Below are 51,200 nucleotides of genomic sequence, written 5' to 3' on the forward strand. Positions count from 1 at the left end.
GAGAAGAACCCTCCCATTAATTGATAGAGTCATGCACTTGCACAGCTTTGAGAAACAAAGCCTCTATCACATCAAATATCTGTGATGTATATAAAGATCACTATTCATCTGTATCTTTTATCTTTGTTTCCAGCAGCTGCTGTTGTGGTTCATGGTAAAGCTTCTTGCTTTGCTGTGGCATAGCTAAGACACCTATTAGTCTCTGGTGATGTTAATTAAAGAATGAACATTGATGGCAGAGAATATTAAAAAGGGTTTGTTGTGGGAGAAAAAGGGCTATATCAAAATGCAGGCATTTATCAAGAGAAGCAGTAGCAATATGGAGAAAATAACTACAATGAGTGAACATAACAAGAGAGCTTCAGCAGATCCAGTTATTAAAAAGAAATGTCAGTGTTGCCTCCTTAGGCTCAGCATGTGCACTGCTGCCTGCTGGGATGGAGGGCTCTGCTCCAGCAACACCCTCAAATCTCTGCATGTCCTGAGATGGACAGCCATACAACTGGCAGGATGAAAATTGCTGAGCAGAAGAAAATGTTCTGCTGAAAAATACTGACAGAGGAAAGCCTGCCAGCCTGGAACTGTGATACAGGGTACTAGGCTTGGGAAAGACAAACATGCTTGAGAAATGCAGCTGACATATTTGAAGTACAGCTGTGTACCTGTAAACCAGAGACATACTGAGACACTAGTGATAGGCCCCAAAATAAGAATCTGTAACAGCAACTTACTGTCTGAAAAACTGGAAACAGTCTGGGAAAATAAAATGGTTCTAAAGGAACAGCAAACAGCATCATTTGTTGGTTGTTACATGTGCAAAAACGGAAATGCACAGCATTTATTGGCTGCTTGAAGTGGTGATGTCCCACAGTCCCTTATGCCTCTATGATCTGAAAGACATTTTCATCCAAAGTGAAGGCACTGTCTCTGAGTACTTCCTGTACTTTGCTTGTTTTTCTTTCCTAAAGAGGTTAAATCTCACAGAAACTTCCAGTGAGCACTTGAATGCTCGCCAGGGATGTCTGGCTGACTCCAGGCTCAGTGACACAGATCATCTCCAAATGGAGAACTTTGAATAATTATTGCACTGTACTTCCTTTGGGCACAGTTTTGGGGGATTGTCCTACCACCTCTGGGACGGCTGGGTAGCCCTCTGGGGTCAGTTTGTCCTCTCCTTTGGGATGGTTTGGCCCCTTCTGAAAACTGTCTAATTCACTTGGTACTAGCCAGTACTATATATCCATAGAAATAATCTATTGCAATCTATTCACTAATTATGTTTGTAATAACCTGTAATAACCTATACCCCCTTTGTTGCTACTACACAGTTGGCTGCTGCTATTATCTGCCTAATGTCAGATAACTACTAGGGATTGATACTGTGTTATTGATTGCTTATCATCATTTTTATTGCTTGATATATGTATATCTTCATTTTATTAATCATGTCCACTTGCTATTGTTGATTTTTGGGCTATTTGTGCTAACCAATAATAAGGCAGAGAAATCTAGAGGATAAAAGTCTCTATGTTTTCATGTACTATGGAGTCCTACCCACCCACAAGCCAGAGCCCATTAGTTTGTGACATGCTCCCAGGCATGTGCTCAGTTCCCCTAAGCATGCTCCATGCTGCCATTGGGAATAGAAGTGAATCTACAGGTAAGGACATGACAAAATGTTTTGCTGGATGTACACGAAGCTGTAAAAATCAACAACATCCCACTGGAGACAGGATCACATAGGAGGTTCAAGAAAGGGAAAACACAGCTGCATTAATCAAATGGCTTGTCACTCACTGAAGGTGTTTGAGAAGAGGCTGCTCTCTTCATTCAGATCTGTGGTGTTGCAGGGTTTAGCTCTTGAGCACTGAACTATTCACAAGGCCAGAAGCAGTGGGTGATCTGAACACTTGTCCCCCCCAGAAGCTGGGGGAAAAGGAACTGTTTACCAGAACCACCTCCTCCTCTCTGGCATGGGGTTGGTTTGTCACTGCTGAAAGTGGAGGCTCAGGGATGTAAAGAATTTTGGTGGTGATGAGAAGAAAGTATTTGACTCAAGGTCTCCTAGCCTAGCCATGAAAAAAGCAAATTGAGGGTACAAGTTAAATTATCAAGTAAAAGTTTAAAATTTTAAACGTCATTATACATGAATTTTTACAAGACATTTAATTTTTCCAAGCCTGTTTTTTTCTCTTTATGCATGTGGACATTGGCTAGGTAATAAATATGTATAATGTAGATATATTGAATCTAGTAGCTTAACACAGCATTTTCTCCTCATGCTACCAGGAATCATTTCCATGGCTCCTGAATGTGTCAACATGAAATCAGTGCAGTTACGCAGAACTACCTCACCCATCTAGGTTCCCTCCCTTGCCTTTACTCACCTAATAAGTTCAAATTGCATCAACTACAATCTGGTTTAATGTGACAAAGTACCTGCTGTATGTCTCTTCAGGCCCACCTACGTGCCTGCTGTGAATGTGTTTGCTTTAAAAAGCCAGGGTACCAAGAGCCAAAATTGAACCATACCAAGCAAATTCTGTTGCATGAATCTTCTGTTTACCAAAATATCTTCCTTCTAGCAGACAGGTATTGCAAATTGTCCTTTCTATCATTAGCTTGCAAGATCTCTGCCACCATAAGACACCCCCTCAACCCTCCCTTACATGCCCTTTGCAAAACAAAATGCATCCTGTTGATGGTGTTGCTGTCTGAGTTCATTGAGTTCATGCTGTCTCTGAAGTCATTGATAGAAGAGATTGCAACAAGCAGGGTGGGAGTGGATTTACAGATCCTGCACTGCGTTTGAAAATGCCAGGGATAAATTTTCACAGACTGTAATGGCAGAGTCACACATCTGAGACACTGCCTCCGTGTGTCATCATGCATATGTTGAAAGATATGAAGCAAGTGGGGAGAAAAAAGCCTTCAAATGAAACAAAAAATGTTTAATGAGCATGCTCAGGTAAAGATGAACAGATCAGAAAAATGTCTTCTTTTATTTGATTTGCTGTCTACAGTATCTCAGTAGCTGTAATTTGATTTGAAGGTTTTTATTGTAACTAATGCCACTTTAGAAAATCATTAGTCTCTTTATAGGTTAAACTGTAACTGAGTTTTTCCCACTTTCTTATCTTCTGTGCAGATGGTGCCTTTTCTTGTGAAAGTTAAACCAATTAAATAGCTTTAAATATTTGTGAAAAACTGACTAATTACTTATTTTCCTAGATTTTCTGATAAAATAAGATTATTTTTTTAAGAGATGCAAATATCTGTTTCCAGAAAGCTCAATCTATATAAGCTTTACTATGGATTACATCAGATCCACAGGGCTCTGCCTAGGTACAGACCCTTCTAGAACAGAGCTACATGTGGAGTTGGAAGTAACTGCATTTAGGGCTCATTTCAAGTAAATCAAGAGATGTACTTTTGTGGTCTTTTTAATTTTTTTTCCTTCACTTCTTGAAGTTGTGTCATTCTAAAAGGAAAGAAAGGAGAGTATCCTATCCTAAAGAACTCCAGTGAAGAACATGCTTACTTGAGAGAGGGAATGGGGTTGTGATTTCTCTCTCTGCTTCCAATCCTTTGAATATTTTGTCCATAATTCTTTCATTTAAATAAAAAAAAAAAAACCAAAACAAAACCAAAACAGCAACAACACACAAACCAACAAACAAAAACCCCCAGACAATCAACTCTCTATTCTGGATTAACAAGGAGACAAAATCCACTTGATTTCACTTGAGATGCACTGAAGATTGCAATGAAAACTTTGGGAAGAAGAAATAAACAGTAATAACAGAATCTGCTGAACTGGAGGAACTAACTGAATATAGAATTGGAGTGGCATTTCCTAAAATCTCAAGTATTAGGCTTAACAGTTGGCAGGTACAACTGGCAGAAAGAAATGCTTCTGACTAATAGCTTCTGGCTAATAACTACTAGTTATTCATTTTCCATGATACTTAAATAAAAGATAGGAGAAGTTAACTGAACTGGAATGAGTACTGTGGAAAAGATATTTTCTCTACTAATTGATTCATTTGACTGAATAGCAGTGTTTTTCAGTGTCGGTCACACAAAATGGCTGTTGATGGGAATCATTACGTCCAGGCTTGCACTTCCTTTCAATGGAGACTGCTCTTAACATCTCAGTGCCTACAGAAGCAAAGCTTTTTACCTCCCTCTGCTATGACAGTTTGTCATTATGAATCCCATTTCAACACAGTGAGCTGAACAAGGTGCACAGATGAAGTGGGGGAAAATTTACTTTTACAGAGCTATTACATTGCTAATTACAACTAAATAAATATTGAAAGAGCAATTTCTAATAACATTAACCATTAATCTCTTTTAAATGTGTTTTGCTGGAGGACTGTCGAGAACTGTAACCACGATTTCAAGTATAATGAAGCAGAAATAAAGGGGTTTTTTATTATTTTTACCCTTCGGTAGTGAGGTGATTGTTTTCCTACAATGGACCAATGCAAACATCCAGTAAAGTGGAGGTTTATGCCATTAATGATAAATAAAGTCATCCTGATGAATTTTTACACCTGAATTTACATGTTTTAATTCTGGAGAAATGATAGAAAATTGAAAATCCCTACAGAGGTTTTCTATATACCTCTATAGATGTCATCATACCTGTTTGTTATGACAGCTGCAAAAGAATGACCTTTCTAAAACTAGAAACATTCCCTGAAGGTACTAATATAAGGTGGTACCAAACTAGGACCTCCTGTCCCTGCTGCTGTTGGCCTATTCTGGCCAAGTCCCTCTCCTACCTTCCCCAAGATCCCACACCACAGCAATCCCCAGGTCAACACATCTCAACTGGGATCCCTTTTCCACAGCTATTTGTCCTTGGCCAAGAACCCCAGTGCCAGAAACAGCATTAGGAGCTTTTCTCTCATCCAAAGGGAAATTTCCAACTGAGGAAGGAAGGGCGGTGTAGCTGTCTTGCGACACCATGGAGAAGTCATAGTACAAAAGAGATACACCATGCTGATCCTTGCTGGAGTTACTTATTTTAATTTGCCCTGACCTGTATTAAAGGGCATTGCAGACAGTACAGGACACATCTCTCCTTTCACTACTTGCTTTTGGAAGCAGAGACCTTGGGGCCTCCCCAACAGCCTGTGGAGATGTGCCTGGTAATGTCCTTATGCTGGGCATGTCCTGTGTGGTGTGCCCTGGCAGGGCATCTCCAGACATATTACAGGGAGGGCAGGGAAGTCTTTTCCTGAGACAAGTCTTTTCGTGGGAGGCAGTGCCTCTCAGCAGCCACACTGAGATAAACTGAACTTTTTGTCAGTAATGCACTGGCACTTAACATGTAGGACACTGCCTTCATAGGCAAGGTCTTAAATACAAATAAACTTTTTACAGGATGCAGCACAGAGACCATGAAACCTTGAAATAAGCAGATGTGTTACCTGTCCATGTTTGAGCAGATCCTGAAAAATATAGTCTGAATATACTACTGTAAAGGTAAAATGCAGACAGCTACTATTGTTCCTTTACATCATCACAACACATTTGGAGGCAAAATATTGAGCTTGTTTTCTCTTTGGAAAATAAAACAGTTGCATCTCAAAACTCATAGAGACCTGCTTATTTGTGTCAGGGTTTGTTGTTCCAGGGCTGTATCTGCATACAAGATTAATGCGTGCGTGCACAGAAGATTATCTGGTAGGCTTAAGGAAAGGCTTTTAAAAAGACATGTCCTAATTTATGACAGCAAAAAACAACAACAACAACAAAAAAAAACAAAACAAAAAAAACAAAACAAAACAAAAAAAAAACCAAAAAACCCCAAAAAAACCCAACCCCCCCCCCCAAAAGAGGAAATTATTAGAGCCCTAAATGCAGTAAAATCCAACGACTTGTATGTTTTAATCTTATTTTAGAGTTTTGATTTCTGACCTTTTGTGATTGATAATACGATCTTCAACATATATTGAAAAGGAGGGAACATTAGTTCTGCTGGCACAAATACTGTTTCACACTCCTTCTCAAGTCAGAAAAAAAACAGAGCTAAAGTCCTCACAAAATTTTGGCATTGTTCTTCCGAATAGCTCTCAGTTATACAATAACTACAAGGAGCAGGAGGGTGGAAGGGATGCGTGGGAAAGGGAATATTCTCTAAAGCAAAGGAGCACCCTTCTGGTATTTCCCTGGCTCCGGCTGCCATCTAGTGTTGTGCCGGGAGCGGTGAGGGGCGCGGCTCTTCGCAGGTTTGCGCATCTTCCTGAGACCGCCCTCCACCTGGATCCACGGGCAGGATAACCAGCACGGAACCACCTCTCCCGGCACAGCAGCAGAGGAAGATGTAACCCAGAAAGCTGAGGAAGAGCTTCTATGAAATTCTTTCTCAAGTATTTGCAGTACAAGCACTTCTGAATAAAGTTATTCACATGGTTGTAAACGTAGTCTCTGGTGAGATAAGGAGTGACGTAACAACGTAAACCTTAATCTTTCACTGCATGAAAAGGGGAGGGTGGCTTACCTATTGCTGTGGCACAGCTATTGCTACTGTATTTTCTTCCTCTTTTCCTTCCATTTTAATGGGAGTGCAGAAAGCCCGATTCCCAGCTAAAGCAACTTTTGTACAGAGAGAATCACCTCAGTGCAAAAGTCATCCCTTGGATTGTGCAAACCAAAAGTAAGCATGCCACAGTGTATGCAGGCGATGTACCAGCCATCAAAAGAGCCTATAAGCTTCTGGAACAGGATCTACATTCTTCATTATTTTTAGCATCTTAATAGCTTGAATTGTGCTAGAAAAATAGTTCTGCTTTGCTTTGGAAGAGAGCATTCCATTCTTTAATCCATTCTCCTCCTCAAACAGGCAGGAGTTCGTAGCTCTTTCATACAGTGCCATAATGTGCTCTCGGCTGAACGCAGTCCTCCAGTTTGTTTGTTCCAAATGCTGCACACGGCTTTGAAGGGCGTCAGATTTTCTTTGCCCTGTTGTTTTAGCAGACAGACAGCAGATACTGGCCACTGAGGACATTTCAGAAGCTCCCACTGACCTGTAAGAAGTTGCAGATCTTTGTGTGAAAATTGTGCAAACTGGAGCATGATGTGACAGACTACATTCACTGTTGCTGTTGGTGCTGGAAATGGATTTTGCTGTCCACGAGATCTGGCTGACACTCTTGAGGTGTCACATCATTGACATCCTTGTGATGCCTGGAGTTTGTGCAAATAAAGGCAGCCATGCCAGCTGTTATAGATCCAAAACCAGTGTGCTGCTGGAGAGTTGCCTGCCAGCACTGTAGCAACAGGATCAGACTGGTGAAGGAAGTAATTATCTCCCTCACAGGTAGTGAATAGAATTGAATCAGCAGCTGGCTTTGAGAGGATGGGAAGAATCTCAGGAAAAGAAAGAAACGTTCCTTATTTAAAATGTTTCATTACCAAGGCCACAAGATGACATTTTATATCTAGTCAGAATGCCTAGCTCCCATGCACATTAGACTAAGCAAAATTAAACCACAGCTTTAGGTCACAGATATGAGGGATAGTCCATATTCCATAAGGGGAGGGGGGGCAGATGAGGGATTTTCTGCAGGGCTATTGAAGAGGGCTGACAAGAGCCTGAAGCCTTTTGTGACTATGGCAATATTTCACAGTGGGAAGAGCTCTGCAGGATTGCATCTACTGGAATACTCTGCTTTGCAGCTAGAGCAAGGCTCTGCAGGCCATCATGGGAAACAATCACAACTGATCAGCAAATCAATAAATGGAGAGCACCAGCGATGGATGATTGCCAGGACAGTAGATGAAGGTTCCTGCATACACAGCAGTGCTAGAAGTCACTATTAACCATTTTGTAGTACTCCTTGTTTCAGTGTTTTAGGCTACAAATCAGTCCCCTGACCTTTGTTAAGACTGAGTAACTGTAGTGACAATGTTTACCCATTTAAATTCTGAAAGTAAAGGCAAAAGGACTGCTTAAATTTGCTCATATAATCCTTTTATTTCCAGTAGTAGTTTTTTTAATTTTTTTCACTCACTCCAGTTGCTGATTCTGTTCACTTGATCTTCTTGCACCTGTAAATTTTGAGTGTTCTTCATTCAGAACTGAGGTTCAAGCCACAGTGGAATTTGCCAGCTGAAGTCCTGCATTATTCACTGAAAAGCTATGCAAGAAAGTTTCCTGTATACTCAATCCTTCCTGAGGAATATTCATGACACTGACAGTTTGTTCAATCTGTGGTAACTACCCTTCCTATCCAATTGTCTCATTGCCCAGTAAAAGCTATCTTTATTATATGTAAACATATAATTGTATCTTAAAATTATTTTAAAAATATCTAAGAGGATTAATTCTGCCACTCCATCCTTCGAAGCAACAAAACCACACCTCTTACAATTTTGAACATTCAGGTACCACCTCATATATAAACTCTCAAAAGCATTTTGAATACACAGCAATCTTAACTTCCCTGTTTTATTACAAAAACTTGTCAAAATTGCAGGCTAGGTCAGAAACAAAACGCCTTTAAACTTACTAATTACATTTCAGTGTCCTTTTACATGACAAAAGAAGTGGTCATATATTGAAGAAGTATCTGAGAAGACAATGTTTAGCAAAATAGCTAGTTTCCAACACAAATAGAGTGAAGAGGGCCAAAATAAGAATCTTATATAACAGTTTTTCCTCAGATAACATTATTGGGAAACCTAACAATGAGAAAGCCACATGCTTCAACCAGCTGATAGATCTCCAGCACAAATGACTGGCAAGATAACCCATAAAGTTTGAGTCTAAAGCTTGAGGTTGGAGACGATTAATGAAGCATGATCTCCTTGGAGTAAGCTGAAATATTCGCTCCAAAACCCAACTACAGGTGCACACATAATCCTACATCTAAAGGCACCACACTTTATGATCTGAGCACATCAGAAGCCAAGAAGAAGTGGTGTTCAACTCCAACAGTTTGAGGCCCCCAGATCCAGCCTGATGGGTCACAGCACTGGACCTGATGCATGCTAAGAAAGGAAGCACAGCTAAAGCCACTGCTGCTAAAGTGTATTTATTTCTAACATGTTCTCCCATCTTAAGTACTTTTTAGACATATCTCCATTTAACAAATAAAGTTATGCAGATTTTGTTATACAAAAGCAACAGAAATGGTACAGAAGACACTTCAAAAATAACCATGATCCCACACATATTGTTTACAGCAATAAAATTACAGTGAAATGCTCAAAAGGTTTACATCCTTGTCAACAAGAATTTAAAAAGTAAAGTAATTCGAAGTCTGGCTTTTTGGGAAGACCTTTAAATAGGAGGCTGACCTCGTTAACATTAATCATCTGGCATTAGGTACATCATCAAATAAAGTGTTTCTGAAAAATCTGCATAAATCAACTGATATAAGAACCTGACATTTATAATATGCAATCTCATGAAACTTCAATATATCATTTTTCCAAGTAAAAATAGTGGGACAGCAGTACGTAAAGTCAGGTTTTCCAAAGCACTGTTGTGTCTTAACTAAACAACCAGTGAGACAACTTTCTTTCCAACACAAAAAAAAAAAAAAAAAAAGACTAAGAACTGATGTGACATCTTTTTTTTAAAGTGCATTAATTATCTGAACAGTGCACTGATGCTTTTAACAATCTTAAATACAAAAATGCAGAAAACCAGTATAATTTTCAAAGTTTACAACAACTGATACCTAGAATTAAATCACTACCCTTTACGTTCAGGTATACATCTTCCTCTGTGTACATTCTGTAAAACACAATGGAAACCTGGTCCTGGTTGGTCATTGCTTTTGTAGCTTACGAAAAAATTAGAAAATTATGTAAAAAATATGGACTGTGGGCTTATTTTTTTTGCCAGCTGAAGTATTGAAAACTCTCTTGGATGTAATGATTCCTTAGACTTTGAAACACACTCATCCATGAAGAAACCCAATCAAAATTAAAATTAAAATAATACTGCATCTTAATTTCAAGTAAGTACATTTGGTGACAGGTTAATTAACTTAATTAACCTGTTAACTTAATTCTGGAAGATGAACATATTTTCTGGCACAATAACTACTACTTTTGAAATTGTAATGGATTTGCAAGTATACTGGCCACAAACGAGGCTGAAGAAGAGATTGTGTCTATCTACCATTGGAAAGATAGAATGATGACTACAAAACCAATGATACGGAAGTAATAAAGGCTTTAAATTGCAGCCAAAACTACAAGCAACCAACAGGTTTGGAAATGTGTGAACCACCTCTACAAAAACTGCAATGAGGTAAGGAAATGGATACACTGGAGACCAGACAGAGAAAGACTGGATAAACAGTAATGCCTTCATCTTCTTGGGTTCAGGATTAGATGTGATGATGTGGTGTTAGGACAGTGGGTTTTGTTTCTGTCACTGACAGAACTAGAGATCTTTATCTATACATCAAAGAGTCTCTTGCTATGTGTTCCAGTATAGTATAAAACTTGAAAATACTAGTTGCATATATTTACTTATTTTTCTAGATTTTATCTAATTGTGATGTTAAATAAAACACTCAACAGTTAAAGCTTACTTAGAATGTTGCTCAATCTCAAAGCTCTACTTAGCAGCCACACCAGTACTGAAAGACTACCATCTATTCAAGGCAGAACGACCACCATGTGGGAAAATGAGACAACATTGGATAAGGACATTTATGGTGCAGCTTTGGTGTTCAGTTGGTTGCATCATCTCTTCTCAGAGGAATTACTTGAAGGGCTTTGGCTATCCTCTCTCCAATAGCTCGACTACTTGCTGCAATTATTCTTCGAGACATCAAATCAAATGGTCCACCTACAAAGCAAAGCAAACAAAGCAACCAGTTTATATCTGAATAAAATTAAAAGTTGGTATGAAAATAAGCACTGAAAAAATTGAGTGTAAATTATACATTATTATTTAGGACCAAATTTTTCCTCTGGACAAAAATGCATTTAACACAACAAGTATCTCATATGAGCCGCATTTAAATTCTCTTCAATGGATGTTTACTGTCCTTTTTCCCTTTTCCAGGAGTCCAGCCAAGGGACTAAAGGTTGTCGTCTTGCTCAAGAACATACAATCAACCTGTTCCTCATCTGTTAACAGGTTGGGAACTGCTCAGTAGTGGTAGCTTGGAAAGAGGACTGAAATGCCTTCTCATTTCAGCTACATTTTGCTCCCCCATCAGCCATTTAAAAGGACAAGAGAGTATTATGCAGGTCCATGCATGTACCTGTTACATCCAGCAGCACTCCACCAGCTTCAGTAATAATGATTCCAGCTCCTGCCATATCCCAGCAGTGAATCCCCATTTCGTAATAGGCATCAGCTCCACCTGTTGCCACAAGGCACATGTTCACAGCTGCTGTACCAACAGCTCTAATCCTACAGGAGATATAAGATGTTGTTTTAACTGAGGAGAGTTTGCAAAAAAGTTACAGTGTAATAGAAAATACAGAGAACACAGAAATGTCATGATGGAAGGGAACTGAACTAGAGCAAGCATGATGAAGTGCTGCAGTGAAACATAAAAAATGGAAATGAAGCTTTACTTGGAGAATTTTCAAAATACAGCAAATTTGTAGCAATTACATTTACAAATTCTGTAAATAAATTTTTGTTTAAACACATTTTAAATGATTTCTTGAACTAAAACATATTATGGAAGATCATTTCCCATGAAACAGTAGCAGTCTATTCTGCTCTTTGAATGCCTGAATTCAAGGAGAGTGTACACTTTTCAGTGCTGAAAACACTTTTCATTTTCAGTTTCTCTGGTGAGGCTCAGTAAACATTTCTGACTTGCCAAACCCTCTAACAGTAATCATAAAAACTAAATTACACAGCATAAATTTGGTCTCGATAACTTCACCAAATCCTCAGGTCAAATTCCAGTTTCTTCTGGAAATGTCAATGTACTTAGGCATTTTATTTGTAAACAATAGTTTGACACTGGAGTTGATTAAAGTTGCTTCTTGCAATAGTTTACCTGCTATCAATCACAATTTAATGTACAGTTTACTGTTAATTGAAATAACCGCAGTTTTTAGCACAAGTCACACTTACTTGCTAAGTTGAACTCACAACACATCTAAAATGTATTTCCTACTTACATCTTAGCATAAATTATTTAGCAACATCAGAAGACTTTTTGAAAATAGGAAAAAACCTACATGTTAAGTGTCAAAACAAGAATCCTGAGAATCTCAGCATAAAACTTGTTAGATCAGAAACACAGATACGGTTGAGTAATGAAAAACTGTCTACTGAAAACAATTTTATACAAGATGGTTTGTGGAAATGTAGACTGGCTTATCTGGAGGAGAAAGAGCAGGGAATGCAACCAAAACAGGAGCAGTTTATGGACAATTTAAACTACTCAGATTAAAATTGTATAGTTTTGAAAGAGGAAAGGGAGATCTACTTTTGTCTTATATATATATAAAACAATTTTCATGACTACAAGGAAAGGAAATTAAGAAACGTCATATAGCTTCTGTTCATCCAGTTTTATCTAGGGGAAAAAAAAGGCACAAAATTGTATTTAATTTTTTTAACTACTAAGTACAACACTTTGTAGTCCTGCAAGCCCAAATATGCTTTGCTTCCCAACACTGATTGTTAGCATTCTCTGCTGCATGTCTCTGCTTCAAAAAGTTAAATACAGTTTCTCTCTGGAAGCTACTAGACAGAAACATTTAAATCACATTTCATATTTAAGGTGTCAAATACAATGCAACCAAAACTTTCTAAAAATTATTGTATTTACAATATTAACAACCAGTATATATAAATATTTATAGAAATAGGAAGTATCTTACCCATGAATAGGAATACTGAGAAGTCTTTCCATATTAGAAAGAATTATTTTTATAGCCTCTGGATCACGATTTGACCCCAATTCTGTTACTAAAAGGGATTTTGTAATGTCTGGAAAAGAAACAAAACCTCACTCTTCCAACAGCACAACTTAAACAGTCACAGTAACTAGCAGAGTTTACTGCATTGCTTTCTTATAAGATTGAATAAAAGTATGAGGTATCTTAATAAAATAGTACATATATCAAACATATAAAAATCTGTCATTATTTGGAAAATTGCAGGAAAAAAATACAAGTAAAGAAGCATGATCTGGTCCAACTGTGCATATACATTAACTGATGCCAGTATTAAACAGAATTCTATTGCTATAAAAATTTAAAAAGTCTTGAGATACTAGAAGATGTCATTTAAAGCATGGATTTTACTTGATGTAGGGTTGTAAACATAGAAGTGTGGTACTGACTTAAACCAGCCTGGGAGAAGCTGAATTGTTTGGCAGATTTGTTTCACTCTAAAGAAACATCTCAAACAGATTGCAGACACATAGAGAATCAAAGACAAAGAAACAAACTAACAAAACCACAATACATGGGAAATAAAATCTTCAATTGTCGAATCCTGATTTTGCACAGATCACATCATATACATCAAAGAGAGCATAAAAGGTGTTTCTTAAAACCAGACAGCCCATGGCCAAAGAAAGTCTTGCAAAACAAAACTATGAGCTAAGAAATATCAATATACCCAGGTCCCAAATTTCTCCTGTCTCACTTGCAATCCGGCAATTACCAGAAAGAAGCTATTCAGTTCAGCTTACCTTCTTGGCCCGATACTTGCAGCTTCTGACCATTGCAAAATGCACCTTTTCCTTTTCTGGCAGTATACATCTTGTCTTCTATACAACTATACACAATTCCAAACTCTATCTGCAAGAAAAAGGAAAATTACCTTGTGGGGGTTTTCCCTTTATTCCTATTTCCTGTGAAATAGGAAATTACAGAACTTAGTTGTAACTAGAACAAGCAAGCAACTAATTTGAATTTGATTAGATATTAAGTAATAAAAACGATACCTTTTTGTTTACAACAAAGCCAATTGAAACTGCCACAAATGGAAACCTACAAAACAAAACATTTCACTAATTTATAGTAGATACTAAATTTCTTTCATTACCATGCTTACTCTTAATAAAGACAGTTAAATGTAATGTATATTTCAAAAACAAACTTGGACTATACAGAACTGAGTTTTCTGCAGTTTGCACAATTTAGCTGACAATAGAGCCAACAACACTGGTTACCATTTGAAACACAAAGTTTTCTACCCACTGGGGCTGCCATTCCTGTTACAGCTGTTCCTAGCCTAGGGACTGTTTTTCTCAGCCAAAGAATGCAAACAAGCCTCTATGCTACCAACCTTTCTCAGAAGGAACAAGCTGGCTGAAATGGTCCCATAGAAAGAACCAAGTTAGCTCTCCCACCACCTCCCCTTTCTCCACCAAAGCCATCACAAAGAGAGATATTGAAGAATGCAGGAAGAGTGAAGACCATGGGACATGGCGGATTGCATCTCAGTCTAAGTTTGAAACAATCAACCAATGAATTAATTTTTACTTTTTTTTTCAATTCCCTGACATTTGCTTTTATTCTTCCTGCAAAAAATGCCAACTTTTAAGCCTGTGGATTCAGCAGAATGGGTTCTTTTCCTGTAACTTTCTGAACATGTTATTTAGCAGGATTCAGAAGGTGTTTCAAAGCCATTGTGCACATAGCAGCAGTCATTTCAAAGCTGAAATTAAGCAGACTCAGAAAAGCTCACTGGGGCCAAAATCTATCACATTTAAAAGATGTAATTAATAGGCTCTCAACGATACTCTGTAAGTCCCCTCCTCATCTTGGTGTGAAATACCATTGGTAACTACTGGTGATATCCTGCCTTCTTTCATATTGGGGCTCCTAGACCTCAATGGATTTGAAATTTCTTAGAAATCAACACCTGAAGCTGTTATTTCCTTTCTGAAGATCCTGTAACTTCTTATTCTGTATCCTGTTCCTGTTGAAATCTGACCATCTATCTTTGAAATCGATGCCAAAGGCTGCTGACCCCTGCTATATAATACAGGCCTCGTATGGAACAGGTGTTGTAGGTAACAGAGCAAGACTATTACAATACTCACAGGAATATTAAAATGCTTGCAAAGACTGCCCAATGGCTCTCAATAAGCAGCAATTTGTAACTATTAACAAGTTCATAGTATCTCTTTTAAAACAGTTTAAAAATTAAAAACAACTTTACTTTCAAGGAACTGGAGAAAGAAAAAGGGTAATCAGATGAGGTTGCGAACATAAAGAAAAATGAAAGGTGGACCTGTGTACAAAGTTGGTAGTTCCATCAATAGGATCAATAATCCATGTGGGGTTATCTGTCAGAATGCTGCCCTCTCCAGCTGCAACAGATTCTTCGCCGATAAAGCTACAGTAGAAACACATTTAAAGACAGAAATTGTTTAAAATGTCTGAATGACAACATTGTCCTTGACATTGAAATTCTTAGAAGTGAGATGAAGCTTTGAGTATCACCAGCAATCATATGCAAAAAGCTGAGAAATACAGTATTTATCCAGAAAGCACCAACCATATCTGACCAAGCTTGCATTAATATTTATAATGTCGAGGATAAGCACAATATGCAGGGAAAAGAATTTTATGCTTCAACACAGAAATAATACCAGAATTTAGCATTCAAAATATACTAGAATAATACCAGAATTTAGCATTCAGAACATTGACATTTCATAACTTTTTTCCAGTCAAATTTTGTTCAAAATAGCTATAGCTATTTACACCTTTCAGCTTATTTGTGCTATACAACATTATTTTGTAGCTTGTGTTTTCAGTGAAGAACGCCTCTGTGGTCTTACATACCTGGTTAGAACGCTGCAGCAACTGTTAAATTTGAAAATTTATTTCAACCCAAATATGACAGAAAGTTGTTAATCTCAAAAGTTTAGTTTTACAAGCATGACAAAATGGTAACATGGTAAAGGGATGAAATTCAAAGTTTCTTCTTCAGAGTTCCTGAAGAAGATGGGTGAGTGCATGTTCAGCCACAGTATTAAATCCCAGGACACAGCACCCCAAATTCCACAAGTTTTGCTGCTCAGAAAAGTGTTTTAGACTGCAAAATTATTAGAATGAGTCTAAGTGGGAGGAATTCTCTTTGAGGCCTTTTGCAGGTTGTCACAATTTATCACACATTACTCAACCTATGAAAAGCTTGCAGCAAACACATGCTTTCCTCCAAAACCACGTAAAATAACTGCTGTGAGGAAAGAGATGAGGTCTCTTTAATACTGACTGGGAGTTTATGATTAACTACAGAAATAAGGATGACTAATCAGAGAGAAACAGCATGTTTCCAAAAAGCAGCAGACCTTCAGAAAAACGAGACTGAATATAGGTGGATGAGTAATTCACTAGGAAGTTCAGCACCATTATGTCTAATGTCACATTGGTTACCTAAAATAAAAAGAAGCTAAAATATTCTGAAATGCTTATCAATGTCACAGAAACTGTTACTTCAAGGTCATTCCAGAAGTTTGTATGCTTACACTAATTTGGCTACTGAACTTTTGCACCACCTCAGCTGTTCCAGTTCTATATAGATTTCTTACATTTCACATACACAGCTACAATAACAAAAGCTCCAAGAAACTGAAAATAAAAATAGCAAACTGACTTTAAGGAAACTGTATTAAACTTGAGCCATTATGTCAAAATGCTAAAGACAGACCCATGCAAGCAAAATACAGACTACCCTTCAAGAATACATTTTTCAGGGGGTGGGGGACAGGGGTATAGAGAGGGATGGAAGAAGGGGAAAAAAAGGGGAAGAGCAATTAAGAAAACCAGTATTTTGTATGACAGTCTTTCTGTTATGCACAAGACCCTCTCTTCTTTTAAGGATGTTGTATGTTGTAAAACTGTATGAGATCTGCCAAAGGCACACTCAGTTCCACAGGACCCATCCAACACAGACAGCAAAGGCACACTAGTTTCAGAAGCAGACAAGAAATCTGGGGTTTAGGTCTCCTGGGGCCACCTTTGACTTTTCAACACAATAACCAGAAGTTTCTGAACTGGAAGTGACTTTCAGCCTAAGTTTTGTCTCATGTCAGTAGACCTGGGGACACATTGTTTTGTTGCTACAGCCCTGGGCAAAACTTCAACCCAATACTACTCTAAAATACTTAATTTGTTGAAGGTAATGCTACAACTTGCCAGCATGCCAGTTGTAATAAAACTTCACCAAGCAAAATCATAAACTTTCAATTCTTCTTCTGTCAAAAACATACAACAAGCCATACCTGTGAGAAGGATACTTTTCTTTTATCAAAGAAATAATGAAGTTTTCTACTTTTTGATCAGTTTCTGTCACTAGATCTACAGGTGAACTTTTAGTCATAACAGATATTTCTTCTTTGAGTGCTCCACGGATTATCTGTTGAAACAAAATCAAATAGAAAAAAAAAATCTTTCACTGTTAACAATATGGAAAACACTAGGTTTTCAAAAAAACTTAACATAATTTTTACAGTCATTTTCTGTACTGCACACACAAAACACAAGCAGTGACATAACCTGGATATAACTGCAGGAGCTGGGACTTGCATCTCTAGTCCCTATTCAGTACAAAGTTTTACATGGCTTTAAATCTAAGTACAAAAGGAAGATCTCCAGGTAGATGATACTGGAATCCATTTTGTAAAGACAAATTTTAGATCTACAAATTTAAATACCAGAGTTGAATAAAACACCTAACACTGAGCTCAAATGAATTTACCAGAGTTGAATAAAACACCTAACACTGAGCTCAATATTTTTTGCCAGACCCTGCATTTATGATCTTAAAACTATCAGTATCAGCTTAAGCAAGAACCCATGTCTCACAGCCCACAAATTATTACACTATAACTCAGAATGATTTTCTGAGGGAAGACTTTATTTAATGAGGTTGTTGCAGAGAATGTTCCACAGACTTTGCAGCTCCAGGGGACAAAATTATTACATGTACCATCTTGACTGGCTTCCACAGCCTTCAAGTGTACTAACAAGAACTACTATGAACCAAAACATTTGGTAACCACTCGTGCTGAGGCTTTGCCAAGATGTACAAACTTTTTCTTGTTCTAAGCCATCTCACACCTCATATGGCAAAATATCACCGCTGTAAGGGATGGTTCTTTTTACAGAAGCAAAGCAGTCTTCATGAAGAGAAACAAACATAGATTGGTTTGGGTTGGAAGGAGCTTAAAAGACCATCTAGTTCCAGCTCTCCTGCCATGGGCAGGGACACCTCTCACTAGACCAGACTTAGAGCTCTGTCCAACCTGGCCTTGGACACTTCCAAGCATAGAAGGAACACAATATGGTATTGGGTGCCATCAACAAGCCTCGGTACAAAGCTGACTGAGGTGCTCCCAAGAAAAGACTGTCACCAGCTTTCAGGTGGTAAAATAATACCACAGACAGGAGTAGTTTAAGGGTGAAAATCGAGATGCGCTTTGTTTACCACAATTCTGAATTTTATTGTTAAATCAAACTCAAGGAACAGAAGTTACTCCTTAGTCTTTAATCGGACTGCAAGGTAAGGAAAAGTGAAAAGTTGTTTTCTTAAGTTAACAGATTTCCAAACATAAAAGACACTCTAATCTTGTACTTGAACATAACAAAGTATTCTACCCTTTTAGGTTTTTGACAAAACACTCTCCAAAAGAAATTCCAACATCAACCTCCTTCAAAAGCTATACACATATCAGACTCAATAAATGACCTTATTATTTATAAAGAGCTTATACATACCTCCCCAGCTTTCCTTGCTAAACCAACTGCATAATCCATACATTCTTGCCAGGGATCTGCCATCTTTCCCGAGATAAAGAGCCTAGCAAAAGGAAAGATTAACACCAAAAATTATTATGGCTTGTTTTCTTCCTTTTATCTTATTTTTACAAATTCGAAGTTTTTTCCTTCACCTGGTTTAAGTACTGCTCACAGGAGGAAACAGGCACAGCGCACGCCCCGCCCCAGCCCGCCCCTGGCTGCCGGACGCGTCCCGAGCGCTGCCGGACGCGCGGCCCCCTCACGGCGCCCGAAATGGCGGCTGCGGCGCGCGCCGCACTCACCGCCACCGCTGCCGCCCAGGCGCAGGCGCCGCGCACGAGGTCGCGGGCCCGCCCCCTCCGCCGCCGCTGCTGCCGCTCGGTGGCGCCCCCGCCTGCGTGTGAAGGAGCCCGGGGCTGGGCGAGGCCGCCTCGGCGCCGGCGCTGTCAAAATTTACAGGGGAAGTGTTGAAATTATGACTTTGATGTCGACTTCTTGTTGAGAAGAAGATTAAACGTGGCAGGGCGGAGATACCGTAAATGCTCTCCCATGGAGCACGCGGTTGAAGTTTGTCGTAGAATTAAAAGGATAGTTTGCGTTGGAAAGGACTTTAAAGATCATAAGCAGCCTCTCTGCCGTGGCCAGGGATACCTTGCACTAAATCAGGTTGTTCAGGGCCCCATCCAACCGGGCCGTGTTCCCTTCCCGGGGCGGGGCATCTACATAATCTCTGTGAAACCTGTGTCAGTGCCGCAGAACCCTGACGGAGGGCGAGTTCACAGAGTTTTTGAAAGTTTTGAAAAACCACAGAGTTCAGCGGTTTTTGAAAGCAATTTGCAGTGCAACTGATGCATCTTCAATATTAATTAAAATCATATAGAGGAAAAAACTTTCCAAGCCTGACTGATACCAGTTTCTTTTTTTTTTTTTTTTTCCCTGTGGTCGTTTGAGCCTATTTTCTGTTATCGGGTAAAGACAAAACACTGAGGGCTGGGCTTGTTTTGTTCTCACAAATTGCAGCTGATGTAACTGACTGTCCTATGTAGAATGGTGATCTGGCTAAACAGGGCAAGGGTTGCAATTTGCTTTACGCTTAAAATAATCACAAAATGTCTACCACGCCAAAAGAAGCAGTCTTACCCCATTGCCCCAGTGCCAACCCAAGGCACAGCTAGGCCAAAGGGGGTTAGTTTTGTGCTTTCCACATCACTGAACAAGTTTCCACTCTCACTGAATCTGTTGTGTGGGGCAAGTCACTGTACAATTCCACATTTCCTCCTTCCCATCTCATAAACAAGAATAAGCCTGCTTTTTAAAGTATTCACAGTCATTAAAGAACTACAGAGATGATAAGTTGTGTTTTTATTGATTATTTTGCAAATCGCGCTTTACAAGGTTACACCAAAAGCACACAGACCACTGAAAGAGGCTCTTTGGCTCAGATTTGGTTTTTGTTGAGGCAAGCAGCTGAACGTGCCTCAGTGCAATCTATATAGGACTGCATGAGTGTTATGAAAAATGGCTTTTTTTACATCATTAATGTATACTTAACGTTACAGCAAGGGTTTTACAGGAGATTTCAAATTCTACATTCACCTTAAAATCAACAGAAGTAAAACAGGAACGCATGAAGTTCTCTCCTAACAAATATAAGAATTTTCCTAATCCAAACCACAATTTCTATTCCAGCTGAAATTTTGTATTTAATATATGAGGCTACTAGGAGGAAAACTAAGCTGCAAGGTGTATTTTTATGTGTCACCTGATAAACTGGATGAACAGAGGTGACATATTGATAAAAAAAGTCTGCAAATCAGACTGATCACACCCCAGGGTGCACACTTCCAAAACAAACACAGAAACAGAAAATTGTGAAAATAAAAGTATGGGAGATTACTGCCTGCTTTCTTAGTGTGATATATTATTTCTTGCTTAGTACAGCATTGCCCAGCTGATCTAACAGGTCACATATCCAAGCAGAATTGAATTCTTAATGTTAATACAACTCTTTCCAAACTGTTGCATGTATTACAAACCCATGCCAGGCAACCTTGCAGCAATGTTTGAACTGGAACAAGGCCAGGAGCTGCTACCACAGCATCTCACAAAAAGTTTGTAAATCCTTGACCATGTGCATTCTCTAAAATTACAGCTAGAATCACTAAAATGCTTGATATTCACCAATTTGTGTAGTTTGGCTGAAAGTATTGTTGTAAAATCAGGAAGTATTTATTTTGATAATTTTTTTTCTTGCTTGCATAACTTTACATACTTTTTTTTTGCATCTACTAGAAGTTAAAGTTTTGTTTATTAACTTAGAAGTGAAACAATTCATCACCTTCTAAGCATAGGGCTGTAAAATTATCAGTGGTTTCAAATGAGAACTGACTCCTCCAAAGTATTTTGGTTTTTTTTTCAAATGTAGTTGCTTAACTTTCTGTATGAAAATGTGCTAAGACAATGAGTTTAAAAAAATTAAACAAAACAAAATGCTAAGTAAAGATATGCTGAAATCTAAACAGGTAAAATGAGAGGAGTTCTAACCTATGCAAGATCCTGGAGGTCTGGAAAAGTTTCTGCTTTTGTTCCAATGACCATTGATTAGGGTGGAGTTTTCATCTCTTCTCCATTATTTATCTGTCAGACTAATTTGGTTTTGCTTCTCAGTTTCTGAAAACTACCTGGAATGAGCTTCTGTGTACAATCCTAGACAGATTCCTGGAATAAGATGATAGTGAAAACTTTTTGGAGTCTTATCAACTGTGACTTGCCAGGTTTGTACTGTCATTTACAGGCTGATAGACCTTAGCCATTACTGGCAATTGATGAAAGCAACCACCCTGGTAAAACCTTTGAGGTCTCCCCAAAGATTTATTTCCTGTATCCCAAGTCTATCTTCTCTTTATCCACAAAAAAGTGTTATTTCAATTATTTTGCCTGAAAATGCTAAGGCAGAAAAATCAGGGGCAGGAGGAAGGGTGTAAGTAGAAAACTATTGAAGATTTAGCAAAACATCTTCTGCTAAAAAAGGGGAAATGACCCTGTTGCACAAAAGTATTTTTCACTTGCTTTTGTAGCAACAGGTTGGGGAAAAATGTTCTGCTTAAGGCTCTTCCCAGCTCACTGGTTCCACAATGCTGTTTGGGCTCTTACTGCATATTCTGTACCACAGCAGCCTAAGATAAAAAGAAAGATGAATAGACAATTGCAGATTAAAGGGAGGAAAACAAGTAACAAGGGAAAAGGGAACTGTTCCCCTTGTACTGGAAAGCAAGATAACAGCTGGAGAGACAGGCAGGGGAAAGCAGAAAAATGCTCCTGTACTTTCCACTGACAGGAGACAAAGATTTCCAAAATATCCAGCCACTGAAAACCCTTTCCTTCATGGAAACCAAAAACATCTTCCTTTGCATGACATCCCCACCACATCCAGTAAAGTAATTTAATCATACCTTAGTCATGTCAAAACTACAGTAAAGAATATTTAATGCAAAATAAGTGACAGGCTTACTGAGATCTTTTATCCCCCACTTAATCACACAAGATTTACAATCTTGTAATTGTACAAGATTGCAATCTTGTGATCTTACAAGATTCACTCAGGAAGACACCTGAGTGAATTTACTTTTGCTTCATAAAGTTTTCCTCCTAAATGTTATTAAACTATTACAAGAAGAAAATGTGGACCTGGTTTATGGACAGGGCTGGTTTCCAAATGCCATCAAATCTGTTTGTGTAGATGTAGAAAAGATGCTGCATTAGCATAGTATGTTTCTTTCATTCAGAAAACTGTCATACTGCAAATTTACATTTTCTTTATTTATTAAAACATACTGTCCCCACCACTTACACAAAAATAAATACCAAATTTAGGAAAAAATTCTTGACATAATACAGCTCAATAGAGCAAGAATTTATTCTAGAATGTGAATATTGGTAATACTAGTTATTATAATTTTCCTTTCAGGACACAGTTCTTCTGTCAGTCAAGCAACTGAGAAATTGATGGGAATTGTGTCTTTACAATGGAAGACATTCTGGTATACCAGTGATTTAAAAAGAAAACTGGACTTGCTTTAATACCATGCTTATAAAAAATACTGGATTTTTTTTGTTTTTGTTTGTGGAAATGTATTGACTAACTAAAGTAGGATTCTGTATCTTCTATAAATAGAACATCATTATCAAGATACTCCAGAATTATATTTCCTCCATTGTACAGTGGACAGTCTTTATCAGATAGCCATGTTTCCAGTGTGTGCTCAAATGGTAAGGCTTCTCCAGAGGCAGTATGGCATAATCTCAGTTTCTGTAAGACAAATAGGACAGAAATTAACACCAAGATTTGCCTATCCAAGGTGAAAGAAGTGGGGTGGGAGAGGCACAAAAGGCTAAAAAGAAAACTAAAACCAAAGTGCAACAACCTGGAAAATGTTTGTTATTGCTGACTTACCTGGGATGTTGATTTGTTGTTGTCATTTTTAAGGCTTGCTAAGGAAGCTGCAAAATCTACTACTTTGCCAATACTCCACTTACTGCAAAAGAACATGGGTTTGCTTTTCTCTTTGTTCCCTTTTGGTAAAAATACTTGAAAGTAAATTCTTTCTGTCTAGAAAAACATGAAAAATAAGACAAATATTAAAACAATTGATAAAGACACAATGCCAGGGCCTCACACAGGAGGTCACCTTTTCTGGGGACCAAATTGATTGTGGGCAGGAAATAAGCCCCCTGGTTCACTTGGCAAATTAATTATATTGGACTTCTCCCTTGAACACCCGAGGGGTGGTGTTACATCCTTAATGGAGATAAAATAAGGGAGGCTTAGGGAAAACTTTTGTTTGTGGTAAAGCTGATGGTCTTACCACTCTGGCAGGATTTCATCAACAGTTTGCTGACACTCTCATGCCCTCTACTGTGCAGTCTCATGCTCTCTACAATGACATTCATTAAACAGAATGAAAAAATCCAGGAATCCTAGGACAATCATGGAGTTTCCTGGGTGTTCCACCTGTCCTCAAAGTAATAGTGCAGTCAAGAAATGGAATGGTCCACTAAAATGAGCTCTAGGGCAAAGTTTCCTTATAGGAAAATGAGGTAAAGCCCTAATTAAAGCTGTTTGATGTTTAAAATAACCAGTAGACACCCACCAGATGCCCAGTAGAAGAAGCTCATTTTCCTGCTTTCCAACAGTAAAATGTCTAATAAACCCCCTAGTGTCAGACCTTCTCTTTTTTCAGGGTGACAATGTTCTTATTAACTACTTTATGAAGTTTAAAATACTAGTCTGTCCCTTTACTAACTCCCAAAGCAAAGGGCACATGAGAAACTGTTTCTAGATGAGGACTCCATTTACCTTCACAGAGGTTTGGATAATTCCCAGGAATGGGCAATTTCTTATCATTTCAGGAAATGAGTGAAACTTGGGACTTTTTGGCCTGAACAAACCTGGAGTATGCCCAAGAAATAATCACTTTACCTTTGTAGAAATCTCAGCTGTAAAAAGATTATCACAGTGCCCACTGTATTGTACTGAAGGTTATCTGTACCTCCTTCCTCCCTGTTTCATGAATGGGATGATAATCGTGCTATGCAGTTTATGAAAATCATTTCTCACATGGATTTTTACACATACAAATGGTTTTTGTTTATACAACACCCTCAATCTTCAGGTGCTAATTCTGGGTGAGTAGCTGAATCTGCACCTGAAACATCTTGGTACCAATCTAAGTTGGCATACTCATTCCTCTACACTCTCAAAATTAGCAAACTCAAATGTTTAAGGCACATTCTTATGATAAGACATTATCCACTGCAATGCCCCAACATATGAATTCAGTCTTGGTGGGGAAACCAAGCAATTACATGTTTCAGGGCTAGATGATCTGAAATTTTGATATTGCTAGCCAAGTATTAAGATTTGACACTACCTACAAAAAGGGCCCAGGTGATAAGGAACCACAAGCTAAGATGTGCTATAAAATTCTACGCTGCACTACTTACAAAATTGTGCTACAGTGATTCTGTAAGTCCTGTTCTAGTCTAATAATGAAATTCTATGCTCTGCTGATCATCAAATTCTGCTAAAATAACACGATTTAATAAACTTAGTGCTGTCATCTTTCTGCCAAGAATCCCCATAAGACCCCATTTGTCCCTGCTGTGCTATGTGACAGCCATGTGGCAGGCAAACACATTTTTGCTATGAAGTAATAGAATTTGATTCCACTGCTCCAAACTCCACACAGACATCTTATAACAGACTTAAGACTAGTGAGATTGCTTTTGGGTACCAGACTGAAATGTACATTTAAGGGGTTGTGGTCTTGAAAAATTAAATCCAAAACCAAGGAACCGAGGAAACTCGATGAAGATCAAACAATTTCGTAATCTTTCCAGTTCCTTTGAGAATTCAATTATTGAAAACAAACATCACTGACCTGAGGCAAGGACTTGTCCCCACATGCGTGCATTTTCAGTTTCATTAATGCCACTTTTGCTGCTGTCTCACTGTTTTTTGCTCCTTTGCGTTTTTTGCTTTTCACTTTGTCACTCTTCTTAGAATCTGAGAACAATATTATTCCTGTTAGTGTCATCATTCTGACTGTTCCCTGAGCATTTACATGACATAGACCTTAGTCGGTTGGGTCTCATTGTATTGCCAAGGATCCCATCCCTTTTTATATCTGTTCATATTTTGTATTTCCCAAAGTCATGTATCAGCATTTTTAGTTCTAGCAGAATTACTTTCCATTGAAAGGTAGATAAACACTATCACCATGTAAACACAGGCTGCAAAAGCCAAATATATACAAATTCTGGAGCTTCTACATCTGTGGCTATCACAGCATTCATATGGCAACATTTCAGGTCCTCCTTTCTACACATAACCCCACTGTCCAGCTGGGCAGTGCTGTTTATTCTCTTTCCATCCTAGAGCTTGTTTAAAACCTGCAAAACGTTACATGGTAGTATCAGAGTTTTCTGGGTATCTTGATTGTGTGGATGTATGTCAATCCCAGTAGACTGACATACACATCCAACACAAGTGCATTATTTGCACATGGATTAATATGTAAATAATAATGGCTAGGTACAATTCATTATAGTATAGTACTTGTAGAATGACAACAAGACAATAATTCCAAAAGAAACCTGTGCTCTGTTTATTCTTTAGATTCTCTTGTACTGTTGTTCTTGCTCAGTTTAGATGAACAGTTTTAAATGTTGACATGTAAGTTTAGGGCTATATAACCAAGGAACTCCCATCCTTTCTTCTTATTTGGTGAAACCTGACCCCTTAAAGGAGGTCAGAAACTCAAATAGTATTCTGAAAAAAAAAAAGAAAAAGAATATATATGCCTCTGTACTTGCCAATAATATGCTGAACAAGCTGCTGGGTGGCAGCCATTCGAGGTTTTGGTGTGTCCAGCTTCTCACATTCATGGTCTGATTGATGACGATGTCTATAAGCAACAAAGTAAAACTTCTGTTGCATTTTCCATGCATTATTGATGAATATTGATGTTTAAACAGTCTGTTCCACTCACCTGAGACAAAAATGTTTTTCACAGTAAGGACATAACACTGGCAAAAGCTCCTTTCCACTGCAGTCCTTGTATGAGCATGGGTAAGATCTGTGCTGATCAGGTTTCACAGAACTGTTTCTTATATTCACCTAGGAGTAAGTACAAAATATTTTGTGTAAATAAACAGATACTACAGATAGTTACCAACCCAGCTTTCTCAAAGATCTGTGCTACCTCTCCATTCTATGGGCAAACCTGGTACAGCTACTCTCTCCTACTTCTGCCCTGGTTATGTTTAGCTCAGAGGCTGAAAAAGAACTGTCATGCTACTCAAAGTCAATTTACTTCTGAGAGGAAGAAAAAGAGTAGATTCATTTTTTAAGTCCTTCACATTCTGAGTTAAATAATTCATACTTAAATACCATGTGCATTCATCTAGTCTGAAAACACACAGCTAAGTTGCATGGAATTTTAATTTAAGGCTGTCATATATTATTAGATTACCTCAGAACACCCATGAGCATCCCGGCTCCTGTGCTGAAGGCTTTGTGGAAAAAGAAGAAAATATCACACTGTTATCAATGTTCCAGGAAAAAAAAAACTTGCATGTGAAAACATCTAAGTGTTTAAAGAGTAATCTGACACATTTTATAACGGAAAAACTTCAATTAGATAATGAATCTTTTCCAAAGTTTGTTCTATCCTATGCATTTCACTTCTTGAATGGACAGATCATATTCTTTCTTAGAATGTAAAACATTTAGCTTTTGGAACTGATGCTTCAAGATAAACAAACCATTTCAAGAGAATGAAGACATTAGCATGCTTAAGAGTTCAGTTCAAAGCAACTAGAGCTTGTCTGTTTAATGGATTTTCAAATTTCTTCCATAATGGCAGAAATCCCTTGAAGGCTTCGGATACGTTAGAAGTGAAATCTGCCCCCAATCTCTGAGTTTCTCTCAGCTGCCCTCTGCTAATCTGAAGTGTAAATCAAAGTGCAGACCCTGATTTCAACCTTGCAAGAAACCTCAAAATTTTTTTCAAGAAGAAAACATAATCAGCCACCTCCTTGTGGAAGCCAGCAGATGGGGTGTTTTGCATTTTAGCAAAGCTTTTGACACTGTCAGAATGTTCTTCTGGACAAAAAGGTCCAGCACACAGCTAGACAAGTCTGTAGTACTATGGTTTGAGCTCAGAGAGTCACAGTTAATGCAATTGCTTCAATCTGGTGGACAGTGGAGTTAGCCAGGGCTCAATTTTAGTGCCAGTGCTCTTTAGAATTTTTATAAATGATCTGGATACACGCTATGGTTGCCAGCCATTCTAAACCAGGAAAAGCTGTCAACTCCCTTGAGGGTGGAGCAGTTACACAGAGAGATTCATGATAGACTAGAGAGCTGGGCAGTCACTAACTGTATGAAATTTAATGAGAGCAAGTACAGGATTCTTCACCTGGGATGAGGAAATTCTGGTGACCAAGTGTACAACATAAGGAAATGGAAAGAAGTTGTGTCATGGGAAGTTCAGGTTGAACATTAGGAAAAGGTTCTTAGAGAGGGTGTCTGGGCACTGAACAGCCTCCCCAAGGAAGTGGTCATGGCACCAAGCCTGCTGGAGTTCAAGGACTGTCTGAATGACAGTTGTATGCTTTAGTTTTAGTCCTGCAAGGAGTAGGGAGATGGACTTGTTGACTCTTGTGGGACCCTTTCATTTTGAGGTGCTCTGTGATTCTATGAACTTACCAAAAGATGCCTGAACAGCCATCACATACAAAAGGAAGAAAATCTGAAACGAAGAGATTTGTTTTCAGTTAACACAACATGGTTGTTGTTTTGTTAATAGTTTCTAGCTTAATTTTCACATGATTAACTTTTGTTCATCAACATCACAGTGAGACCACTTAGAACACTATTTACTGAGAGTGGATTATTTACATTTTTTTTTTATGGGCTGCCAACTGGAGGAGATGCTGGCTGTTTGGAAGGGAAAGCATCTCCTCCACTGGACAGTCATAATGATCCTGCCCCTTCTTCACATCATATCATACATACTCTGTCCTTGGGGGATTAAAATTGCACAGACTTCCTAAGCCTCTGTACACATCCTCTGCCTACCACATAAATTCTTACACATAAAATCACATCACTGTCTGCTGAACTCCACCACATCATTAATGGCAGCAAATGCCAGGTCCAGCCCACTACTCTGCTTCTCCATCCTTAGGATTTTGTGCTGACAGACCACCCCGCAACTGAACCACGCAGCTCAGGTCACAATCATCTCGATCCCTTCATCTCTGAGGGGTCCCTCAGAAAGTTTTCGGTACGGGCGGTTTGCTGCTTCTTTCTGAGAGGTTTCATTTCCAGTCACACTCTCCGAGATCACTGAAGGCACCAAGTGTGAGGAAGGGGCAAGCAGGCAGTTAACCACCCAGTGAGGCAACCCAGGTGACAGGCGCTGGCACTGCAGGGCTGCAGCAGCACAGAGGATTCCCGGATGAGGGAGACACGCCTCACAACCCCGCACCGTCCCCGGCCCACCGTCCCCGGCCCACCGTCCCCGGCCCACCGTCCCCGGCCCACCGTCCCCGGCCCCGCCGTCCCCGGCCCCGCCGTCCCTTACCGAGCTGGCGGCACTCGGGCACCCCGCAGTTCTGCCCCACCTCCAGCTCCGCCATGGCGGCGGCACGCAGGAGGGGGAGAAGCGGCGGGGAGGGCGGGGCCGCGCTGCGGAGGGGCCGGCGGGACCCGCCCCGGGCCGGGCCGGGCCGAGGCGGGGCGGGGCCGGGGGCGGTGAGGACCCGCCCGCGCCGGGCTGAGCCTGATCCCGAGCCTGTGCTCGCCCCGGAAGCTGGGGGCTGCGGGGGTGCCGGCAGGACCGGCTGCATCACCGGGCTCAGGGCGACCTGAGCAGCCCATGTTGGCCCAAGCCTCAGCCTTCAGTGGGCCCAGAGCCGCGGCTGGTGCTCCTCGGGCTGTTCCAGGGGGAAAAAAGGCGTAATTTGTGTCTCATTGTGTCGCTATTTGCGACGTCCCTTGGGGCAGAGCCTTGTTCCCGGAGGCAGAGCGGAGGTAGCCCGACTTCCCGAAGCACTTGGTGCATTCTGCAACCTGTTGGTGCCACTGAGGTTTCCTTAGCGGCGCATCCACTACTTTTGTACAAAACCACATTCCTTCAGACTTCAGTGTTATGTTCCCAGCCCTGACCCGCTGGCACACCTGTGCCCGAGGGTGATGCTCTCCCGAAACACCTTCCTGCGGCATGTCTCCAATTCTGGGCTCCTCAATAGGAGACACGGAGCTTCTGGAGAGGATCCAGCAGAGAGGGACAGCATTTTTCAAGGGACTTATCTCCCTTCGAAGGAAAGACTGAAGGAGTTGAGGCTCTTCAGCCTTGAGAAGAAGTGACTGGGAGAGAACATAACCAATGGGCCTATAGAGAACATAACCTATAGGCCTCTTATGGCAGAGTGCCAAGAGGCTGGGGCAGGTTGTTCTCCGTGGTGCCAAGCAATACGACGAGGCAACAAGCAGAAACCGATGCACAGGAATTTCCACCGGAATACGAGGAAGAACATTTTTATTGTGTGGATGACCATGCAATCGAACAGGTTGCCCAGAGATGTGCAATCTCTCTCCCTGGTGATACTGAGCCGCTCTAGGATCACCCTGTATGAGCAGGGAGGTTGGACCAGATGACCCACTGTGCATTCTGCCATTCTGTGACACGGGAAAAAAGTAGGGGGGAAGCACAAACTCGCAGCCGCGTCCGCAGCGCCGGCCCGACCCGGGACCCTGCGGCTGTCCCGCGGAGCTCGCCGGCTCCTCCCGCCGCCCTGCCCGGCGCTGGCTGAGGGCAGCGGCAGCTCGGCCTCCGCGGAGCCGCCCCCGGGCCCGCCCCGCCGCCAGGTGCGGTGCCGCCGCCCTTGGGCCGAGGAAGTGCTGTCACGGCGTGTGCTGCGCAGGGAGGCTCCTGAGGACCGGGCTGGCCAGACCTTTCCGTCGGTGGGTGCCAAGCTGGGATCGCCGCCATGAGCAAGATCTCCAAATTCTTCAAGGGGGGCGGTTCGGCCGGCTCCAAGGGCCGCGGGGGTCCCTCGCCGCAGGAGGCGCTGGCCCGGCTGCGGGAGACGGAGGAGATGCTCAGCAAGAAGCAGGAGTACCTGGAGACGCGGATCGAGCGGGAGCTGGCGGTAGCCCGGCAGCACGGCACCAAGAACAAGCGAGGTGAGTGCCGGCCGGGCCCCGCGCGATTGAATCCCTCCCGGGGCTGGAGCGCCCTGGCTACGGGGGCACTCGGCTCTCGCCGGGGCTGCGGCTGGGCCGGGTCACCTGGCACCGCTGGTGTGCGCTGCGCTTCGGCCCTGGGCTCCGAGCAAGTATCACCACACACCAGGCGGGATGGTGGTTGGGCATCGATTCGTGTTTAATGAACTGAGGATTCATATAGCGGGATGGGGATTTGTTAATCCTCAAAAATTTATTGTCTGTGGTTTCCTGTGCGATTCTCCTGTTCGTGCTTTGTACCACACGGTACTGGCTGGATACACGGAGGGCAAAGTACTGCTGCTCAGCAGGGGAGGGAATCGCTGTTTGGGGGCTCAGCATTGGCTGGGCAGGTGACGAACGAGATGAAGGATGTGTGGATCTCCTGTACATTCACGAATCAATGCACATTATCCCCATTGCTGACAACTGAGCAACAAAGTGATTTGTCCAAATAATGTAAGAAGTATACAGGCAACCAAAAAAAAGAATGATAGCTTAGTGGCTACTGCTTTGGGACACTATTAGCTACAAAGGAGAGGATGCTAAGGGGTCAGAAAGCCTGGCTCCTGTGTATACTGATGTCACCCCTGGGAAGCACATGATGGTAGTCAGTGTCTTGGGGATATACAGGCCTCAGAGAAACAAGTTAATTACTTCCTGAAGTCGCATGGAGGCCTGTTTGCCTGAGCTGTATTTTAATTTAAATACTTAATAACAGAAGAAGAATATTTTGAATTAAAGATTTGTGATGTAACAAGAAAGTAGGTCTTTCGCCTGCTTGTTCTGTTACTCAGTAATTCATAAAATAATGCCCTGTAACTTTGAACTTGTGTGGAGCTGTGTGTTAGAGGTGTCCTGGTTAGCCCTCTAATGTATTTGTAATACTTTAGCATTTAATAATTATTAGCAAAAGGCAGTCTAACTAAACTAACTTTTAGTTAAAATGGATTTAAAATTGCGAGTCAAGATGGGACAGATTTGAAGACACAGGCGAGGGAGTAAAGTCAGTTGAGAGCTTGACTGAGCTGCTCAAGAGGATGGGAGCTGTTACAATTGTCCCAATTGTCACTTTCTACTCCCCTGGCTTCAGCTGGAGTGTCTCTTGGTCCTTTGTCCAGGTACTGGCACCTCTGTACTGTCACAGTGAGCTAGTTCAGGAAGGTGATCCAGCTGGAAGCTAATTTGCTATGGGACAAAGTGACCAGGTGGCTCCTGGGGCTGAATTCATTGTGCAAAAGCCTGAGCTGCAGGGCTGGTACAAGCAAACAGGTTGGTTCCTATGACTGTAGCAATTCCTGGTTAAATCCAGACACTCTGCCCTGGAATTTCATCCCAAACCTGAAATATAACCTGGCACATTTGCAGAAAGAAGCAGCATTTCCTGCCTCGCTCCTGTCCTTGTGCTGCTCCCTTCCTTTCCCTTAGCAGAGCTCCCTGAAGGTGTGTTTCAGAAAGCTGGATATTGTAAAATATTGTGGTTTTCTTTGTCTGGGTTATGCTTTTTACCCAGGATGGTTTAAGTTCCACTTATCCAGCTGACCTGGTAGCTACATGAGTGCTTGTGCACCTAGGAAGGAGAGAGTGGGGCACAGACAGGAATCAGAATTTGTTGGGAAAAGGTGGATCTGCTTCATCTTGAACTCAGCTGGTTGATGGTGGTTTCAGGTGTGTGTTGGCCTTTTGCTTCAGGCATGCAGCATTTGATATCTGAAGATTGTTGTTTCAATATGCCATTGCCCTAGTTTTTTATCTATTACAGTGTTCATGGAGTTGTATTACAAACTAGTGTTGAGCTGATTGTGGTTAGAAATAACTGCCTTTGATTTTGTCATTTGATCTGGGACCTACAGTTAAGAACAGTAAAGAGGCAAGAGTAGGGCTGAAAGGGCAGTGGGGCAGTTTTTATTCATGCCAAAAATGGTTCTAAAACCAAAATGGGATGACCTAAGTTCAGTCAGAGGAGAAACAATATGAACCATATATTGTTTAAAATATAACCTTGCTGTGCCAAAGTGCTTAAATTTAGCAGGATAGTCAGTGAACTTAAATCCCCAATAATATATCTTCATCTGATATGCCAATTGCTTTACAGTTTAATTACTGTTGATTTACATTGACATTATATTAGCTGGTCTGTAGTACTGTATAGTCAGAGAAAATCTATGCTAACCACCACCTCTTGTAACATTATGTAAACATACATACAAATGAGAAAATAAATGTTTTAATCTACATTGCCTTGTTGAAGTGAGGAAGTGAGTGTTTTTGAGGGACATCACTAGTAATTTAATGTAGCTTTTTTTTTCTTCATTGCATCTGTGTAGAAGCCTAGGGAAACTAAAATGGAGCTGCCTGCAACTGGAGCAAGATGTATCTAGGGATAGAAAATTAGCAAATTAGTGTGATCTCACTTGATTTATAGGTGCATGAGTGTGAGTCAGTTGCACCAACACAAGAGAGAGCAGATTCAAGCACCAGCAATTTCTCATGACTTCATATGACTCTTGAATGGGTTTCATGTGACATCCGTAGGCTTAACTTGATTTAAAAGCTGTAATGCATTAGCTATGCCATAGATGTGAAACATCACTGAAATACTCCTGGCTTTTCCTTTATGAAGTATCTCTGCAGTTCCTATACCTAATCTGAAATTAGCTATACTTTTGATGTGCTGTATTTCCAGCATTCCCCATTAATATCTGATTGAAGGTACACCACTTCAGGGTTTTTTGTATGCTGAAATTCTTCCTGAAGAATTTATCATGAGAAACAATATTTTTTTCACAGTTAGCACTGAACTCTAATGTCTCTCCATTCCAGGAACAAACTCTTTTTTAAAATCTCTTGCTCTGCTTTTTTTGGGGGTTTCTCAGTTTCAGCCAATGCATAGCTGCCGACTCCATGCATACATTGGCTTTTCTTATCCATTATTTTAAAGGACATAGAAGAAAATTTCAAGAACAGGAAGTGATACTGAATATTTGAAAACTTTGTTTAAAAGGAAGTGTGTTTTCTGGAGCATGCCTGTAATTGTGAAAATAACATACACATGAATGTGTGTTGTTTCAGCCTGATGTCCTTCACAGATCCTAAAAACATTAAAAAAATTAATAAAAATAATAAAGTTAAGATAAACCATCCAGAACAGGGTTAAATATTAACCATAAAGAACGACATAGTACTACTGAAGACAAAACCTATGAAGAAAGTGGGAATAACAGGGAGGGTTTCACAAGTAGATGCTGCTAAATATGTTGTGTGTTGCGATTGGGCAGGGCTTATGTAGCCGTGTAGCATTCCTTTTCAATGAGCCGGGTGTGCCCGGGAGGCTGTGGAAGCCAAACAATGGTGTGGTAGGTGTGTGCTGTGGGGGACTGGACAGTCACGCCTACCGCAGGCTGTGGGATAGGTTGGGAAGGAGGGGTTCTGGCAAAGACATGAAGGAAAGCCCTTGGTGTGTCTTTGCTCTGTGAGTTACAGTGACTGTTCTCTGACTTGCAGGATCACATTTCAAGTGTCTTGCCATGAACTGGAATACTTATAACTGGTCCAGCTCTTTATTATTCTTGATTTAGCTCCTCAGTTGTAACTGCTTGTGGCTTCCTCCACAAGGCTTTAAGGACTATGAGTGCTGATAATGAGCCTAATTCGGGTCCTATGATTTTTATTGCCTTTGTTTGTCCCTGGAGTGAGGGAGATCAGAAGCTGCAGTCCATGAATCCCTTGCAGGCCTGAGGTGGAGGTGTGTGAACTGTGTCCAAGAGTGATACCTGGTATTTTCACTGTGGTGTTACATCTTCAGAAGAAATATTCTTTTCCTACTTCAGTAGTTTCCTCATGGGAATTATAAGGATTATTAGACAATTGTTTTATTTCTGCTTCAGAAGATGATGAGATAGTTGGTGCTTTCTGTACTGATGGGTGTTGGTGGTGTGCTTGACAGGTAAAAATGGTATTACTGCACTGTTGCTTTTCAGTCTGATCTGTCATGAAACCATGAGGAGGGTGCACAACTCTTCCTATGTCATTACTTCTGTTTTTCCTTTTGAAATCTGGATATTCATTGTGGCCAGGATACTTATTGCCAGGCTGGCCATTTCTTCTTCCTTAATAAAGTGTCAGCATTGTAGCAATATTGGGAAAGCACTCTTCTGTACGTTAATAAAAGGAGCTCATTAATATGCAAACTTAAACTGACATCATAGTCTCCTTTTGTTCCAGACACCTTGACTATAAAATAAAAACTCATATTAAAAACAGTGGTTCCTGATCTATGAGCTGTATCCTGCTTACTGGATTCAGTTCAGGAAATGTGCTAAAGCCCAGCCAAGTCCTGACATTAAAAAAATCAGGAGTTGAATTGGCTTTTTTGGAACACAAAAGAAAAAGTGTATGAGTCTGCTTTTATGTTTTTTTTTTTTCCGGGAGAAGCCCTCCACCTCTTCCTGAATGAATTGATGTTAATTACACTTGCTTCCTCAGACTCTGCCTCTGCTCAAACTCATCCTCTCCAGGCTGTCTTCCTTCTTTGAGATCTTTGGAATGGGGAACACCATTTTTCAGTGCCATTCTTAGACCTTCAGTGAAGTGAGTTTGTGTTCTCTACTCAATTTCATTATATTTTAATAGATACATTATTCTCCAGTTTGGTAATTAGAATGTGGTAGCATTATAAAGCAGAAGCATTTCAGTTCTGTAAAACTTGCACACAAATTTAAAAATGCTTCTAATATGCAGTAGAAAAGCACTAAAAATTCTAGGTACTTTGTAAAACATAGGAAAATAGATTTCAAATAACAAGGAAATTCTCATAAATTAGTGATACGAGCTACTGTAGCAATAAAGGGCATTCATTTAACACAATCACGAAAATCATATAGTGTGGTGTGAGAATTTACACTGCTTTGGTTGGTAAGGAAGGAGTATGAATTTATTTCCTATGGACTGCTTTATTCTGTAAATCACTGGTAAAACCAAAGAGAATGAAGATAATATCTTGCACCACTATAATTAGGAAAAGCTGCTTATGAATAGCTGAAATAAAGAGAGTTTAGCTTCTCCTGTGTTTTCTTGATTTGGGTGTGGTTTAATTAGATGATCTTCAGGATTTTGAAAACTGCTTTGTGTGTAACTGAGGAAATCCATTTTCTCTGTGAGCAGCCAATAATAACAGCACCATTGCAGAGTCCCATTTCTGAGGAACACTGACTAGAAAGACTGCCCCATGGTAGATGCCTGCTCCAGCTGAGTGCTCCTCAGTGTCCACAGGGCCTCAGAGTCCTCTCTGGCCCAGCTGGTGTTATGCATAGTTTCAGACTGTTACATTTGTCTTGAGCCTCTGTCTTCCTAACCTAAGAGTCCAGGGTTACAGTTGATCCAATGGAAGCTAAGAAAAAGGAAGTGGCTGGTGTCTTAACTCTACCAACACTAAGCATAATTAAGTAAGGAAATAATAAGTAGGTAAGCATTGTTTGGGGTTAAATAAAAATTAAGTATTTTAGAATTGCCAGTGAGAATTTTACAATTCTTACATTTGCCATGTGCATGAGAATTTTACAATTCTTACATTTGCCATGTGCATGACATCATCTGGTGTTTGTGCAACTTCTTCAGAATATGCATGATCTTTGAACCATCCCCCAAAACCTGGGAAAATCTTGGGTTTGAATGCCATGATTAATCTGTTGGGATTGTGGTTTGCTGTCCTGAAACGTCTCACTGCAGGTGGTGGAAGGCATCTTGGCCTGTGTGAATGCCTGTCCTTGAGCAGCTCATGATGAGCAATTTTGATTATCTTGTCAACAAAGCAGTAATTTTTTTTTAGTGTGTTATTGCACACCATAAATGTTTGTGCCCTCCTTGGGGGAATCCTAATTTTATTTGAAAAGTTGTGTACCCCAGTGTCAAGGTGCAGTGTTATTGCACATGGGCAGTTTTTACAGGATCACAGCAGTGGCTGCTGCTGTTGGTTGAGTTTGGGGGGGGCCTCAGAGCTTGCAGGCTCTGAATCTGTTTAAAAAATGTAGAGACAAGGGAAGGAATGGGGGTGCTAATGGCATTGAAAGAAGCCAAACAATGAATTAACTCAGTCTCTTGTTTTGTTTGGTGGGATTTTTAGCCTGGCACATGTGTAGTTTGGAAAGGACTATCATTAGGAAATGCTTGTGGCAAAATTGTGTGTGTTCCACACCCTAAGGCCAAGAGAAAGTTCTTTTCTCCCTCATGCATGTCGCGTGCATTTATTCTGGTAATGATTTACTCTGGGCAGAGTACGCTGCTCGTAACTTAGAGAATATAAAAGACTAATCTCGACAATTTACAAAGATAATGGTGTGTAGCTGGATTTGGCTGTGCCGGGTCTACAAAGTTCTTCGTGTTTTTAAATTCTAAGGTTTAAAGATCACGTTCCTAAGTGATTGTTAAGAAATAGAGGCGATAAAAGCTGGAGAAATGCAAATCCTCCTCTGATCTAACCCTTCTGCCTAGCTGGGCCATTTGAGCCCTCTGTTGCACTTCACAGTTACTGCTGCTGAGACAAAGTTTAGAAAGCACCATTGGTGGAGTTGTGGTTTTCATGGCAGATCTTCTTACACTGTCTTCCTTAGGTTTTACTTACATTTTGCAGCTTATTCTTTTATTCTGTCTTCTGCTTCTTCCCTTCTGACTTCTCTCTGATGTTTTTCTTTTTCCTTCCCATCTTCCCTGGTTTGCTTGTGTGCACAGGATGGAGTTCAAGATCTCCCACAGTGGAGGAAGAAGCTGCTTTTCCTTGTGGTGCTAAAAGGAGTTATTCTAAAAGAGGCTTCCCAGCATATTCATGCAACAGCCTATTGGTGATTAACAGGCTGCTGATCTGGTGTGGTCAAAGTTTGTCTCCCTCGTAGTAAGGTAGGAGGGTGAAAATTATAAATTCTGCAGGTCAGCTTGGTGCTGAACTACTTGTCCTTGCATTTGCTATGAAAACACACAATGCACTTTGCCTCTTCCCATTCCAGCTGCCTTACAAGCACTGAAGAGAAAAAAGAGGTATGAGAAACAGTTGAATCAAATTGATGGGACACTTTCGACCATTGAGTTCCAGAGAGAGGCATTGGAAAATTCCCACACCAACACAGAAGTGCTCAAGAATATGGGTTATGCTGCACAAGCTATGAAAAAAGTACATGAAAATATGTAAGTGTTTTCTAGTAGCTTCCAAGTTGAATTTACTAACCCCTTTCAAATTATTCCATTACTACAGACTGTTGTATCAAGTTAGATAGTTTTGACTTCATTTTTGGTTCAGGCATTGAATGTCAGGAATGCTGTTAGTGCTACAGTGTTATATTTGGCAGAAAAATATCTTTCCCTAACAATAAATCTAGAAGGAAGTTCACTTAACTGGTGAGATCTGTTTTTTTCAGTCTGTCTTGGCAGTGGAGAGTGGCCTCTGCCCTTGGTTTGTCTAGAAGAAAATCTAGTCATAGAAACTAGGTGGACTCTTTTCCTCAGAATCCATAAGCTGGACTGTGGGACTCAAAGTACTAAAGTACTAATTAAATGCACCCCCTTTCCCCACCACTCCCCAAAAAAAGAATTCTTTTTCTTTTTTTTTTTTTTTTTCATACATCCTATATTGTTTCAAGGGGTGTTTTTCTACCTGAATAAACAGTTAAATCAGAAGGCTTGTTCTGGGAGAAATAAACAGGAACTGAAACAATAACGAAGTTAACAATAAAGGGAAACCTTTAAATGGGGTACAATTCTATTAAGTTCTCCCCAGTTCTGGTGAAAGCTTAACATCAAAAAAGATCCATAAAATCATAGAATAGTTTGGGTTCAAAGAGACATTTAAAGATAATCCTGTCCAAACACCTGCAGTGAAGAGAACATCTTCAACTAGATCAGGTTGCTCAGGGTCCATCCAACCTGGCCTTGGATGTTTCTAGTGATGGGGCATCCACCATCTCTGGGCAACCTGTGCTGGTGCTTCACCACTGTCTTTTGTAAAAAGCTTCTTCCTTGAATCAAATCTAAATTGACCCTCTTTTGGATTAAAGCTGTTACCCTCTGCCCTTCACAACAAGCCATGTAAATGTTTATCCCCATCTTTCTTAAAAAACCCCTTTAAGTACCAAAAGGCCTGTAAAGATGCTGACCTGGGGGGATCTGCCCATGGGCTGTGACTGGCTGGCAGAGGTATGAGGAGCACAGAGAGGGAGAGACACACTCTGCTGCAGTTTCACCTTTGTTGTAATCCCAACATGGAAGTAGCTGGACTGGGTGTGGGTGGGGAAAATTATTCCCTGTGAATGCTGCTGTTTATAGAGTCATGGGCATATAAAGAAAACAGGGTCTGTTCAAGTGAGTGTGTTCTGTAGGATTTGAATGATACATCTTTTAAAAAATGTTTCCATGTTACCTTGCCAGGGATTTGGACAAAATCGATGATTTGATGCAAGATATCACTGAACAGCAAGATGTTGCCCAGGAAATTTCAGATGCTATCTCAAACCGAGCCACCTTTGGTGATGAGTTTGATGAGGTTAGTACTTCAGGCCTGTGAGTTTTAACTCCATAGTTATTCTGCTGTGCAGTGCTTTGTTTCTCAAGAAGTGTGGATGTGAAATTCCTTGGTTCTAGCTTACCCTATCTAGGACAATTGTATAATTTTATTATAAATATAAAAGTTAAATAAAATCATTATATAAAAATATATATAATTTACTAAATAAAAATCTGTAAATGTAAAAATAGAAAAAAATTTTTATTTTCATATCAATTTTAAGAAAAGCATTTTTAACTGCGCTCCTGTAGTTATTGTTCTCATTTGAGCCTTGGAAGAAGGTCACTAAAACATGTAATTTGTACTACTCCAAGTGGACACTGAAACGTGTAATTTTCTGTTGCTCCAAATAGACATCCATTTGACTTAAGTGCATGTCCCTATGTCATGGACAGGCTGCTGTTCATAATTCTGAATATTTGGACCATTTTTTTAAGGTCATTTTTAGTGCTTTGAGAGGCAGGTTCTTTTACCTGTTGTCCAGACCACAGAAGTAGCTCTGATAGGTAGAAGTAATACCTGTTGGAGGCAATAAGGCTTCATTCTAAGGATCTTTTCTCCTGAAAGCCCCCCAAGGCATTTAGGACCTTCTCAAAATTTTTTGCAGTAGCTTTCATCCTGTGCCCCTAGATTTGATTTTGTACATCTAAACTTATTTCTGATCCAACCATAGTTGAGGACTCAAGGGTCAAGGTTACTCAAAATTCTTGTAATCTGCAGAGATGGGTGTCAAGCTCAATATCACAACCACTTTTGTTTTGTTTTTCAATTTTGTTTCAAAATGGCCAAGCTCTAAGAATCATTTGAAGAATGTCCTGAATACTCAAACCACTCACTGTATTCCCAACTAATTTGTTCCTATGTTCCCAAATGGACAACAAAGGAAAATATAAATGCTATATTGCACATATTTGCTTGACTGGGAGGAAGAGGAAGTTTCTCAACAGCTCTAATTTGTTGAAAATAATTATGATTCTTTGTATTTTGTTCCCATTATCTGTTTTCCTTTATTTCCCCTTTGAATGTAAATCGACTTTCCAAGAAACATTTAGGCATTACTGGCACAAGGAATGGGATTTGGCCCGAGCTTCAAACAATTGAAAAACATCCTCCCACCCCAAACATCTGTACAGTGTCTTACTTTTCAACAGTGCTTAACTTTTTGGAGTCTAGGCTTAGTAAGCATGTTGTAGATTGACCTGGAAGTTCCTAAGGGATACCAGTTGAAGCTGATGTGCATTGTTCCTGTTTGGGAAATAAGCCCCTGTCACTTGGAGCATTGTTGTGCCAGCTTTTGGTAGGAGTCTAATAGTTAGAGCACTTGGCAGTAACAGGGAAACCTGATTTGCAGGCTACTGCACCTTAAGAATGCTAGAATCAATGACTTAATTTCTGGGATGTAAGTTGGTTAGTGTTGAAAGATAGTATTTAATTTAATTTTTTTAAAGGATGTTTTTCCCATGCATTTGTATGCATTTTCTCTTCACATATGTACCGTGGCTGTAAGGAGACCATGGAAGCATGTGATTTCTCCTGCTCCAGACAGGCACAGAATCATAAGAGTTCCTTCTCTCTGGGTTGGCATAGTGTATGTTTGCCTTAAATTATAAAACCATGAGAAAGTAAATGCAGGTGTAAAGTCCTGTGGTGGCTATGCAACTATCATTTAAACTTCTACATTTGTGATAAACAAAGTATAAATGTGTAGGCAAAGCCCATTTCAGTATCTAATAGCTCTTACTTTACTATTTTTTTGACACTTACCCCACCCTTCTCCAGGCTGTTTTTGCCCATTACTTCTTTTAAACCATTTTATCAATGTGGCAAAGATCCATTTCTCCACGTATATGTAGCATTTAGCTTCCTTTCTTTGGAAAACTTCAGCTGAGGAATAAGTTCCTTGCTTTTTTAAAAAGCTTACAGGCTTTTTATTTTTAGCACTGTAGAAGTGGATTAGATCATCTGTCCAAATCAGCCTCTGCACCTAAAAGCCCACAAGTGCTGTGTGCTTCAAGAGTGAATAACAGGACCCAGGAGGACAGTGTTGGCTCCAGTGCTGCTTTGAAATCACACATAATTCTGGACTTACATGATAGGGCTGAAGCATAATGTTTAATGACAGTCTGCCTTATAACCAGTGGAAGGTCTTTGCCTTTTGAAGTGGGAGAAATGGCACATTAAAGTTAGAATCCATTGAAGAGTACAGGCTCTAGATTTGGAACAAACCTGAGGACAGTAGAGAGCAGAGAGGCTTCTTACTCCCGTATTTGACTTTTTGGCATGTATTGTACTGGTGTTAGTTTTGTTTTTAAGTTTATTCCTTGTCCTGTTTCTAACTTTCATTGTCCTATTTTCAGTGTTCAATTAAGGTTTACTTAATTGCCCATACTTAGTAAAAACTGCACATTTAATATGCTGTTTCTTGTTATGTTCTTTCAGGTGTAAACTGTTTTTTCAGTAGTACTTTGCTTCACGGTGGTTTAATGTGCCCTTGCGTGTAATCACTGTCAGAATTTGTAAATAATGTTTTCCTTGAATTTAGGATGAGTTGATGGCAGAATTAGAAGAATTGGAGCAGGAAGAACTGAACAAGGGAATGAGAGATGTCAGGTTGCCAAGTGTTCCGTCCACATCGCTGCCTTCTCGCCCTGGTAAAGTGCCTGCTTGCCATTTTATGTTTCTCATGATTAAGCCATGCTGGGAGAAGGGGAAGAAGAAGAGAGGGTTTCAGATAGGCATTAACTCTGTTATAACTTTTCAAATGTTACAAATTCCTTTTCCTGTTTTTGTATCTGCTTAACAGAAAAAGCAGAATGGGATTCCATTTTGTTCTGTGAAAGCATTTAGGACCAAATTCTCTGTAGATTTGGGGTGACAAATTTGGGGAACTTGACCTTGCACATATACTGATGAATTTCCTACTGAAATGTAGTGAGATCATTGAGGAATAATCTTTTTTGCCTTTTTTTTCCTTTTGGCAATTAAATCCTTAGTCTCTTTCAATTAGAGTCTGACCTAGATTCCAAATGTTTATGTCATAAAGATCCAGCTTTGCAGGGTAGTGGTTTGATATTTTCCACTGGAATTTTAATTAGAAATGAAGGAGGCATCGAGAAGTACATATTTAAAGACATATGTTCATTCCTTTGCTTTCTTTGTACTGAACAGGCTTATTCCTGGTATTAAGCTGTAGTTTTATTTCTCTGTAGTTCAGCCCTGTTCCTTTTGAATTCAGCCAGAGGCAGTCAACTTTTACTACACTTTTCACTGTCAGTTGAAAGACTTGCTGTGTACTGACATTAGTAAAAGAATATAAATACTTGATGGTAAGGACAGCACACATGTGGCACAGGTGGCTTATGGTTTCTGCTACAGAACAGGTTACCCAGACCAGCTCAACTCAGATACTATGATATGTGTTTTGGCAGATGACACTTAAACCCTGAGAAGCAGTTTAAAATGTTCAAGCTGAGACTGTGGCCTCATCTACTGAACTCAGCTGCAGAACAGCTAGTAAAAAAAAAAGGGATTTAGAAAAACAGAGAAAATTCAGTCTGGCCATTTATGATTTGTTCATACATTGTCTTCCAGATGCAGATCCAGCTGTGCCAGTTGAAATTTTTATTAAACCCAGACCATTTCCATGTGCTTCTCACTATTTTAATTTTCTACATCCATCTGTATGGCTGCTTTAGGCAAGATGAGCTGGTTACAATTATATAGTTCAAGGCTGTGAAAAACTGGCTTATGTTTTATGCTTACTGTTACACAGCAACAGCAAAGTCAGACCAGTTGATGGATTTATAATGCTTCTAATTGGAGATGCATGTTGCCCTCCTGATTTTGAAGATGAGGAAACCGCAATGAAGCGAGGCATAGTGACCTTCCCCAATCACGCAGTGAACCTGTGACACTTGCAGAAGAGGGACTGAAGCTGTGGTCCCCCAAGTGCTTCTCCCAGCCCTAGTCCCTGAAGGTGGTAGTTGCAGTTTCCCTCTAGAGAGCGGCTCCTGGCCCTGCAGCTGTCTCAGGTGGGAGCCAGCTGGCTGCTGTGAAGGTGCACAGGAAGGTGTTGGACCCACCAACAGTGTTCCACTGGTCGGTGGAGAGATGCCAGTCCTGATGTGCACAGCCCACAAATGGAGGAGGCAGCCTGAGGCTGAACCTTGGCTCTTGAGCATCTAGTTTGCAGGTCAGCAAATGACAGTTTGGGTGAGGTTTTAGGTTAGTGAATGCAGATGATGTGGGATAGGAGATTTGGGTACAAAGTGTGTGTAGGTCCTGATACAGAGCTGGGAATTGTTGCAGTGACCACAGCAATTAACTGATGTCACCTGAGCAAAGCAAGTTCAGGAATGTCTTTCTCCATTTAATAAATGACCCCACCCATTAAAATGAGGCGAGTTCATCCAGAGACTTGCACGTGCAGAACCTCTCAGCACTATTTGGAAAGGTAGCAGGATGTGCAGCTGGCCAGGATAGGTCACTTTGCTCATTTACATGGTGGTGAGAGAACTGACAGCATTCTTGTGGACCTTTTCTGGCTGTGACAACCTTTAGAAATTAAATATTTTTTCTGTGTGAGTCTTTCAGTAGGAATGACGTCAGACTATATTGTGAACTTTAGGGTTCTATACAAAATAATGATGGGGCAAAATAGTCACATCTCTTATAAGCTTCATTCCTGCATTATTTATGTTCAGCTTGCTACTCAGTAAATTGGTCTGAGATCTTCAAACAGAAAAGCACTATGCAAGTCCTCATGCTAACAGATAGAATGGTTCTGACTGTTACATTAGTTGATGATTATTGTCTCTTTATCTGCAGCATCAACCAGGAAAAAAGCAGAGGATGAAGATGAAATGAAGAAACTGGCTGCCTGGGCTTCATAAGAGCATGGTCTTTTTATAACACCAAACATTATAGTGCAGAATGTAAAGAGCTGTACTGCTGTTTTATAACCACGCTGTGGTTGCATTTCATACAGGCCGGGGTTTTTTATGGCACATCTTGCTGAGACTTGTGTTACTGCCATATTACAAAACTAGCTTAAAAACCAGCAAACAAAAGAATTAAATACTTGCCTAAACCTTCAGGCATAATTTTTCTTTCAGCCTCATCAAGAGATTTGTTTTATTATTAGTATTAGTTTTTAATAGGCACTATCTTACCATATCTCTTGGTTTGTAAAACCCCCATGTGCCTCACATATGCTCACAGCTGGATTCATTTTTGAAATGAGAAAGTTAAGAAAGTCATCAGGGCCCTATAACCAGAGGGTTATTTGGTTCAGACTATTTAAATATTAGCAAAACAGCTTAATACGTGTCCTCACTTGCAAGTTCTTTGAGCCCAAGAACTAATAACTATTCGGTTGGACATGAAGATTCAAACAGTCTGCCTGGAGCAGCTTAGGGTGTCCTTGATATTAAGAAGAAGCTCTTCTGTAGGCTTATTGAAGTGGGATGTGTTATTTGTTTTGTTTTAACTGGCCAAAATGTCCCATGCACTTCTATTGGTCAACTTGAATTTATTTTGGACTATTTCCGACTAGGTTACAGAATTACAGTGATCAAGGAAAGCAAAATTAGCAACACATTTTTAGTTACACAATTTCAAAATAGTTTTAATTTCTGAGCATCTGGTTCTTTTCTCTTACTCAGTTTGTGAATGGAAATAATACCAGTGTGTTGTATTTGCAGGGCCTTTTTAAACCCTGGTTAAAAGCTGATTCTGGGTTACTTGTAAAGTTGGTGTGTTACTGTCTAGCTGACAGTGTTTTCCTAAGGAAAAAATGCCACTCTTGAGTGCTAAACTACTACATATATGGAGAGATGGCTGTTCAAATACAGCCCAAAAATTAAATAGGCTGCTTTGTGTTAACAAAGTATTAAATAAGTCTTAAACTGTGTGCTAGTACCCTGCTGTCAATCACAAAGAAATAGTAGAACAGTGTGGAGTTCCTAGGGATGTAGGAAGCAGAGTCCTTCATCTCGGTTTCTTGTTTTCAAATTAACTTAAATTTAGTGATGACTAAACCACCTGGGGAATAGTGGTGGACTTGGTTTCTGTAGATCTTTAGCAACAGAAGACTGACCCCTTCTCCTGCAGGCTTCAATAGCCTTCAGTGGATTTTAGGTTAAGGATAAGCAAATACTTGCTTCTAGACATGGTCTGCTCAGAGCCTTTCAAGTTGAGCCCCAACTGGATGAAACCCAAAATGTATAAACCCTGAGAAGAGATTGAATTTTTCAGGACTTTCATTGTCTGTGGAGGAATTGCTTTTGGATTGTATCTGTATGAGAGCTGAATCAAGCCTTGCCACTTCAGATAATTTTCTTACTGGATAAAACAGGGTGTGTTAATTCTGTCCTAAAATTTGGAGGTACCAAGAAAATTGTCCCATTTTGTTGAGAGTAGAGGAAATCTGGAATTATTTAATTTTTGTTTTAAATACAAAATAAAACATGGTAAAAAAAAAAGAAAGACACTGCTGCCTTAAATTTAAAAAATAAATTTTGACCTCTCAAGGAGTAGGAAACCAAATACTAACAAAATGCTACTTGGTTTTAATGCTTGCTGAAATTCAGCATGAGATGCTACCTGAAAGTAGGAATATTTAGTAAAATATCAAATATTCAAAGTTATTAGAAATCCATTTGCTAACCCTTCAGGCTTGAATCCTGTGTTCAAGGTGTGCAGTTTATGCAGGTCTCTGAATTGTGTACAGAACATTTTAGCACACACTGGGGGTATGACTGTGCAAGGCTGGCAGTGTGCTTGTGGACACTTCTGGCATTTCTAAATATGAGGCCATGCCAACACAGTTCCATAGTTAGTTTGGAAAAGCTGGCTTCCAGCCTCTGTTCTTGTTTGAATTAGTAGTTTAACAATGCTTAGCTCTTATGTAGGTAGCACTTGGCATATTCAAAGTGCTCTGCAACCTAATGGGTCTCTAAGCTTCCATTTTGAAACTAAAGTGACTTTCAGTCTGCTTTGGAAAATGTAGGCCTGCTGTTTTTGAATAAGAATTTTCCTTGTGAACACCCCTCACTGGAGACAAAATAATCCTGTAGAGATCTTCTCCTTTGCAAACCAGCATTTGACTGCTGACCACCAGCAATGTTTTGGCCCTTTGTTGATGCTGAAGAAGCTTCAGGTGTGTTCAGCTTATTAATGTTCAGACCAAGCACTTTAAAAACAAAACTTTTGAAAGGTGAAGAAATGAGACTGAATATTCAGGTGAGCTGCTCTGAAAGCTTGTGTATAGTCCTGAAAGACAGACTCATGTACCAGTTCACAGGCCAGGATGTGAGGTTGGTGAAATTATACTCAGAAACACTGTAGTGATGTACAGAAAGGAAAATGCACCCTGGACCTCCGTAACTGGAGTGCTTGTTGCCATATTTTTTTTTACACCAGTTTTCTTCAAGGGAAAAGAGTTGTAGGGATTTAATTCAGCTGAGGGAGTGGCTCTTTCCTGTGTAAATTCAGATAACAGTGGGACAAATGGCTCTTTCTTATTTGAACATATGCCTCTCTTCATGCCAAGATGGTATTTGTTTAGTATGTAAGCAGTCGAGAGTGAATAGTGTCAATGTGTTATTGTAAATGTACCCTATTAACTGGAATATATTTTACAGGAGGACTGTGGCAGCAGATGGTGTACTATAACTGACTTCCTTTCTTGTTGCTTATTTATTCTGAGATTCTTTTTTTTCTCCTAACAAGCTTAGACATTTTTAACCTGGATAACTTTAAAAAGGGGAAAGATATTAATAAAAAGTAAATATAATTCATGTATGTATATATATACACACTGTAAATAAATATTTTGGTGACATGTTTGTGTTACATGATTTTATTAAATTTCTTTTCCTATCACGCAAAATTGTAAGTACCCTCCTTATATTGTCATTAGGATATAGTGCTCTTTTAAAGGATATGAGAATATTCTGAAACATTTTTTTGATGTATTAATCTTTCAGCAGGCAGTTAGAGTTCTTTGAAGTTGATCTGGTTTAAAAAACATCCAACAAAATACCCCACCCCAGTGTAAGCTGTGGTGTTTGGGCTGCATTCCTTCACATTTAACCATTGGGTTGCAAGAAATTCTTTTAATTTAATATATCCAAAATACCTCCCTCTCCTCCCCTCTGACCTGAAGATCTTGTCATTGTTTCAGAAATACGTGTTTTTCACTTTCCAGGCCTTACTTGAAAGGAAGAATGATCAGGTCTTTTAAAAATAAATTTAAAAAAAATGATAGGCAAGGATGAAGACAAATACAAAAAGCATTTTTTCATTCATCTTACTAGAATCTCTTTAAAGTGTGTGTGTGTGTATAGTGTCTCACCTTTAATGTGCATACACATATTCATGTATGTATGAAATGCTGGAGCAGTGATTTAGGACCACCATTCATTATCTGGTGTGGAAAGGTTTCAATTGCTTGGGCAGCTTCTCTTTTCCTCTTTGTAAGTCCTAAGGGCTTTGTCACAAAATGCCAAAGAAGTGCTATGGTATGAGCACTGCTGTCTGTGTCTACAGCTGTGGGGGGTTGGAAGAACAGGATGAGTGTGCAGGGGGAATATTTAGAAAATCTCACTGTCTTTCATGATGTAGAGCTTATTTATTTTAATTATGTAATTTTTTTTGAAACAAAAGGAGAAAAATTTATTCTCAAAAATTATTTAGCAGCACATCTTAAGAATTACAAGTAGTATAATCTCAGGTAGCTGTCATATTTTCTCATATCTGTCCCCATTGCAGAGGGGGACCTTCACAGCACAGTTGAGTCAGGTGTATATTGTGCAGGAAAAGTATAGCTGCTTTATGTGACCTTGATCATAGTTTAAATGGTTTGTTTTGTTATCAGCATGTGATTACCTGGTCACCACTACACTACACTCTTGGGACCAATATCTACAGATCAAACTAGATAATGTAGTTATGAAATGCTAGTATGTGCCTAGAAATTTCTGAACAACCTTGTATACCTAAGATATAATGTGTCTGGCAGGCTCACAGAGCCCCTCTGCTGCCCTGCTCCCACCTCTCCTGCAGACTACACTTGTGTTCTCCTGTTTTGCTTGTATGTATGCTGGCTGACTTTTCCCCCTGCAGCTAGAAGTCTTCTGATAATTCCCTGGTTGCTGTTTACTACAGTTGACTGTCAAATTCCTCTTAACCAAGATAAACTTTGGGCAAATGCCATCTTGGGGAGTTTGGGCTTGACACTTAGGCAGCCCCTTACAGCCTGTGGTGTCTCAGCAGCCACTGCTACCCAGGCTGTTTTTAGGGTAGCAGGGCAGTGTAGGTACCCCTCAGCTGGCTTTCTCAAAGGGCAGGCATCCAACTCTCCTAGGATTGAAAGGCAAGTTGAGGATCTGTGATTTGAGCTAAATTTAATCAAATAGATGGTATTTGATTAAATACCTGTTGTCTGAGCTGGTGGTCTGCTCCCATGGAAGTGGTGTCAGTACCCCCATTCCCATTGCTGTGACATCAGCTTTCTCCATGTAAGTCTTATGGGGCAAGGAGTGTTTTGTGGGTTCAAACAGGATTTACATGGACACCCCAACTCTACCCTGAGTTTAGCATCCTTTCCTCAAAAAAATTAAACTTGCACTTTAGGAGTAAAGGGAGTGTTCAGATACACTTAATTTATAAATATATCCAGCTTTATAAATATATCTTAGCTTTACTTTTGTACTCAGCTTACTAAAGGGACTTTGGTGCAGCTGCTGAAAAAACTCAGCTCAGCTGGGACTGCAGGTGTATAGGCATTTATAGGGTTGTTGTATTACCCCATAGCTACCTATTGTCTGTACCTTGTGTGTTTATGGGGTGTTGGAGTGCCTGGTTTGGCTGCTTTGCTGCCCAGCAGCAGTGGTGAGTCCATCAGCACCAGGGCTGGGACTCTGCGGACCTCCAGGAGGAGCTCTGGGTTCAGCATACAGCAAGAAACTCCAGCAGGCTGGAAAGCTGCAGTTTTCTCACAGGACCTGATTTCAGTCTTACTGCTCATGCTGGAGGAAAAGGCCTGCCTGGAAGTGCTGCTCAAACACCAGGGGTGAAACCCTCCCACTCTTCTCATTCCTCCCACAAATCCCCACTTGTTCAGAGCTAAAACGCTCCTTTAAATACTAACCCACCTTCTTGGCTGCTTCTCTGGCTTCTCTCTCTTCTTCTCTTCCCCTGTCTGTGGCCACCTTGGCACCCAGATTTGTTCCCTGCTCTGGACTAATGCAGGAGCTCAGAAGCAGATCATCATGCAGCAGCTTACCAGCCCCCTCTCTACACACTCAGGCCAGGACAAAGAGCTAAGACCAATCTCAAAGGTTTAAATCTGTTAAAAATACTCATTTTGAAGAAGCTTAATACTGGCTCAGTGAACTGTGCCTTGCAGTGACCAGCTGCAAACTGGATGTCATTGGAACACACTGAGGACACTGAATTGCAAGAGGGATTTCTTGGTCAAATCTGTCTCTCAGACCCTGTGAGGGTTCAGAGCACATCAGTCATTGTGAGGTAATGTCAGCGCTGCCTTGGGTTAGGTGGGAGCATGTGGGACATGCCTACAGGGAGGTATTGCAGCTGCTGGTTTTGAGGCTGTTGATGTTCATGTGTGAAAGTAGTCACTTTGATCTGTTGAGGATTTGGATCTTAAAAGGTAGCTTTACCAAGGAGAGGGTTTATTTGGCACAAGAAATTCCATCTGAACTGACACCCTCTTGTAGCTGTAATGCAGTTTCAGAAGTTCATAGATAAACATAGGTTGGAGATACCACCTTGCACTTCTCAGGTTAAAACCTTCAGCTCCCAATGCTTTGTAAGCAGTCAGCAAAATAAAATATTTCAGTCAACTCAGTTTACTGAGCTAGGAAAAAAAAAAATCCCCCTGTGTGAACCAAGTTGTTCTGGAAAAGGTTTGTAACAGCACTAATGTGAGAACAGATCTTATTGTATTGTAGCAGACACTTGTGGTTGAACACAAAGGATTTAATTTTATAAAGAAGACAATAGGAGAGAAAAAATGATGGGGGAAAATGATAACAAGTTGAGACACTAATTTATGTAGCCTGAGAATCTGTCTAGAGCACATATTGTGTCTGAATAAACTGAAATCTGAGTCAACAGCTGCTACACCAGAGCAGAGCATAGAAGCCTCTTTGTTGAGAGAAGAGATCTTGTCCTGTGACCTTTGGATAATCGTGAGTCTTGTGTAACGCACGTCATTTGAAAAGTGAAATGAGTTGAGATGTTCTTTCTGTGGTTTTCTAGACTCAGATGTGAAACTTGTCTCACAGAGGATGCCCATAGTGAACTACAGCATGCTGACAGCAAAAATAGATGAAAGTAATTATTTGCACGTTCTGTTTCTCAGGTTAAGTCACAGCAAAGTTGAGCTGAATTTTTGATTGTTCAATGCTCTTTCATCATCCATTACTTTGCACATTAATTTTGCTACATTCTTAAATTAATTTTTAATGGCCCATTTAGGTAGGAATAACTAAGTCAAATATGACCGGTCATTCTCTGCAGTTATCTCTACAAGAAGCACATTTTTTGGGCTGCTTTTGTACACCTAAGCAGGAGCAATGTCTCTATAGGCACACAAACATCTCACTGAATCTTAGTCAAAAGATTACACAGAGTGAGACAGTTTTCTCATCTGTTTTTTCCAATGCAAATTATTATCTCCTTAACAATTTAAAATCTAAGAGGAAGCTCCTGATGTTTTTGTTGGGTTTACAATTATCCTACAAGCTGTGCTGCAAGATTTCTAAATTTCTAATGCACATCCATGCACAAAAAATAAACTTCTCAGGGCAGGACTTCTAAATGCACAAAGCAGCTGCTGTAATAGGGTGGAGCTCTTGCCTATTGCCTCTGCTCGTCTGTGTAACAGGTGTATTTATCCTGCAGAATGAGGGGGAAATGGAGACTCCATGACACCACAAACAATCCACCCCATAACCTGGTCACCAGAAATGCCTAGAAAGAGCCACAGGAAATCTGGGAGGAGAGATCCGGTTGTTTTGCCACATGTAGCAGCTGCTTCCTAAGCTCACTCTGTCTATCTATCTATCTATCTATCTATCTATCTATCTATCTATCTATCTATCTATCTATCTA

General features: G+C 40.1%; 3 protein-coding genes across 4 annotated transcripts; 1 reads left to right on the plus strand and 2 right to left on the minus strand.

The window, feature by feature from the left end:
• Positions 1 to 9,034: 9,034 nt before the first annotated feature.
• IMPA1 (inositol monophosphatase 1) lies at positions 9,035 to 18,996 on the minus strand. Its single transcript, XM_066564231.1, has 9 exons — positions 18,870 to 18,996; positions 18,697 to 18,778; positions 17,202 to 17,335; positions 15,203 to 15,307; positions 13,908 to 13,953; positions 13,653 to 13,761; positions 12,835 to 12,943; positions 11,247 to 11,398; positions 9,035 to 10,825 (listed from the first exon to the last, which is right to left on the minus strand). Exons 2-9 carry the CDS (start codon positions 18,757 to 18,759, stop codon positions 10,707 to 10,709), a joined length of 837 nt encoding a protein of 278 aa, XP_066420328.1. The 5' UTR covers positions 18,760 to 18,778; positions 18,870 to 18,996; the 3' UTR covers positions 9,035 to 10,706.
• A 1,068-nt stretch (positions 18,997 to 20,064) lies between these two features.
• ZFAND1 (zinc finger AN1-type containing 1) lies at positions 20,065 to 28,944 on the minus strand. Its single transcript, XM_066564242.1, has 8 exons — positions 28,869 to 28,944; positions 27,989 to 28,031; positions 26,751 to 26,790; positions 26,268 to 26,395; positions 26,092 to 26,183; positions 25,158 to 25,282; positions 23,171 to 23,326; positions 20,065 to 23,026 (listed from the first exon to the last, which is right to left on the minus strand). Exons 1-8 carry the CDS (start codon positions 28,921 to 28,923, stop codon positions 22,856 to 22,858), a joined length of 810 nt encoding a protein of 269 aa, XP_066420339.1. The 5' UTR covers positions 28,924 to 28,944; the 3' UTR covers positions 20,065 to 22,855.
• A 1,332-nt stretch (positions 28,945 to 30,276) lies between these two features.
• On the plus strand, positions 30,277 to 46,902 carry CHMP4C (charged multivesicular body protein 4C). 2 transcript variants are annotated; one of them, XM_066547402.1, is made up of 5 exons: positions 30,277 to 30,472; positions 37,510 to 37,687; positions 38,924 to 39,038; positions 41,602 to 41,717; positions 43,897 to 46,902. In XM_066547402.1, exons 1-5 carry the CDS (start codon positions 30,277 to 30,279, stop codon positions 43,949 to 43,951), a joined length of 660 nt encoding a protein of 219 aa, XP_066403499.1. In that variant the 3' UTR covers positions 43,952 to 46,902. The 2 variants fall into 2 exon arrangements, with proteins under 2 accessions (XP_066403499.1, XP_066403490.1); XM_066547393.1 differs by having other exon boundaries at positions 41,602 to 41,710; positions 43,887 to 46,902.
• The last annotated feature ends 4,298 nt before the right edge of the window (positions 46,903 to 51,200 follow it).

The sequence above is a fragment of the Molothrus aeneus genome, chromosome 1 (genome assembly GCF_037042795.1).
Source record: "Molothrus aeneus isolate 106 chromosome 1, BPBGC_Maene_1.0, whole genome shotgun sequence".
Lineage (NCBI taxonomy): Eukaryota > Metazoa > Chordata > Aves > Passeriformes > Icteridae > Molothrus > Molothrus aeneus.

Coding starts and splice junctions, on each gene's coding strand:
- ZFAND1 (XM_066564242.1), bottom strand. CDS start 28,923: ATGGCGGAGCTGGAGGTGGGGCAGAACTGCGGGGTGCCCGAGTGCCGC. Junction 26,396..26,750: donor ATGCTCATGGGTGTTCTGAG/GTAATCTAATAA, acceptor ACTTACTCCTAG/GTGAATATAAGAAACAGTTC. Junction 26,184..26,267: donor GAAAAACATTTTTGTCTCAG/GTGAGTGGAACA, acceptor TGTTGCTTATAG/ACATCGTCATCAATCAGACC.
- CHMP4C (XM_066547393.1), top strand. CDS start 30,277: ATGAGCAAGATCTCCAAATTCTTCAAGGGGGGCGGTTCGGCCGGCTCC. Junction 30,473..37,509: donor CGGCACCAAGAACAAGCGAG/GTGAGTGCCGGC, acceptor TTCCCATTCCAG/CTGCCTTACAAGCACTGAAG. Junction 39,039..41,601: donor TTGGTGATGAGTTTGATGAG/GTTAGTACTTCA, acceptor CCTTGAATTTAG/GATGAGTTGATGGCAGAATT.
- IMPA1 (XM_066564231.1), bottom strand. CDS start 18,759: ATGGCAGATCCCTGGCAAGAATGTATGGATTATGCAGTTGGTTTAGCA. Junction 17,336..18,696: donor TAGCAAGGAAAGCTGGGGAG/GTATGTATAAGC, acceptor TTGTTTCAACAG/ATAATCCGTGGAGCACTCAA. Junction 11,399..12,834: donor CTCAGTATTCCTATTCATGG/GTAAGATACTTC, acceptor TATCTCCTGTAG/GATTAGAGCTGTTGGTACAG.